General features: G+C 43.8%; 1 pseudogene; it reads right to left on the reverse strand.

Annotated features, from left to right (window-relative positions):
* Positions 1-15,283: 15,283 nt before the first annotated feature.
* LOC122225317 lies at positions 15,284-58,125 on the reverse strand (annotated as a pseudogene).
* Positions 58,126-72,089: the final 13,964 nt, after the last annotated feature.

A 72,089-nucleotide genomic window follows, 5' to 3' on the forward strand; every position in this document is an offset into this window, starting at 1 on the left:
TACTTTGCCAAATATTATCTCACTCGACGCTATTTTTCACAGTAATTCCGTGATGCGAGATATTGTTACCTCCTGTTTTACGCAGGAGCAAACTAAAGCCAGAGGCGAAGAGACTTGCCCAAGGTCACACAACGGAGCCACGACCTGACCTGACCCCGTGCTGTTGGCTCAGCGCCGGCGTCCCTCCCAGGCTGCACTGTCACCTGTAGTCACTAGCACCCTCTGTATCCTTTGAAAAACTCTGGGTGACTCCGCCTTACAAAGGAAAGTGTTCTTGACGGGGTAAGAAAAGCATTTTAATATTTCTCTTGAGTCTCATTTTATAAGTACACTTAACCTGGATCGCTGTGCTCCTTTTAGTAAAATTCCTGAACACATCAGAAAAAAAAAAACAAATATCAGAGAAGTAAATTACATTAACAGAGTTGTGTGTGTGTGTGTGTGTGTGTGTGTGTGTGTGTTAATGTTGGTCAAGTGAAATGTGAAAAACCCCACGGGGATGAATTTCCATCCATCCGGAAAAGCCAAGGAGACAAATATCACCATCCCCCACCCCTCAGCACCACTTTTGTCCTGACGGGCACACAAACCTCCATCAGTGTTGTTTTCCGCATCTTCTGGTACCTTGTACGTGGGAAGAATTGGTGGGAAATCAGTCCCCAGAATGCTATCTTACTCTCTCCGGATTGCTATCACAGAATACCATAAAACTGGGTGCTTTCCAAACAACAGAAATTTGTTTCTCACAGTTATGGTGGTTGGAAAGTCCAAGACGAAGGCACCAGCAGATTTGGAAGGAGAGTCATTTGCTCATAAATGGCCATCTGCTTTGTGTCCTCACGCGGCGGAAGGGGTGAGGGAGCTCGCTAAGATCTTTTTCATAAAGGCACTAATCCCACTTGAGAGGGCTTCACCCTCATAACTTGATCACCTCCCAGAGGCTCCCACCTCCAAATACTATCACCTTGGGGATTAGGTTTCAACATATGAATTTGGGTGGGACACGGCCGTTCAATCCGTAGCAGATACTTTTCCTGGTTGTCCTCATGGTTCATGCCAATCACAGAGCAATCACTTGTTTTCCAGAATTAATGCCTTGACTTCTTCTCTTTCTTTCTTTCTACTTGTAATTTTGAGAAATTTACCAAATACCAAAAAAGTCAAAATAATCCAAATGTTAAATAATATTTAACAAATATCCTTATGCCTACTTACCCAGAACTGACTACTGTTAAATTGTTGATATTTCTTTCCATCTTCTTTTTTATTAAAAAAAAAAAAGTAAAATAAAATAACAATACTATAGATAAAACAGAAGTTCTTTTTGTTGTTCTCCACCTAAATATATTCCCCATCCTCTACAAAAAGCAAATATTAAGGGTGCCGGTGTGGCTCAGTTGGTTAAGCATCTGACTTCAGCTCAGGTCATGATCTCACGGTTCATGAGTTCTAGCCCCGCGTTGGGCTCTGTGCTGACAGCTCAGAGCCTGAAACCTGCTTTGGATTCTGTGTCTCCTTCTCGCTCTGCCCTTCACCCGCTCACACTCTGTGTCTCTCTCTCAAAATAAATAAACATTTTTAAAAACCTTTTAAAAAAAAAAAAGCACAAACATTACAGGAATTTATTTATAAAATATTGTACATACATATGCTCAAACAGCCTATACTATTCTGTTTATTATCCAATACTTTACCACAGATTTTTTTCTTTGCAAGAGAAGATAAAGATGACTACATCCTTGCAGTTTTGAAGGCTTTCTGGCTAAAATCGAATCATCGTATTTCTTCCCAACACAAATAAAACTTCATGAGGTGAGTAATGATGATAATCACATGCGTGTTTATAGAAATTGTACGTTTATGTATGATGTGTATACATTTATATTTATTCATATATAATGTTATATGTTACATATTATAATAATACATTGTATTATATATTGTATATTATGTATATAAATTCAATACCCTTATTGGCTACTCATGTTTCCTGCTCCTGGGAGCACCATTTTCTCTTGTTGTCTCCATAGATCTTTGCACTCCAGGACTCCATGGCTACCTTTTGGAACTTTCCGTCCGTTAAAGCAACTAGACTCCACTGCTCCTGACAGTTCAGTGCTGCAGCTGGCCTCTGCTGGTCACGGATCCTTTGTCCCTCTTGCTCTTGGAGACTCTAATTCTGTGACCGTATCTCCTACCAGCAGCTCTGACCCACGTCTCCCTCTGAGCAGCTCAGCAGTGCTGGTGCTCCCGTAGAAGTCTTCATAAATCAGTCTCCTCGTCCTGCTGAGGGAGAGGTGGGACAGAATCGCAGACCCATCTAACGCACTCGGTTCTCTGGGTCTTGCTTCAGGGTCTGCCTTGGGAACTTCGTATATGTGTGCTTATTTCAAGAGGGTAATCACTTTTGGCAAGCTACCAAGAGTCATATTAGAACTGGACCCAAGGAACATAGAAAAGATCTTTAAAAGGTTTCAGAGAGAGGGGTGCCTGGGTGGCTCAATCGGTTAAATGTCCGACTTCAGCTCAGGTCATGGTCTCGTTGTGAGTTCGAGCCCAGCATTGGGCTCTCTGTTGTCAGCACAGAACCCGCTTTGGATCGTTTGTCTCTCTCTCTCTCTCCTCCCTCTCTCTCTCTCAAAAATAAATAAACACATCTTTTTAAAAAGGTTTTTCAGATAGAAAAAACAGGCTATGTGCAGAACAGGAATCTGAATGACATCAGATTTTTCAACAGCCAAACTCTGAAAGTTAGATTACAAGCAATGCCTTTAAACTTATGAGGAAAAAAAACACATATTTTTTCAATATAGAATTCTAAACTCAGCAAAACCACCAGTTAAATGTGAAGATGGTTTCAGACATGGAAAATCCCAAAATTTTCCCCTTTTGAAGAAGCTACTACTATGAATTGAGTGTTAGTGTTCAACACCCAAAATTTATACGCGAAGCCCTAACTCCCCGATGCACCAGTACTTACTTAGAGGAGAGACCTTTGGGAGGTGATTAGGTTTAGACGAGATTATGAGGGTGGACTCCCCACAATGGGATCAGTGGAAGAAGAAGAAGAAGAAGAAGGCCAGAGTGCCCTCTCTCGCTTTTTCTCTGCCTCCTATGGAAGACACGGCAAGAAGGCAGCCATAGGCAAACCAAGAAGAGGACCCTCACCAAGAACCAAATTTGCCAGCCCCTTGATCTTGGACTTCCAACCTCCAGAATTGTGAGAAACGAATGTTTGTTGTTTAAGTCGCTCGGTCTGTGGTATTTTGTTACAGCAGCCTGAACTAAAACACGACCCTGGTATGTGCTCTACCATGATGAGAGACTCCCAAGAAGGAGGAAGATGTGTCATTCGCGAAACAAGGAATCCGCCCCAGGAAATGAGGCAAGGAGCTCCCAAAGAGCTTTGGCATCCTCCAGGAGGGACGTGTGCACAGGATCTGACTATGTGAGAGGACTGACCATGTAGAAACTGTTTTTGAGAAGCATTTTGTTGAACTGCTCAAGCATACAGTAAGACTTAACCAAGGAGCCAAAGAAACACACGCAATTTTTTTTAATCGACTCAATTATTAACTCCAAGAAAAACAAACACTACATAAAAGGTTCGCTTGACTCATACAAAATTGCCATTTCCATAGGTCAGAATGAACAGATATTGAAAGGCTTAACCTGACCTACTCAGAGGAGAATACTCAGCTAATCAGTGAGCAGGATTTACTTATTTAAAACTTGGGGGGAAAAATCAACATGTTGATTTAAACAAAAGTTGTGATATAAATGTGAAGGGGATAGAAGGGAATAGAAAAGGACTAAAATCTTCAACTATCATGATAGGAAGTCAAAGCAATGCATAATGTCTAAAATGTATGAATCAGGAAGGAAAGAGCAGAAAATAAATTCAGAGGACTCAACGTTTAAATACTATTTGACTTTTTTTTTAAGTTGATTTACTTATTTTGAAAGAGACAGAGACAGCACAAATTAGGGAAGGACAGAGAGAGAGGGAGAAAGAGAATCCCCAGCAGGCTTCATTCTGCCAGCACAGAGCCCAATGTGGGGCTTGAAACCACAGAGCCATGAGATTAGGACCTGAACTGAAACCAAGAGTCAGACGCTTAACCAACTGAGCCACCCAGGTGTCCCTAATACTATTCGACTTTTTAACTACGTGCAGGTATTGCTGTGATAAAAATAGACTTTCTGAAAAGACATAATCATCTCATAGTTGGGCTAAGATAAACACATCAGTTACCTCCCACCACAGGACAAAGAGCTTGCATCCCATGAACCATGGGGCTCGTGCTGGAAGTTCAGAGCCGGGAAAGCACCCTGCAGCACCCCCACCCCACCCCGGGGCTCAATTCCACAACAAGGTTCGAGGCTCAGCAGCTCTGCTCCCCACGGCAGCCTGGACCCAGCAAAGTGGCTTTCTCTTGAACCGGGAGGGTTTCTCTGACACATCGGAAGGTCCGCACAAGAGCAGCATCTAACGGCAGAGGCCAAGTGATACTTAACTTTAATTCCATCTCTGAATGAAAGATGCTTCCAGCCTTTGGGGGAGACAGTTTGCTGCGGTTCTGAAGATGGAAGAAGTTGATTAACAAGGTAGATCCCACCCCCTGCTTGTTCATGGTTTCACTTTCCGCTATTTCGGTTCCTGGTGGTCAACCACGGTCTGGAAGAGACGATCCTCCTTCTGGGGTGTGGTCAGAAGGTCAGTGGCAGCCTAACGGCTACCTCTCCGTGCCTACGTGACTCCCCTCCCTGCACCTCATCACGTGGGCATTTTATCCGCTCGCTCCGTGGTGAGAAGGGAGGGTGTCATACAATAAGATATTTTGAGAGAGAGGGAGATGACGTTCACATGACATTTATTTCAGGATGTATTATAATTGCTCTATTTTAGAATTAGTTATGGCTGTTGATATCTGACTGTGACAAATTCATAAATTAAACTTGATCACGGGATATACGTATAGGTAAAAAAACTATCTACGGGGCTTAGCATTATCTTCAGTTTCAGACATCCACTGCGGGGGTCTTGGGATGTATCCCCCATAGATAACGCGGGACTTTGGTAATGAATGATCTTCCTTTAAATAATTCATGCAACAGCTGCCAGAGGCTTTTACCCTTGTATAGGAAGCAAAGTTTCTGCTATTTCCTTCTGCTTCTTCTCTGAGCGTTTCACTCTCCTCGGGAGAGTTTGTAACACCACGGCTTCAGGCTTTAGATTTTACCGGCCCTGAGTTTAGTTAGACCTACGAGAGCGAATCCCGTCATCTCCTGGAGCCTCAGTTTCCTCTTTGGTAAAAGAGGATAAAGAAGTCGAGCTTCATTTGGTTATTTCTGTTGAGCGATGTAAGTACTGTATCCAGGAAGTGCTCCATAAACAGCAGCTGCTTTTCGTTAAAGTTTCTTCGCTTATTTTGAGAGAAAGAGAGAGACCGTGCGAGTGGGAAAGGGGCAGAGAGAGAAGGAGAGAGAGAGAATCCCACACAGGTTCTGCACTGTCAGTGCAGAGCCCGACGCGGGGCTCAAACTCACAAACTGAGATCAGGACCTGAGCCGAAACCAAGAGTCAGCCGCTTAACTGGCTGAGCCACCCGGGAGCCCCACGGCAGCGGCTTTTAAACAAGTCGTACTTTATAGAATGTTGAGGGTGAGAACAAACCTTAGGGAGGCCAACCTTCCTTTTGTAGATGAAGAAATTGAGGCCCAGAGGTTTAAATGATTATGGGCCCAGCACAGCTGGCCCAATGGCACCCAGGGCAGCCTCTGCTTCTCACCAGGCTTGCAGTGCTGCTCCTTCTCCGTGAAGAAGGCTCTATTCCCTTCATGTCACAGGAGCATCCCTCCACTGAAATCCGAGGGTACCGACTACACCGTCCCGAGTGACTGAATTATTCTTCGTGTACACGTACGCGTCTTCCCAGATGGATCCAAGGTCCTTAAGACTATGATACGGCATCACGTGCACATCTGATGTACTTTAGCATCCTCGCACAGTGCCTAGGTAAGGCTGGCAGTTAAAAGGAAATCAGTAAGTTCTTCCTGCTTCTGAGAAAGCAACACTGTGAAGTCACTCTCAAGTTGGCCCGAGGTCAAGTCTAGGCCAAGTTCTCTGTAATGGCGTGTGCCGTTTTGAAAGGTCTCTGTTCCCTCGGCACATGGAAGCAACGTGGAGAGAGTGCCTTTCTTTGGAAACTAATCTTGGTGGCTCTCTTACACGCTTTGTATTTACATTTTATGGAAGATACCTCCGCCGCCATGATTCCTGTGTCTTTCTTCTGGCAATCGCAGTGCCGGTTCTGATATTAAATCTTGCAGAGCTCGGTTTTTAGAAACTTACTGAATTCTAGTGCTACTTGTATGAACCTTCTGCACGGTCTCCTTATACCCACATCTTAAATTAAAAGAAGGTTAGAAGCCTCAATAGGCATTTCCACATCTGTGCAGGAAGATAAAGCTTCAAAGGTAGGTTTATGCCAAACACGTGCGGGCCCCATGAACAGAAACACTGTCATGGGATGCTAGATAAGCTGTAGGTAATAAGCACATGTATGCATTAGCTCCAGGTTTTACGTACTCTGTTAAAAGACAATTTTTCGGGGCACCTGCGTGGCTTGGTCGGTTAAGCGTCCGACTTCGGCTCAGGTCATGATCTCACGGTCCGTGAGTTCGAGCCCCGCGTCGGGCTCTGTGCTGTCAGTTCAGAGCCTGGAGCCTGTTTCAGATTCTGTGTCTCCCTCTCTCTCTGCCCCTCCCCTGTTCATTCTCTGTCTCTCTCTGTCTCAAAAATAAATAAACGTTAAAAGAAAAAAGACAATTTTTCAATAAAAATATTGAACCATACAAAATATCCGTTCCCTTGATCCACACCTATAAATTTAGTCTAAAGAGAGCATTACAAAGAAAATAGTTGAATGCATAAAACTATTTCCAGCCTGAACATTTATAATCATGAAGAATTTGTAAGCAACACATAAACCCAACAATTGAAGAAGATTCAGGAAATTACAGAATATTATCCAATGGAATTGTATACAACCATGAAAATGATAAATATGAAGACTGCATAAAGGGTCACCTGGGTGGCTCAGTTGGTTAAGCATCCAACTCTTGATTTCTGTTCAGGTCATGATCTTATGGTCATAGGTTTGAGCCCGACGTTGGGCTCTGCACTGACAGCATGGAGCCTGTTTAGGATTCTCTCTCTCTCTCTCTCTCTCTCTCTCTCTCTCTCTCTCTCAAAATAAATAAATAAACTTAAAAAAAAAAAGACTCCATATAAAATGCAATAGTTAGGATACAAGATCAAGATACAGAAATCAATTGTATTTCTATACACTTGCAATGAACAATCCAAAAATGAAACTTAAAAAAAGTAACTCCATTAGCAACAAAGAAAAAATGTCCCTTCTCACCACTCCTTTTCAACATCATATTGGAAGTCTGAGCTAAAGCAGTAAGATAAAAAAGAGAAATACAAGGTATACAGGTTAAGCAGGAAGAAATAAAACTTCGTTTGTAAATGACATGACAGTGTATATAGAAAATCCAGAAGAATCAATAGCCAAAACTCCTGAAACTCGTAAATAATTATAGCAAGGTCGTAAGATATAAAAGTCAATTGCTTTCCTTTATACCAGCAATGAACAAATGGAATTTGAAATTTAAAACAATACCATTTACATTAGCTTCCTAAAAATGAAATAATGAGATATAAATCTAACAACATATATAAGATCTACTTATATATGTAGAAAACATATATTCTTATATATTCTTATATATTCTTATATATATGTATGTATATATATATATATATATATATATATATATATATATATATATATACATATTCTTATATATCTAGAAAAACTAGATAACTCTGATTAAGGATGTCAAAGAATAACTAAATAGATGGAGAGATGTTCCAAGTTCACGAACAAGACTCAATATTGTCAACACATCTATTCTTTCCAACTTGATCTATCGAGTCAGTGCCATCTCAGTCAAAATCTCAGTGAGTTATGTTGTGGATATTGATGAGCTGATTCTCACCTTTATATGGACAGGCAAAAGATTCAGAATAGCCGACACACAATACTGAAAGAGAACAAAGTTGGGAGATTGTCACTACCTGATTTCAAGGCTCACTATAAAGCTACAATAATCAAGAGAGTCTAGTATTGGTGAAGGAATAGAAAAATAGATCAAGGGAACAGAAGAGAGAACCAAGAAATAGACCCATATAAATATAGTCGACTGTTCTTTGACAAAGGAGCAAAGGCAACGCAATGGGGCAAGGATAGTCTTTTCAACAAATGATGCTGGACATTCAATGCAAAAAAAAAAAAAAAAAAAGAGTCTAGATCTGTGACACATCCTCACACCCTTCACAAAAACTACCTCAAAATGGATCATAGACCTAAACATAAAATGCAAACGTGTCACACTAGGAAAAAAATCTTAGATATGGTGATGACTTTTTAGATACAACAACAAAGGCCCAGTCCACGAAAGAAATAATTCATAAGATAGACCTCATCAAAATTAAAAACCTCTTCTCTGGGAAAGACACTGTTGAGAGAATAAAAAGACAATCCACAGACTGGGAGAAAATATCTGCAAAAGACATATATGACAAAGTATATGAAAAGGTGCCCAACACCATAAGTCATCAACAAATTGGACGTTCTAATAACAGTGAAACACACCTCTTAGAACAGCCAAAATTGAGAACACTAACACAGGATATTGACAAGGATATGGAGCAACAAGCAACAGCAACTCTCATTCGTCGCTGATAGAAATGCAAAACGGTGCAGACACTTTGGGAGACAGCTAGGCAATTTCTTACAAAATTAAACATACTCTTACCATACGATACAGCAGTTGAACTTCTTGGTATTCATCTAAAGGAGCTGAAAACGTATGTCTACACCAAAACCTTCACATGGATATTTATACCACCTTTATTCATAATTTCCAAAACTTGCAAGAAATCAAGATGTCCTTCAGTTGCTGAATAAATAAACTGTGGTATATACAAACAATAGAATATTATTTAGCAGTAAAAAGAAGTGAACTATCAAGCCCCGAAAAAGCGTAGAGGAACCTTAAATGTACATTACTAAGTGAAAGAAGCTAATCTGTAACAGCTACATACTGTATGATCCTAACTCTCTGACATTCTGCGAAAGGAAAAACTATGAAGACAGTAGAAATATCTATGGTTGCCAAGAAAGAGGGCTGGGGTGGGGGGGGGAATGCATAAGCAGGAAGAGGGCTGGGGGGCAGTGAAAATGCTCTGCATGATACTATAATGATGAATACAGGTCAGTATGTATCTGTCCAAACCCATAGAATGTGTAAGAGTGAGTCCTAATGTACTGGGCTTTGGATAATTGTGATGCATCAGTGTAGGTTCATAGATTGTGACAAATATACCACTCTGATGTGAAATGTTGTTAGTGGGGGAGGTTGTGCATATGGCAGAGTGTGGGGGGTATATTAGAACTCTCTCTATTTGTTGCTCAATTTTGTTGTGAACCTAAAAGTACTCTAAAATACAAAATCTATTCAAAACAATTTCTATTCACAATAGCATCACAAAGAATAAAATATTTAGGAATAAATCTAACAAAAGAAGTTAAAAACTTACATTCTGAAAACTGCAAAATGCCAGTGAAAGAAATTAAAGACAACCTAAATAAGTAGAAACACATTCCATGTTCGTGGATTGGGAGACAATATTGTTAAGACAGAAATACTGACCAAATTCACGCATACATTCAATGCAATTCCCAGATGCCCCCACCCCACTTTTTTTTCAGAAACTGACAAAATGATTGATATGGAAATGGAAGGAACTCAAAAGAGCCAAAACAATTTTGAAAGAAAAGAACAAACTTGGAAGACTCACACTGCCCAATTTCAAAATTTACCACAAAGTTACAGTAATCAAGACAGCACAGGGGCGCCTGGGTGGCTCAGTCGGTTGAACGTCTGACTTCGGCTCAGGTCATGATCTCACGGTCTGTGGGTTCGAGCCCCGTGTCGGGCTTTGTGCTGAGGCTCAGAGCCTGTGCTCAGAGCCTGGAGCCTCCTTCGGATTCTGTGTCTCCCTCTCTCTCTGACCCTCCTCTGTTCATGCTCTGTCTCTCTCTGTCTCAAAAATAAATAAACATTAAAGAAAAAAAAAAGCACAGTACTGGAATAAGGACAGATATATAGATGACTGGAATAGAATTGAAAGTACAGGAATAAACCCAAACATCTGTGGTCAACTGCTTTTTGATAAAAGCTCCAACACAATTCAATGGGGGAAGAAACAGTCTTTTAAACAAATAGCGCTTCAAACAAAAGAATGAAATCAGACTACTTCCTTATACCGTACCCAAATTTAACTCCAATCAAATCATAAGCCTGGATATGAGAGCTAGAACTCTGAGACTCTAAGAGAAAACATAGCAGCAAATCTTCATGACCTTCTATCGAACAATGATTTCTAAAATAACAACACCAAAGAGGGGAGCCTGAGTGGCTCAACGGTTAAACATCCAACTCTTGATGTTAGCTCAGGTCATGTTTTCACAGTTGTGAGAATGAGTCCCGTGTGGGACTCACGTTGGGCTCAGGTAGGCTCAGGATGGGTTTGTGTTGGGCTCCATGATGAAGCCTGCTTAAGATCTTCTCCGTCTCTCTCCCTTTGCCTCTCCTCCACTTGCCTGTGCTTACTTATACATGCATGTGCACTTGCTTTCTTTCTCTCGTTCTCTCTCTCACTCTCTCTCTCTCTGTCTCTCAAAAAAAAAAAAAAGAAACGATACAGCACCAAAGAAAAAAATAGATAGATTAGACTTCATCAAAATTAAAAAATTTTGTGTTTCAAGGGATACCATCAAGAAAGTGCTAGGATAACCCAGAGAATGGGAGAAAATATTTGCAAATCCTACATCTGCTAAGGGACTTGTATCCAGAGCACTGGAAGAACTCTTAGAGCTCAATTACAAAAAAAGATAAGCCTAATAAAAAATGAACATTGGGGCGCCTGGGTGGCTCAGCTGGTTAAGCATCCGACTTTGGCTCAGGTCATGATCTCACAGTTCCTGGGTTCGAGCCCCGCATCAGCTCTGTGCTGACAGCTTAGAGCCTGGAGCCTCCTTTGGATTCTGTGTCTCCCTCTCTCTCTCTGTCCCTCCCCCACTTGCGCTCTGTCTCTCTCTCTCTCAAAAATAAATGAACATAAAAAAATTTTTTTAAATGAACAAAGACTCCAAACAGACATTTCTCCAAAGAAGATACACAAATGGCCAATAAGAACATAAAAAGAGACTCAACATCAGTAGCCATCAGGTAAATGCAAATCAAAACTACAGTGAAGTACCATTGCACACAGCTGGGCTGACTAGACTCAAAAAGATAAGTAGTGGGGCGCCTGGGTGGCTCAGTCGGTTGAGCGTCCAACTTCAGCTCAGGTCACGATCTCACGGTTCGTGAGTTCTAGCCCCGCGTCAGGCTCTGGGCTGATGGCTCAGAGCCTGGAGACTGCTTCCGATTCTGTGTCTCCCTCTCTCTCTGCCCCTCCCCTATTCATGCTCTGTCTCTCTCTGTCTCAAAAATAAATAAACATTAAAAAAAAAAAAAAAGATAAGTAGTAACATGTGTTGGCAAAGATGTGGAGAAAGTGGGCCCCTCATACACTGCTGGTAGGGATAAAAATGGTGCAGTGGCTTTGGAAAACAGATTAAAAAGAGTTACTACGTGGCCCAGCAATTACATCACTAGGTGCGTACCCAAGAGGAATGAAAACACACGTTCGTATAAAAACGTGTGGGCCAATATTCAGAAAGACGTTATTCATACTAGCCAAAAGCGTGACGAACCCAAATGTCCATCAACTGATGAATGGACAATAAATTGTGGTATATCCATGCAGTGGAATAGTATTCAACACTAACAAGAAATGAAGCACTGATACATGCTCCAACATGGATGAGGCTTACAAACTGATGCTAGGTGAAAGAAGCCAGGCACAAAAGGCCATGGCGTGTATGACTCCATTTGTATGAAATGTCCAGAAGAGGCAAATCTATAAGGACAGAAAGTAGATTCATCGTCACCTAGATCTGGAGGAACAGGGGAAAGTGGGAATGAATGCTAACGTAATGTGTACGGGGTTTCTTTTGGAGTGATGAAAATACTCTAAAATTGATTGTGGTGATGGCTGCACAACTCTGATGGTACAAAGAAACATTTAAAGTGTACATTTAAAACCACGTGAAATGGAAATGTACGCCAGTAAAGCTGTTGTTAAACGAGCTGTATCACAAGTTCAAAAAATATATAAATTATACCAACAATACAACAATTATGTATAAATTCAGCCAAGCATGTAAGATAGATAAAGAATGGAACTCATGGTCAAATCTGACCATTTTATATTATTCAAGGGGAAGATTATGGGTGTAGTTACTTTCAAGACGTTGTAGGGTTTTTTGTGGATTTTTTTAAGGTTTATTTATTTTTGAGAGAGAGACAGAGCGCAAGTGGGGGAGGAGCCGAGAGAGAGCGGGGACAGAGGATCCGAAGCAGAGTCCACGCTGAAGTAGCGAGTCTGATGCGGGGCTCGAACTCACAAACCGAGAGATCATGACCTGAGCTGGTCAGAAGCTCAACAGACTGGGCCACCCAGGCGCCCCAAGATGTTGTAGTTTTTTTTAATAAATGCTATCTTCAGATGGTCAAGGGCTGGGGGGAGAAGGGATAATATTTCTTACTTTCTTTTTATTGGTCCAGTAAAAATGGGGAGCACCCGGGAGGCAGAAAAAGGGCCACCTGCTGACCCACTTTCTGATTACTCCTTCCCGGTCCTCATAACCCACCTGGGACATCTGTATACCAGACCTTGCCCAAGTGGGCCTTCCTTCTTCCTTCGCTCCTTCTTCATTCTTTTCTTTCTGCCTGCCTGCCTGCCCTCCTTCAAAAAGCAATTATTGAGCCTCTGCCACTAGGCGGGCCCGGTGGAGTTGGACATTCCCAGACCCACACCCTCTACATGAACCCACAGCCAAATGCTACAACTACGCAGAGTCATAACATGATCTCATTTGTGTGCTTTGGGTATGCCAGTGTCTTCGCTTGGGATGCACTTTTTTTTCCTTTCTCGGTCTACCAAAGTCTTTCAAGGCATGGCTTACAACTCACCTCTTCCATGAAGTCTGCCCTGATTTCCCCGAACAAAATTACATCTTCCTGTGTTTACATTCCTCAGTCATGTTGCTGGTATCATTTGCTCTATCATTTTATTTTATTTTTTTGATGAATATGTGTTCACAAAACTTTATTAAATCACATATATTTAGGTCCTAATTTTTCTGGTTTTGATTTTACCACGGTACGCGTACCAAATTTCTTAAGCGATGTACAATCTTTTGAGACCTAGTTATCAGTTTGCTGTGACATATCCAAGTTTATTTTCTCAATTTGAGTGCAGAGTTTCTATGACCCAGAATATTGTCTATCTTGGTGAGTATTCCATATACACCTTCATCTGGTTTTTATCATTTATTTTATTCTGCTTGGTATCATAATTGGTCATTGTGCAAATGCCATTGACTCTCATTAGGTATTAAGTTCCTTGAGAGCAGTTACCTCATTTAATTCATTTATTTCCCAAAACCTAGCATAGGGCCAGACACACAGGAGCTGCCCAATAAATGTTTGTAGAATCGCCCTGCTGTTTAATCCTTAATACTTTTTGCGTGATTATTAAACATGCCTAGTGTCAACATATTTATGCCTGTTAAAAGCTATATGAACTGTGCTCTTAGTTTTCAACTTTTCTAAAAAGTTGAGGGGTGTCTGGGTGTCTGGGTGGCTCAGTCGGTTGAGCATCTGACTCTTGATTTCAGCTGGGGTCATGATGCCAGGGCCATGGGATCAAGCCCCGTGTAGGGCTCCACACTCAGCACGGAGCCTGCTTCAGATCCTCTCTCTCTCTCTTCCCCTCGGCCCCCTCTCCCGCTAGCAATCTCTCTTTCTTTCTCTCTAAAAAAAAAAAAAAAAAAAAAAAAAGAACTTGACAAATTAAAATGCCAAAAGGAAATTCTTATTTCTCAAAATTGTCTGCCACATGAAAAAGAGTTATTTTCTTTAGCTCGGTAAACAATTGACAAAGACATGTGTTTGGGAATTAGGGGGAGGGGAAGATATTTGAATAATTACGATGAAGAAACAACCTAAGATAAATGAAAATACCCTCCAAGAATTTCTTGCAGGTAATTTCAGTGTATCCTTAGCCAGGTATCATAGTCTATAGTGAAGCATTATTACCAATTGGTTCTGATTTCCCCAGGGGAAGGAAAAAGAGCTGGAACATAGCTTTCCGTTTGGTCTTTGGACAAGTCGTTCAGCACTAGAGTGACAGAATTCTCTCTCTCCCTAGCGGCGGGCAGTCCTGGGCTAGGTCACTGGTCCCATAGATCTCCTGGGTGGCTCAGTACCCCATCACAGGTCCTCAGGGTGAAATCAGGGAAGTCCAGAGCTCCCGCTGAGTGAGCACACCGCCACCTCCTGGTCGGAAGAGATAATGCAGCCATCTGGCCCTGACCAAGGTCGCCAGGAAGAAATGCCAGAGCCCCAGGTGACTGCCTGTGGGTTAGGCCTCTTTCCAGGGCACACAGCCAGCAACCAACCAGGAAGCCTGGGTATGCAGCTCTGAGGGGAGTCTTACTAGCCACCCTTTGTGTGCTCTGAGGCACCATTCGAGACCCCGAGACTTAGCAGGGAACCAACCAGACCAAGTTTCCTGCCCCCAAGGAGCTTAAAGTGTAATGGGGAGACGGACAGCAAACAAAATATATGCAAAATATTTATAGGGAAGAAGGTACTAGTGCTTAGGGCAAAACAAAACCCGAGAAGGGGTAACAGGGGACGCTGGAGGTGCAGCAAGGAGGGCTGCAATTTTAGCAAGAGGTCAAAGGCCTCCCTGCAGCCTGCAGGAAGGTGTCCCCATCAGAGGTGCTGTGAAGAAAAGACCCTGCAGAAGAGCAAGGCCCGTGGGTGGCGTCCTCAGAGAACAGCCAGGAGCTTGGGGGGGGTGGGGGGCAGGGGGCTGGGGGTGGGGGGAGGGGCGGCACGGGGGAGACTTGGCTAGGTGAGATCCGCCTGGCATTACTGTAAGGATTTTTTACCTGGCTGAGTGAGTTGGGCCTCACTCAGTTGGAGGGTCTCCTCGAGAGGGGCACGGTCTGACCTGCATTCTAAAGATTCACTCTGTGCGCTGAAAATAAACTCTGGAGGGAATTAAGAGTGCAAGCGGGAGGCGACTCTGGTAACACAGAGAAGGCATCATGGCGGCTTGGGCCTGGGTGCAGCAGCGGGTCAGGAGGAGGCCTGGAGGGTCGGGGAGCTGGTCCTCCAAGGCAGCCCCGGCTGTCTCGCGGAGCTCCAGAAAGCCGTGAGCAGGGGAATCAGGACCCAGTTTAAGGCAGCAGTCCCCCAGACCGGGACAAGAGGCCCCGCTCGTGTTCTGACAAGCACATAATCTAGGCAAGTACGGGGCCTCTCTAAGCTTCATTTTCTTTATCCTCAAAAAGGGATCAGAGTTCCCATCACCATGGTGTTTTTAAGATAAGTAGGTTAAATAAAAACACATGGATCCGTGCTTAGTAAATCATAGCTTTCTTTCGAGTGAAATCTCTATTGACCAAGCATGCCCTCATCACGTTCTCTCTCCTTCTTCCAGGGAAGGCAGGTGAAGGCCACCTCTAGGATTCAAATCTTCAGATCGATGGGGACTCCAGAAACATCGGTTCACAGCCTTCCAGCTGCACAAGCTCGCAAGCCAGTTCCACCCCGGGGAAACTTCTGTGAAGGAAAGAGCCTACTAAATCAAACGTCCGTGCCAACCAGAAGCAGAAAGGATGCTGAGCTCTGGCTGGTGGGTGATCACACGAGATGTCGTGTGTGACTTGTGTTTGGGGCTCGGTCTTCCCGAGTCACACTCGGGGCCCACGCTTGTGGCCTGGCGGTCTGCTACACGTTCCCCACACTTACTTCAAATCGAGTTTCGCTAACTTGAGTCTACTTTCCATTATGCGTTCTACAGACACTGACATAATTTCCTACCTCAGAGACATCGATTTTACACAGCTGGTCGCAACATTGGACTTCTTCTGTTCTGTGCTCCCTCGCACGTACCGAGCGGTATTGTGACAAGCCACTGTGCCCAACCTCCTTCAGCAGACTACTCAAATCCAGTTCAAAAGGCTCCTCTCAAGCAAGGGGTACTCTAGGTCTCACGTTTGCATTGGTAAGACATTCTGATGTCTCTTTCCTAAACAAAAAGACTCCCGCGTGGGTTTTGCTACCGTCCTCTTCACAGAAAGTTACAATGAGTTCTCACACTGAAATCGGAACTGCTGTCTCCCCGTTCAGCTGCTCCGTTACAGGAACAGGAGGCTGCATTATCTGATAATTTGGGGGAGAAAGGTCCACTCCAGGTGAATCTCCTTTAACACGAGATCAAAATGTCTCAGTGGCTCAGTCGGTTGAGCATCCAAGTCTTGACTTCGGCTCACGTCATGATCGCAGGGTTGTGGGATCAAGCCCCGCATCGGGCTCTACACTGATCGTGGAGCCTGCTTAAGATTCTCTCACTCTCTCCTGCTCCTCTCCCCAGATCATGCACTCTGTCTCTGTCTCTCTCTCTCCCTCTTAAAAAAAAAAAAAAAAAAAAAAAAAAAGTCCTGATAAAAATAGAGTAAAGCACGACAAGAGATCACTAGATCACTTAAAAAGGAATAAAACCTCAGTAGTCATTTCTTGAGGCTTCCAGGGAACGAACTCACTTTTATTTAACTATGAATAAAGGGAAATAATTGAGTATTTATTTTGTAGTCATCTATACTGTCCCCCGAGGTGACCAAACTGTTGATGAGGGAAGTTTCTCTTTCTAGAAGTATTGTGTCTATGTATGAATAAGCAATGACAACACACTGTCACACTGCAAACCCGTAATGACTCTAATGGATCTAAGCACTCAGTATCCATGGCTCACGAGAGTCACCCGGGCAGACGTGCTCACGAGGGTCTCACTCCACCTATGAAGAGTTCTTGCCGAAATATCAAACCTGAGTCTGATCAGACTTCTGGATCTGTCAATTTACAGAATACACGGGAGACAAAAAGATGTGATAACCATGTCCCCAGCAAGCAGGGAGGAAAATCAGACTCTGAGGAGTTCTGCAGGACAAATCCGATTCCTTCATCCACGGCAAGATTGCAGTGAGGGAGAGAGGGGAGGAGGAAGAGGAGTAGAAGGAGGAGGAGGAAGGCAAGGAGGTTTCCGGGGGCAGGGCGGGGGACAGGCAAAGACAGAAAGGGAGAGAGGAGAGAACCTACAGATTAAAAGAAGTTTAAGGATTCCTGTTATTTAGATCATGATTCAAACAACCTGCAAAATTTTAAACTTGTAAAACAGAGAAAGGTATGCATCAAGATATTTGCTACACTCAGGCCCTATAGCTAATTTTTAAAGTGTGATTATGGCATTATTGTTATTTTTTTCATCTCTATCTTGTAGACTTACATTCTGAAATATTTTCAGATGCAATGATAGGCTGTAGAGTTGAGGGAAGGGTGGGCATGGAGAAAACAGGCTGTGTGCGTCTAGTACGTGACGTTAAAAGCCAGGACGGTCACTACTTTGGGGAAAAATAGTGGCCGCAAAGGAGCTGGTGACACGGTATCTCTTGACCCCTATGCTGACTAAATTGAATGTTTTATTTTATTTTAGTTTATTTTTTTAGCTTATTTTTTTGAGAGAGAGAGAGAGAGAGAGAGAGCAGGGAGGAGCAGAGAGAGAGGGAGAGAGAGAATCCCAGGCAGGCTCCACACCGGCAGTGTAAAATCCAATGAGGGGCTCAAAATCCACAAACCTCGAGATCGTGACCTCAGCTGCAAACAGGAGTGGGACACTTAACCGACTGAGCCACCCAAGTGCCCCCAATTGATTTTTTAAATTTGAGAAAATTTACAGGCCGTACGTCTTATGACTTATGCACTCTCCTATATATGTTTCTGTGTTTATTCAAAAAAGCTTGGCCAAAGTTAAAAAAAAAAACAGTTGGCCAAAAACTGACCCCAAAAATTGGCCATGAGTTAAGAAATTGTTCAAGCCTGGTAACAGATACAGAGGCGTTGATCAAAGAATTACCTCTGTGTATGTTTTGGATTTCCCATCATAAACCAAAATCGTTATAGTCAAGAGTCCAAACATAAGATTCAACTCAAGCTTTGTCTTGCGAAACCACACTAAGCAAGCCAAAGACAAGTTTGTCCGAAGTTTGACAGGATGCAGGTTAAAACTGTATCCACGCGCCAATTCTTAGAAGGAACAAAGTGAATCCTGGGCAATGACATCTTTTGCAGCACTGAGTTTCACAATGAACCCATTAAAGTGGGTGGTGTTTTGCTCCATGACACTGCTTCTGCCGTTTCCCCGGAGACCTCCCCTAGTCAGTCCTTCGATGGCAAAATCACACCCTGATCGAGCGTGTGGCATCATTCTTGACGAGTTTCTCTCCTCGCGTGGACTGCTTGAGTCCTGTCAGATCCTCACCCGTCCGTGACTCTGCAGATGTTCTGAGCCGTTCTCAAGCACCTATTTCAACACTTGCATGAAATCCCAACTCTTTTGCAAGATCTGAAACTCAATGCTCAGTAATATGCAGTCTTGTTTGGGCTGTGGCTATTCAGAGGCCTACAGGTCAGTCAACACAGACAGGGTGACCGAGAAAACAATGGCCGGAGACCAATTCTGCTTCTTTGTGTCCCCCCCACCCACGAAAGCGAGTGAGAGTGAGGGAGGGGCAGAAGTAGAGAGAGAATCTTAAGCAGACTCCACATCAGTGTGGCTTGATCTCATGACCTTGAGATCATGGCCTGAGCCGAAATCAGGAGTCGGACGCTCAACCGACTGAGATACCCCAAGGCACCCCTTCATTTTAGATAAAGAGAAAAAGTCTACTTAAAACACAATACATAATATACTATAATTTAGGAGGAAGAAATAGAGATGATCTTGCACTGGCTGAGTTTGCATGTGGTCGGTGCATTCATGAATGTTTTCCTGCCAGTTGGCTTGGGCTTCCCTCAATTGGTTCCTTCAATAAATTCCTTCCTCAAATAAATAAATTCCCTCAATAAAACTGAGGGCAAGTGGGGGCTATCAGATAAGGAGTAGTCCAGCAGCAAGGACTTCTATGGCTAACGGGTGAGAATCTATCGCTCCTGACATTAGTGAGTGTTGAAAAATGTCCTGACAGTTTCTGAAGCATGCCAGAAGACGCTTACCTCCATCACATACCCCCTCATTAAACAGAGTAAGAGGTCCTTCCCAGACCCTGCGGCCCCGAGAGTTATTATCACCCCCCTGTCCCTCATGCCATGTCCACCTCTCTTGATCCCCTCCCCCATCCCCGGCTTAGCATCTCACCTCTCCCCCAAATGAAACTCAAAACCCTCTCCCCTCTTTTATATAGGGGGGTTCAGCTTGGCCCCAGCCCTGGTCTTCAAACTGCCTTCCCATTTCTCACAACTCAAAGCACAAGAGGACTTCACAGCCACCGACGTGTCTCTCCTTCGAGGGTCATTCAGCAGACTAGACTTTTTATCTGAGTTTATCTTCTGGGGTCTCCACTGACCAAACATCCGTACATTCCTTCCAGACGCAGAGAGTGCTCTGCTCATGACAGACTCTGGCCAATACTGTTCTCTTCACCCTGGATGTAAGGAGAGAAAACGGAAAAGCTATTTTAACATGAGTTCTCTCAGAATGGCGTCATTGTGAGACCCTTGTACTTTATTCTCTTTTTGCTTATCTGTATTGTTAAGTGATCTGTAGTATAAACATCTATTTAAAACATTTCACCTTTTGTAAAAGATTGTATCGAGCATGAAAGGTTATCATGTGTGTAATGTCAGTGAAACTGACTTTTTACCTAAAAGTTATAGCTTATAGAGAAAGACGTATACTTTTTCTCTTTATCTCAAAGGGAAGAAGCATAAATGGTTTGATATTTATTTTGTTTTTCCCTATCAACTATTGTGGCTCCATTGTTTGATTTTCTCACGTCATTTATGGGAAAATGTGATTGAACAAGAATTCTGGTAAATGTAGCAGGATTGGCCAAGGGCAGTTTGTAATCAGCCCATTGCTTATATAATCAGCAGGGTTTTAACCACTCAGGAAGGAACTTCCTGCCCTTTGTTTAATTAAAACAAGTTCTCTTGAAAAAAAAATTCCCTTTCCTGACTAGTATTTACATGAAGAATTGCCCACATTAAAAGCGGCCGCAGTCTATGAAGAGGCATCATTAAGCCAGCTATGAGTTTTCACGGTGCCAATGACCACTGTCAACAGGGGGCATGAGAGATATCTTAACCTTGAAAAAAATAGAAAAGCCTGTCTTGGCTACGATGATAAGGAAGTGAGGCTTAGATCTCCCCACAGTGTGATAACAGCTTCTGGGAAATTTACTCTGGGCTGTGTATCTATCGCTTGTTCCCGATCCACACATTTGCAAACGATCGTGTCACATTGCTGCTGTACCCGGCAAGGTTTGATTCTCTTCCTCATCCTCCAGCCCAAATCCTCATCTGGCACAAAGGGTTAAGAGGATAGGGCAAAGAAGGCAAGTTCTCATGAGATTAATTTCACCAGTCATAGGGGCACCTAGATGGCTCAGTGAGTTAAGCGTCCAGCTTCGGCTCAGGTCGTGATCTCGTGGTCCGTGAGTTCGAGCCCTGCACGGGGCTCTGTGCTGACAGCTCAGAGCCTGGTTCCTGTTTTGGATTCTGTGTCTCCCTCTCTCTCTGTCCCTCCCCCACCCACACTCAGTTTCTCTCTGTCTCTCAAAAATGAATAAACATTAAAAAAAAATTTTTTTTTAAGTTTAACCAGTCATCTGTCCAGCAAACCTAGCCAAGGACTAATGGTTCTACTAATGGAAGTCCCTTCTACTGCTGGTGGTTACCTGTGTCGCTTCCTGAGCCCCAGCGTCAGGGCTCCACCAACCACTCTCTCACCAAACCAGATGCCCAGAAGTTACCCTTAACTCTTTCTCCTTTACCTCCCACACCCAATTAATTGTAAGTCCTGCCAGCTTAGCCTTCTAAACTTTTCTTAGGTGGTCTCTTCCTCTTGTCCTTGCCCCTTGGACATTACAACGCTTCAGTTTTTACTTATGGATAGTCCATTCTTTGCAGCTAGGTAAGCTGAAGAAACCTGGGAATAAAGTTTGAAACAAAGGTTAACCAAGTTCTTTGCCCAGTAACGAAACCAGAAAACTGGCATGCCCTATTTTAGTCCCTCATTCTCTACTAGGCACATCCTCCACTGGTCTTACGCTTTCAAATCTGCCATCAGATTTTCAGCATTATCCCCTTGATGAAATCTGCCGCTGGCTCACTGTGCATGACAAGACGAAGTCGGCTCCTCGGTGGGGGGCTCGAGGGCCACCTGCCACTGGCCAGGCACTCTGGCCGCCCCTCTTCTCCTCTCTGCCTCACACCGCATGCTCCCTGTGTGCAGCTGCCCGGGGAGCTGTGTCTCAGCCCATGTGCCCCCCTCCAACTCCCCATCCACATCCCACACGCTTCTCATGTGATTTACATGAGAACGCCTACCTGCAACCGACAACCAAACCCCAATATCTTCTCCTTTCTTTATTGCACACCTCCAAACACACTCACAGGCCTATGAATCCCTATATGGCCTATGTGTGTCTACTATTATACTTAGCATATTGAATTCATATTATTCTTCAGTCCTCATGCTTTTCCTTATGGGGTATTTAGTGATTAAGTTCACAAGGGTCGAAGAAGAGCCACAGTGGTGTTAAAGTTTTGGCCAACAGGTTCAAGATCTTTCAGGTAGAAAAGATGAATCAAGGAGACACTTCAAGACGGCAGCGTAGGGAGATCCTAAACTTACCTCCTCCCAAGACAAATCTACGGCCACATACGGAATAGTTTCCTCTGAAGCAGTCCTGAAAATTAGATGAACAGTGCCTCCACAACAAAGAATAAAGAGTCACACTGAGATGACTAAAAGGAGCAAAAATGGTCTCCTCTGTACGGTGACCCACAATTGGAGGTATCCTGAAACTATGAAGCTTTTCCCTAAGGAGCAAGGAGTTTGTGCCCCACATCAGGCACCCTAGCCTTGAGCCACCAAGATGGGCCCCCAAAATGTAAAACCAATGAGGATTAGGTCCAGAGGAACCGTAGAACTGTAGGGAACAGAGAACCCGTCCTGAAAGGGCTCGAGCACAGACTCAGAGCACTGCCCTGGGACCCAAGTTTGGAAAGCACGCAGACCATTTGTGAAGAAGGCTCACTTACTAATTACGGTGATTGCCAGAGAGGCAGGAACCTGCTAGGACTCCCTGCAGAGAAGGAAGTGTTACTAAGAGCCCCTTTTGCGATCTCACTCTACCCTGCTAATGTTGGGGATGGTAGGTGTCACTTGGAAATCTTCCTCTAACCTGCTAGTGCGGGTGGGCGTGCCTCCCTTCTCCCACAGCCTGTGGTCACAGCCACAGCCGCACCACAGCCAGCCAGGCACGTGCCTCCCCTCCAATGCACTACAGTCGCGCCACAGCCCGGCAATCGGCCTGTTCCTACACACACACACCACAGCTCTGGACCCACCACAGGCAGCAGGCATGTCCAGCCCACAGGGGGGACACCTTTGCAGTGCCTGGTGGCCAGGGGATTGTGACTCTGAGCCCCATGGGTCATTTTCTATACAAGGCCACTCTTTCAATCCAGGGAGAGGTAGCTGTTTCACTTAACACAGAGACTCGGGCAAAATGAGGACACAGTGGAATATGTTCCTAACTAAAGATTAAGACAAAAACCTCAGAAAAAGACCTTAAGGGAATCGAGATAAGTAATCTACTTCATAGAGAGTTCAAAGTAATAATGCTGAGCTATGGAGAAGAGTGAAGGAAAACACAGTAAGAACTCCAAGAAAAGGATAGAAAACATAAGAAAGTGCCCGACAGAAGTCACAGAGCTGAAGAATACAATCACTGAACTAAAAAATACACTAGAGGCTTTCAACAGCAGAATGGACGAAGCAGAAGAACAGACCAATAAGCTGGAAAACAAAGCAAGGGAACTCATCCAAGGAGAGCAGAAAAAATAAAAAAATTTAAAAAAAAAGAAAGATTTTAAAGTGCAGCTATCTTAAGGGACTTGTAGGACAGCATCAAGCTGAATACCATCCGCATTGTGGGGGCTGCAGAAGAAGAGAGAAAGAAGAGGCCGGAAAACTTATTTGAAGAAATAATGGTTGAACACCTCCCTCATCTGGGCAAGGAAACAGACAAGCAGATCGAAGAATCCCAAAACACTCCAAACAAGATGAACCAAAAGGGACTCTCACCAACACACATTATAATTAAAATGTCAAAAGCTACAGACAGAATCTTAAAAGCAGCAAGAAAACAACCTGGTACGTACAAAGGAAGCCCCATAAGGCTATCAGCAGATTTTTTGGCAGAAACTTTGTAGGCCAGAGGGAGTGGCATGGTGCATTCAAAGTGCTGAAAGGAAAAAAAAACAAAAACAAAAAAAACTTCCAACCAAGAACATTCTCCCCAGCAACATTAGCACTCAAAATAGGAGAGATTAAAAAAATTTTTTTTTGGATAAGCCAAAGCTAACGGACTTTATCACAACACTGACCTTACAAAAAAATGTTAAAGGGCCTCCTTTAAGCTGAAAAGAAATGGCTGTAATTAATGATGAGAAAACAGGGGCGCCTGGTTGGTTCAGTCAGTTAAGCGTCTGACTCTTGGTTTCCACTCAGGTCATAATCTCAAGGTTCATGAGTTCAAGCCCCACATGGGACTCTGCACTGATAGTGCACAGCCTGCTTGGGATTCTGCCCCTCCCACACACTCTCTCTCAAAATAAATAAATAAACTTAAGAAAATGATGAGAACATATGCATTAGTAAAAAAAAATCTCACTGGGAAAGGTAAATATATGGTACAGTTCATGGATGAATCACTTATAAAGCTAGTATAAAGATTAAAAGACAAAAGTAATAAAATTAAAACTGCAATAATCTGTTAAAAGAGACATAAAATAAAAAGATGTAAAATGTGACATCAAAAACCTAAAACATGGCAGAGGATTAATTTTTTAAAAAAAAAGAAAAGTTGAATCTTCACTGAGGGATCCATTCTTATGATGACATTTAAAGGCTAATCAGGGGTTCCTGGGTCCTCAGTAGGTTAAGTGTCTGACTCTTAATTTCAGCTCAGGTCACGCTTTCACGGTTCATGGGATCGAGCCCCATGTCAGGCTGTATGTTGACAGCATGGAGGCTGCTTGGGATTCTCTCTCTCTCTCCCTCTACCCCTCCCCTACTTGTGCTCTCTCTCTGTCTCTCTCTCTGTCTCTCTCTCTCTATCAAAGAAAAGGCTAATCAATGAGCAAGTTATAGCTAGCAAATTTTCCTATCAGACACTTCTGGTTTTTTTTTTTTTTTCATATTGCCAATTCCTGTTATACAGAAGACAGGGATCGATACAGAGATTTATATAAATGGTATTTATAATTTCAGACAATTATGATACATATTATATATTTAATTCTTGGGAGGAAATCGGGATAAATATTAAGAAATCTAGAGAAGGTTCTTTCCTAATTAAGGGATATCTTTAAGAAATTAAAAAGAAGAAGTCATAGAGATACATATGGAAGAACTACAAGAGTGTCCACAAAGCAAAGGAAATTTCAACATTCTGGTATTACCCCACGTGAAGAGAAGAAATTGTGCAGAGTTAAAATATCTAAGAAGTAGAAGTCACTGAAAGAGGAACTAAAAAGAAGAGAAGGGACAAAATGGAAGGACAAGAAATGTTGGAAACCACACTGGAGGGACTAAAGTCCAAGCTCATCCAGTTTTATAAAAAAACAAATCCATGTGTTCAAACAGGATATTAGCATCTGCTCTGTTGAGTCTTTGAACGTTCTGAGTGGATGGGGGGTTGGTTCTGATTCTACTGCTGATTTCTTCCACACGGGCACCAACTGTGATCTTCTCAACAGCAAGTTGCCCCATTAGTCGTATCATGTATCTAGTGTCATGCAACAAAATACCCCAGAACTTAGTCGGTTATTGTCTGAGATTCTCTGGTTGTCAGTTTGGGCTGGGCTCAACGAGGCAGGTCTTCTGTTGGTCCCACATGGGGTCACGCGTGAGAGAGAATCCCAGGCGGGTTCCATGCTGTCCGTGCAGAGCCCGACTCAGGGCTCCAACTCAGGAACCGTGAGATCACGACCTGAGCCGAAATCAAGAGCTGGTCACTTAACTGACTGAGCCACCCAGGTGCCCCAAGTGGGTGTATTATTAAAAGTACCGATTACACTTAGATCATAAGGTCGTCCCAGGTAGGTGGATGCAATATTCACCATCGTACAGGGAATGCACAGCTTAGCGTCTAGATAAAGTACAAAATTGTTGAGTGAATGAATGTAGCTGTAGTTTCCAGTGCAGGTCTTCAGGAAAATCATAACAGCTCCTCCTTTGGCTGTGTTCCCAGTCAATGCTCTTCTAGACTATCCTGAGTCACCCTGTGGAGTGATCACGGAAGGGGTGAAACTACCATTTCTGCATGATGGCAAAATTATAGCCGACACCTTTTCTTCATGCTTTTTCATATCCAACAGACCCTAAAGATCTAGAAGAGAAGGGGAACTCTGTAATAGCCACACCATGGTTCAGTAGTGAGCCTGAGACCAGAGAGCCACTTGAATTGTGCTCATTCCCCCATCAAAAAAGAAGCAAAAATGGGGCACCTAGGTGGATCTGTCAGTTAGGCGTCCAACTCTTGGTTTCAACTCAGGTCACGATCTCACAGTTCCATGGGTTCAAGCCCCGCATTGTGCTCTGCGCTGACGGTGGGAGCCCGCCTGGAATTCTCTCTCTCTACCTCTCTCCCTGCCCCTCCCCTGCTCACGCGGTCTCTGTCTCTCTCAAAATGAATAAATACTTAAAAAAAATTTTTTTTAAAGAAGTAAAAATATGTACCTTCACTGATCTTGGATGAGACCTTGCAACAGAAGAGACATCGGGTAAAAACTAGGAACATATGAATGAAGCACAACCTTTAGCGAATAATAATGTGTCAATGTTCATTCATTAATTATAACAAATGTACCATATTAATGTAGGATGCTCACAACAGGGAAGATTTTGTACAGGGTGTATGGGAACTCTCGGTACTACCCTCTCAATTTTTCTGTAAATCTAAGACTGTTCTAAAGAATAAAGTGTAGAGGTGTCTCGTTGGTTAAGCGTCAGACTCTTGGTTTTGGCTCAGGTCATGATCTCGCGATTGTGAAATCAAGTCCCACATCTGGCTGACATTAGGGAGCCTGCTTGGGATTCTCTCTCTCCCTCTCTCTCTGCCCCTCCCCCACTCCCATTCTATTTCTCTCTCTCAAAATAAATAAATAAACACTAAAATATTGTTATGTTTATTTATTTTTGAAAGAGAGAGAGAGAGAGACAGAACACGAGGGAGGAGGGGCAGAGAGAGAGGGAGACACAGGATCCGAAGCAACTCCAGACTCTGAGCTGTCAGCACAGAGCCTGACACAGAGCTGGAACTCACAAGCCGTGAGGTCATGACCTGAGCTGAAATCGGACACTTAACTCCCTGAGCCACCCAGACGCCCCTCAAAATAAATAAATAAATAAACTTAAAAAAATAAGGAATAAAGTCTATCTTTAAAAATGTATTGGGGCGCCTGGGTGGCTCAGTCGGTTAAGCGTCCGACTTCGGCTCAGGTCATGATCTCACAGCTTGCGGGTTCGAGCCCCACGTCGGGCTCTGTGCTGACTGCTCGGAGCCTGGAGCCTGTTTCAGATTCTGTGTCTCCCTCTCTCTCTGCCCCTCCCCTGTTCATGCTCCGTCTCTCTCTGTCTCAAAAATAAAATAAACGTTAAAAAAAAAAATTAAAAATGTATTGAGGCGCCTGGGTGGCTCAGTCGACTGAACGTCTGACTTCGGCTCAGGTCATGATCTCACGGTTCGTGAGTTCGAGCCCCGCATCGGGCTCTGTGCCGACAGCCCAGAGCCTGGAGCCTGCTTCGGATTCTGTGTCTCCTTCTCTCTCTGCCCCTCTCCCCCCTCAAAAATAAATGTTACAACTATCTTTTAATAGAAATTCTAAAAATGTATTACAAACACGCAGAATGGCGCATAATTAATATGCAGTCTAATGTGTGGACTAAGGTCACATCTCTTTTAGTACTCAAACTCAGTGACTCCTAGTGTCCGTGGGGTTAGCACAAAATGATCTTTTCCTTCCTTCTCTTCTCCTCCTAGAAAGAAACACTGGCAAAATCTGAGCAGCTCAGAGGGCCACGTCAGCTGAAGGGTCCTGCCGCAGCCACACAGGATCTTTGCTGGCGGGGGCTGGTGCCACGGCCCAGTGCCCTAAGCAATGTTATCCTGGGCACCACCACCAGCAGCCCGGTGTGTGTGGATGTTACGGTTCCTGGGCTGCCTTCCTTGTGTGTGAAGAGGTTGTGGTGCAGCCGAGTAACGTTGGTAACGACAGTAATGATCATTGCTAACATGTCTTCAGTGCCAGGCACTGTTTTAAGCACTTTGTGTATATTAACTCAATCCTCACAACCCTCCCGAGTAAAGTCCCGTTTTACTGCATGCCTGTTATGACGTTTGGCAGTTTCTAATAACATTAAACCTACACCATTGGACCCGGCAATCCTGCTCCGACTTGTATCCCCAAGGGAAATGAACATTTACGTTGACATCGAAACACGTGCGTGAATGCTTAAAACAGAATCATCCATCCTAGTGAGAAACCGGAGACAACCAAATTTCCTTCCAATTGGACAAATGGAAGGACATCACACAACGGAATACGCTCGGCAATACAGAGAAACCAACGAGATTTCACGTACCGTTTGCCCGCGATGTTGTTTCACGTGCTCCTCCGTGCCCCGTGTTTCCCAGAAACAGGTACTTCAATTAGTTGTTGAGACTTCGAAGAGATTCAAGTTCACTTTTTTAACAAGACTACTTCAGAAGTTCTTCTGTTAGGAACATAACGTCCAGTGGTCTCTCTTTTGTGAGGTTAACGCCATCGACGATCGTTGCTTAGATATATTAATTCACTAAGGATTTGCAAAATGAGGAGATTCTAATTCTGTCATCCCTTCTGGCAGCCTTCTGCAAAGAGAAACTTCCCTTCATCCATGTCTGATTAACCACAGGCATCTAACCTCCTCCAAAGGTAATTGACAAAAAAATGTTTCGTGTGGCTATGAACTTGTAAATGGGAATATAGTTGCTGTGTTTCGGTGCCCTGCTATTGGTATTCTCACTGATGCTCAAATCGTGTGGTATTTGACCACAGGGAACCTCCTCGAGCTGTTTCCAAGGTCACTGTGACATGCCCATTGTGTGTGTGTGTGTGTGTGTGTGTGTGTGTGTGTGTTTCATTAAGAAATAATTGGTGTATAACCTCATGTTGGTTTCAGGTGTACAATATAATGATTTGATATTTGGAGATTTTGTAAAATGATCACCACAATCAGTCTGGTTCCAGCGGTTTTCACGGCCTCCTTCCCTCAGTTAGAACAAGATGTCCCAGATTCATCGTGTGGATTTCCTGTTCCAGACTTGGGTTCCCTCATTTCTCCAAGGAGCTGTTATTCCTTTTAGTGGGAAAGAATATTCAGAGACCACAATCTGGGTGCTAAAAGTCATGTTTTATTTCTTAATATGACAGGGGTCTCAAAAAACTGATGTGGCCTGGGCCTCTCAGTGCATTTAAGAGACCCTCTGCTGAGTGCTATACGCATGCGCGCACACACACACACACACACACACACACACACACCACAGAATAGAGATCTAGGGCCTGCAGTTTGGGGAAAAATTCTTTCTCTCATCCACTCAAGGCCTGTACTATTTTGTCTTACCCTGTCATAAGAATATTATGCAATCACACACACAAATTGCTTTTGAGAAAATTGAAGAGCAAACTGTATATGGTGTAATCCCATTAACATAATATATAAATATGTGTGTGTGATTAAGTGAATATACAGAATACAAGACTAAAAATATGTTACCATTTGAAACTCTGAACTTTAGTCCTATGAAGCCACATGTTGTCCACCTTCTCCCCACCATTCCGCTTTCATTTTCCTCATTTTCTTCTCCCTTGCCTGAGAACCTTGCGGCACGCGGACTTTCTTCCGGTTCCCAGAATGCACTATGTCTCCATGCTTTGGTCTCCCTTCCTGGATGCTGCTTCTCCTTCCGGCCTAATCCTTCCAGTTCCTGGTCCTGTGCCGTGTCCCTCCCAGTGATGCCCTGAGAAGGTAGGTGGTTCTTTTCTGCCAAAGCACCTTGTTTCTTCGTAGAGCTCAACATTTTGTAATTATGTATTTGTTCATCTATTTATCACCTGATTCCCCCATTAATCCCTTAGCTTCTTGAGGGCAGAGGCCATGCTTCCCTCACTATTCTATACTCTGCAAGTATTTTTTGATACATGAAATAGTGAATATATATATATATATATATAGTATATACATAGTGTATTGTATCTAGATAGTGACTATATCTAGATATATATATATATATATATATATATATATATATATAGTGAATAGTGAATATATATATATATATATATATATATATATATAGTATATACATAGTGTATTGTATCTAGAAAGAGCTATCAAACTAGTAGTAGTAATTCTGTCTGAACTGGGATAACATTTGTCTTCTGTTTGCTTTCTAGTACTTTTCAAAATAAATTTGAACGCAAATATACATTGCTTTCGTAGTAAGAGGAACAACGCATATTTTTTTGACTTTTGCTTTTTGAGAGAGAGAGCGAGCGCGCACGTGCGTGCACTCAAGTTGGGGAGGGGCAGAGGGAGAGGGAGAGAGAGAATCTCAAGCGGATTCCACATCCAGCGCCGAGCCGAAATGTAACACCGTGAGATCGTGACCTTGGTACCAGTGGCCGTGAGATCATGACCTAAGCTGAAATTGAGAGTGGGACGCTTAACCAACTAACTCATTCAGGAGCCCTAATAAATGCATATATGTTTAAACCCTGAAGGCAGAAATGACACTTCAATACTTTCTTGAAGGTAAGGCCTTACGCCAGACTGGGTATCCCAGCCTCCACCCTGGGCCCCTAGCATGATGTGAACTGCTACATCACCAGGCCGGGTCTCCAGGCTGACACGTGTGACAAAGTGCCTCATTGTTTATGATGGACGCTTGGTCCCATTTGCGGTCCAGGGGGGAGTATCAGGCAGGGCTGCTCAAGGCACGACATTCAGCTGCCATCATCCCTGCTGTCCCTCCCAAGCCCCCGATCATTAAAAGCCTGTGGACTTCTCCACCAGGCTCCCGGTCTTTTTCAGAGGACCAAGCTCTCCTCCCTGTCCCAGAAGCCTGACCACCTGGAGGCTTACTGTTTCTGGAGCCACACGTCTGAATAAAGGAGGGGTATTCTGTAGGTGGTCCCACTTCCACGAGTAGGACGTGGCAGTTGAGATTCTTTTCCACAGAAGGAACAGAGAAGAGGCTGGTGAGTTTTCCAGACGTCCATGCTGGTCACAGCAGGCTTGCACCAGGAGGGTCACTAAATTCCGGTGCTCATTCTGGGAGCTGGGGCATGCTGCTTCCTGCCCACGCAGAGCTGGCAACAAACTCAGGAAAGGGCCCACACTCGTGAAGCTTCGTAAAACCCCCAACTAGGGCTCTATGAGGTGATGTGTTTTCCCAAACAGTCCATGAGAGACACCCAGAAGTGGAGAGGAGAGCCATCCCTGGGAAGGACTACAAAGAGTTTCATTCTGAGTTCCAGTTGGAAGACTCAAAAGGCAATGAAGTCACCCGTGAAACTCCTGGGATTTTTTTTCTAGAACTGGAGACACGGATGTTTCACCTGAAACTATCTGTGTGTTTTCCTTAGTTCACAATTTCAAAATGCCTTGGAGAACTCAAAGGGGAAGTTCCTGCAGCTCTCTGGGTCAGAAATGGAAATGTGCTAGGGGTGACTAATAACTCTCCGTGGCCTGACCTCTGGGACACGAAAATGTCTAAAAATTGTGGAAAGGCAGCAACAGGGAAAGTGTCCGTAGGCTGACTGCAGTCTAGGGCAAAGGCCACAGCTCGCTCCAAAACTGCACCAAGGGAACATTCATGTTGGCTTGCCAGAGAGAAGGCAGTGACTCACCAGCTTTTCAGATGAGCACAGACACTTCCTAAGCTGATGCAGTTCAAACTTACTCACCAGGCTGACCCTAGCAGTCCATGCCATGGCATCTGACGTAATACTCAAGACATGGAGAAGCACAGAACTGCAGAGAGCAGACAGAGCATCGCTTCTGTCTGGGGCTGTTTGTTCAGCTGGCAATGGGTACATACAATGACCGACGTCACGGGTGGGTCAGGTAGCAAGCAAACGAAAAAGCAATGAAATGACTGTGGCAGAACATGAGGATGTCGTGTACAGCAAGGCCTGGTAAACACACACCAAAAGGTGGGAATGGAGAGGAACAGTATATTTTTGTGCGTGTGGTTTGGACCTGAACTGGTCCTAGGACAACCAGAACTAGATTCTCTTTGTGTCCAAAGGAAAATGAGCGGTAGGCCAGGGCTTGAAATGCCAAGAAGGATGAGACCAATGTTCAGTCTGGATAAAAGAAGACTGAGAAAGACAGAAGTCCTCAAGTGTTTGAAGAGCCATCGCGAGAAAGAGAATTTGACCGTGCTCAGAGGAGGGAGCAGGGACCACTGTGAAATGAGGCAGGGAGATTTTAGCTCCCTAAATTTTCTAATAATTAGATCTCTCTGAAGTGGAAGGAGCTGCCTGGAGAATAGAGCTTTTCTGCCAGTGGGTGTGTGTAACAGAAGTTGCACGCATGTTACGATGACTGCAAAGGCCCCGTTCAACCCCATCTGAAGTCTGGATCGAGAATTCGGCCTCGTGCCTTCCTGGATGCCAGATGTCAGACTAAGGCCTTTGGTTACATAAATGGAACCCTCACAGAGCAGGTGTCATCATTCCCCCCATATTACAGATGAAGAAACCGAGGTTCAGAGAGGCAGAATAGTCTGCCTAAAGTTGCCCAGGTATTACTCAAATATCGCATGCTCCCCACCACACTAAATGAGCCATTCGTCTCTAGGCCCTTAAGGCAGAAAAGGTATTCTTTTTAAATGTTACCAAAATCCTACATTCCTAAAGTCATAAATGAAATTCTCTCAAGTGTAGAACCTAATGATTCCCCAAGCGTCTGATGGCATGCCAATGGACCCCTCTGCTGGAAGTCCTTTGGTTTCGTAATTAACAAGAAGAAATAGAATGAACAGGCCCCTTCTGAAACTTCCACTAGGAATCTCAGAAATTAAGTTTGTGTTCTTCATACCATAAAATCAATGCAACACTATTTCTTAAACTGGTGGTTCATATGTTTTTGTTATTACCATGCTTGTTTTGTCTTGTGACTGCGGGGGCTCTACGTCAGTCGTTTTCGAAGTGTGGTCTAGGGACCCTTGGGGGTCCTCAAGATCCTTTTAGAGGGTCCACAAGCTCAAAGCTATTTTCAAACAAATGTAAGTACATTGTTTACCCTTTTTGACTCTCGTTCTTTTCTCTCCGTGATGGTTTTTGCAGAGGTTATGTGACCTAAGACACCACAACAGATTGCATAGAGAAGCAGATATGAAAATCCACGTGTCTTCAATGAAGCCAGATATTAAAGAGGTTTGCAAAATCATAAAGCAATACCATTTTATGCAGTAGTTTTTTTGTTTTGGAAAATAGTTATTTTCTGAAAAGTTACTTATGCTAACATGCAATTGTTTTATTATTTTAAATAAGTTAATAATTTTTTTTTTAATTTCTCAGTTTTAAGTTCTAATATCATGAGTATCAATAGACACAACGGCCATACACAAGAGCTTTCTGTGATCCTCAACAAGTTTTTAAGAGCATAAATGTATATGTGACATGGTTTATAAACTAAGAATTAGTTTAATTAATAGCAATTTGACTTACTTTGCTTTGAATTTCACACACCATAAAAGGTGTTTACCTGGCCTCCATTTCTAACTATTGATATCCACCCTATCATCATGCCTCTAGTGGCTTCCAGGAATCTGAACTCTCCCTGTCTCTTGCCAGATAGGCTCAGCCAAGGCACCCCAACAGAATGACAAACCTAAGGTCTGGTGGTCTAGTAACTGTACTTGTACTTCTGTTTTACAGATGATGCTAACATTTGAAGGTTGTAAGGTTGTAAGGTTGTAAGTTTATTATTTGAGAATGTATCCATTTCATCTCATTGGTGCCTCCCTCTGACTTAACTTCTTGGCCATCTGAAAAATATGTCATTTGAATCACCATGTCACTGAGTCCCTGATGTTTCTTGTTATTCTATATGCTATATTCAAGAACTTGAACACTTTGAGATTTTACCCTATTTGCAAACTAACAATTTCGTATGACCCAATTTCGTGGATACTGACAGAAGACATGAAACTCCTGAATCAGAAACAAATGACTTTATTACTCACGGTAATAGCAATAGTCTTAGTGTCACCATTTGGGCAACTTCTCCACGTCCAAATTCCCACAAGGCAATGAAAAAAGGCCAGGTGATACCTGCACACACACTGAGTTGAGATACAGGAGAGGAACACTGAGCTGAAGGAACCCAAATCTTTTATAATGGGCAGTAAACCAGGCTGATTTTTGTCCCAGAAGAAGACATTATCTTTATTATACTGGATACACCCTCAATCATCTGACACTGTTTACTATATAAACATCCTTGAATAGATAATATAAAACAGAAGCCGTTAGTACCTCTGCAGATAAGACATAGAGAAACACATGAGGAAGTGGAGAATTGTCTCTAACAACCACTGCTTCCATTAACACACAGTGACCAGTTCTGAGCCCAAATTTGCATCATTTTCATTTTTATTTTTTTCTTTTCCCCAGTCTTATGAACAGGCCATAAGTCCTTCTTCCCCTGTACTTATTCAGGTATAATTATCCTTCTGAAGAGTTTTCTGGGTTTTTTTTTTTTTTCCATTTCCAACCAATTCAAGGTAGATATTTGGACACCTTCTCCATGCCCACAACAAAATTCAGAAACAAATCTATAGAGATATCAAAATAAGAACTAAAAAGGGGAGGGGAGATTGCAAAGTAAACACCAAATGAGAAACTCATTCTAGAGGGGCTTGGAAGGATGTGGATAAAATGATTCCCTGCCCTTTTGAAAATGGGCATTCTTAATTTTGTGTAAAGAAACTTTCTCCTACACCAAAAAAATACGATGTTCACTCCAACATTCACCTTTTAAAATCTGCTTACATTTCTGGTAGCATACCCAAGGAACTGTCAATAACAACTTCTTCTGGAAAGAACAACTCCGGACCGAGAAGGAGAGAGCACTTTCACTTTATTGCATTCTACTCTGTTGACTTATATGATAATAATTTAACATTTTTATTTGGCGTTTGCTTTATTGACCCCATTGCATAGGCTATCTGGCCATGGGCTTCCCAAACTGAAGCTGTTCTTTCTGTGCATCTTGACCCAGCAACCTGTTTCACATCTTCTACCTAGCTTAGCAATAAGCAAAGGAGATATCATAAATGTTTAATATGAAGAACCCTAACACAACAAATCCATTGGAGCAAGCCTGCTACTCAAAGTAAGCTGAGAATTGTTTCAAACCAATTTGTCCTGGATACTTTTCTTAAACCGTCTCAAAAATGCAGACAGACCTCACCAAGACCAGGGGAATGGAAGGTGACAACACTGGACAAAATCTCTGTATTCAAGACAGAAATACTATGAACTTCACATTACCTCTTAGAACAAAGACAACAGGTACTCTAACAATCCTTGAAAGTTTAAGGAGACACTTCTCATGAAAGTCAAGACTTATCTATCTTTGTTATCTCCTGGAAATTAGCAATACATTATCATGGAAAGAAGCTAAAGTGGGGGACCATTAACAGCTGGATTTGCAACCCCAATTCACCCTTAATCAGTTGTGTAACCATGAGCAAGTTACCTGAACTCTCTGAGTTTCTATTTCTGTTCTGCAAAAATGGGAATAAACACTTCCACCTTTAGATAAAGAGCTTGGCACAGAGCCTGGCACACAGTGGGCGTTCAGTAAGGTGTTGTTGTGTTGACTGGCGAGGATTACAACTCATTTGTTCTCCACAGTGTCAGTCACATTGTGAGTCATCAGCTCATGTTTGCTGACGACAGTTTGTGCCCTGAATCAGAGCTCAGTGTCCACTTAGAACAGGAAGCAAAGTTGGGTGTTAAGAATGTAGATTCTGAAAAAAAACAAAAAAACAAAAAAAGAATGTGGATTCTGCAGTCACGCCGCCCAGGGTCAAATCCCAAGTCCACCATTTCCTAGTTGATAATCCTGAACACATCCGTGACTTCTCTCTGCTTTAGTTTCCTTGTCTGCGAAGTAGGGGAAAACCAGCCTCACACAGTAAAATGTTGGCTTGCTTGCTACTCAGACAACACTAAATAATAATACAAAATAACACTACTAATTTGTATTATTAGAAGGGCAAGTCCAGGAGTGAAGCCGAATCATTCCCCAAACCTGAAATTCAAAATGAATCAGGAAATGCAGAGGTCACTTTTGGAAACAGAAGGGTCTCGATGACTCGGGTATTTAGAACTTTCTGAGAAGAGGCAGCTGCCGGAACGGAAGGGTTGAACTCCAAAAATTTCCTGTGCTCTTTTTGTGTGTGTGGGAAAAGAAACTGATTATCTTTACAGTACGTTTTCTAATAGTCCCGCATATGAGCCTCACATTTATATAGCAGGTCCTAAACAATCAAATTTGTTGATCTGCTTTTCGAAACACATCACGAGAAGAGTTTAAACCATTACCTGCTAATGCGAAGAAGCCCTTGGAAGACCTCAGTAACTTCAATTGAATCTTTCATAAAAATACTCCAGGACACCCTTGCCATTCATGAGTAATATAAGACCCACAAATCCTCAAACCGTTAACAACACAAACGACACTGGAGCAGACGATGAGCTTTTTCATGCATCACGTTTCTTTGAGGGTCACGTTTTCTTTGCAGATCCCCAAACCACTTGTTAACTGTAATTTAACTTGAAGTAAGTCTTGCCACATTCAGTGGAGATTTTTCACAAAGAAACACATCCTTTTTCAACTCATAGAGCTACTGAATGCACCGTGAACCTGCAGCCATGCTCCCCGCGTTCAATTCCTGCTCATACCTCTGCCGGAGGGACTGTGGGCATACCACTCAGAGTCTCAGGACCTCAGGTCCCACATCCCACCATAAAATAACAGCCCCTACTTCTCACGCTGGTTGTGGGATCAAAGCACATAGACCTGTGGTCACAGCCCCACCTGTGTAAAACCTGAGCCTTGGACTTAGTTCACTACATGATGTGAATCTTCTGTCAGCTCATAAAAATAAAAAGGTATCGTAAATCTGCAAATGTCATGGTCTAACCAATAGCTAGTGGAGTAGCTCATATGTTCCAGGTGCTATGTTATTAGTTCTAATCTCTGCAGCGCTGCCCTAAGATTATTACCTTCATGTCACAGAAAAGGCAATTGAGGTGCAGAAAGATTAATTACCTGCAAAAGGTCACCCAACCAGAAACAGCTGAAGCAGTGCCACCCCACTTCCGCAGCCTGATGCCCTTTGGTTAGACCAGGTGGTCTTTCCATTAACCCTCATTCCGCAACCTGCATGGAATACCTACTTTGTAAGCAGACCCCGGTACCACACAGCTGCACAGACCCGGGCCCTGACCCGAAGGAACCCCGTCCCCTCGGTCACCGTTTACTTCTCTTTCCTAATAATTCACGGAGGGCGCAGGTGACAGAGTTTTTCATACCCTTGATTCGTATGCTCTACAATTTGTTTGCCTCGCTCGCTGTTGCCATGCAAGATACGTCGCCACCCGCCAGGATGAATTCACAATGGCGTAGGGTGTCTGATAAGGAATAAGCTTTATTGGGGAAAGGGAAAATTAAATAGGTCAAGGGTCAACAAGAGAGAAGGCATGAGAGTTTGCTTCAAGAAATAGGCACCAAACAAAAATAGAACAAATGCAAGCAGATTTCACAGAGAATATAAGAAAGCCAAGGGTTTTGGACGTTGGGAGTTCCAAGAGCATGTTAAACAATACAGATTATTAAATCCAGTCACCTCCACATCAAGTCTCTTCCCCAGAAGTGCTCCAAATCAGTGATTTTTACCAAGGGATCCAAGAACAAACAATTCACACTGGCAGGGTTTGATATTTGCAAAACAATCAACATGACACGTCACATCAATACGAGAAAGGACAAGAACATAAGATCATTCCAATAGATGCAGAAAAAGCATCTGACAAGGTACAACATTCATTCATGATAAAAAAAAACCCTCTGCAAAGTAGGTCTAGAGGGAGCACTCCTGAAGATAGTGGAAGCCTTCTATAAAAAACCCACAGCCAGCATCATCCTCAATGGGGAAAAGCTGAGAACTTTCTCCCTCAGGTCAGGACCATGACAGGAATGACCACTCTCACCACTCTTATTCAACATAGTATTGGAAGTCCAGGACACAACAATCAGACAACAAAAAGAAATAGAAGGCATCCAAATCAGTAAGACATCGGGCTCTGTGCGGACAGTGACGAGTCTGCTTGGGATTCTCTCTCTCCCTCTCTCTCTGCCCCTCCCCTGCTTGTGCTCTGCCTTTCTCTCTCTCGCTCTCACAAATAAACAAATAAGTCGAAGAGAAGGCAAATTTCACCTCTACGTGGATCAAAACTGGGCTTTGGGGGCAAATTCTTTTTTGTTTCATCCGGTACAGTAAAAATGAAGAAATAACTCGATGTTGGTCATCCACTCTCCATTACCTTCCCATTCGCCCACTTCCCCAAAAGAGTTTTGGGTGGAGAATTAGGATACTCAAGGCTAATAATCACAACATTCACCCATCTCAAAACAGAGTATATTGACCAACTTGTTAAGGTGCCAAGTGGAACACAAAACAAATTAAGACTTCCAAGTAAAACTATCACGGATGCTCTGTGCATGGGTTGGTTACGATGCGCTCAGGCCATGAGACAGAGGGGAGTGCGCCGCATGGCTTCTTCAGAAGCTTCTGGTTCTATGAGGTTCTGTAGCACAAGTTCTGCCTGGCCAGGGTGGCTCCTTATATTCCTAGCCTTTCCAGGATTGTGTTGGAGAGAAAGACCTGGAAAGTCTGACAGTGAGCCTGAATTTTGAACACTCAGCACTAGATGGCACCAAATATTTGTCGAGGACCTGGTTTTTCTATGTTTGTAACTCCTCTCTAACTAGCAAAATGCCATTGAACTTTTTGGCGCAGTATTTTTTTTAACTCGTTGGTATCCCATCGTGACTTTTTTTAAGGGTAATTCTATCATCGGCACCATCTAAGCCTGAAGCGGATGCAGGAGCAGGCCGTGAGAGCCCAGTGTGGAAATATGATCTCCAGGTATGTGACCTGGCTGAGGAGCGGCTCTCCGTAAACCCTGGTTATCAAATGTATAAATAACCCAGTTTCATACTTCAGACTTCAAAGGCCAAGAGCAGAAGGATGTATACAAGTAAAAGAAGCAGCACAATTCAGTTCAGAGTAACACCGTTCTGTGTTCAGAATTTGTGAAATTTCCAAGGTTGAGTCTACGCCTTTCTGACGATAGAAGAAAGTCAGGTTTTAACTGGATCGCAATGTGATGCACGGGTTATTGCTTCTCTTGTGTTTTCTCCTCCTCCTCCCCAAAGACCTTTTCTGAACGGCCAGTTACAAGGGCATGAGTCAAGCCTAAACACATGGGTCCCTGGCGGCCAACGAAACTTGGCCTCTTTCATTTACTTTGGGTGCTAAGAATGACACTCGCCAAATAAGTGCGCGGCCAAAACTATCTATAACTCTCCAAGTCTCTTGCCTGAGCCCAAATGCCCTCCACGCGAAAAATAGTAACAGCTAACATTTCCTGAACACCTTACTGCATGCCGGGTGATGTGTTAAGTCCTCTGAACGCGCGCTTCATCCTGTAAGAAGCCTTTGAAGAAGGTAATATCACACCCATTTTATGGTAAGTGAAGAGAGGCTTATTTACATAACTTTCCCAGACTCACACAGCCAGGACATAGAGGGTCTGGGTTCAAATCCAGGTTTAATGACCGCCCCCCCCCCCCCCAGACCAATAAACTGCCAAGAATTTTTTTTAAATTCTTCATGGAATTTTCCAGCAACACAGCAAGTGAGGTTAATAAGGGCTAATGCGCAGGGCTGATCTTGGACTTTTTCTATAGTCTGTCTGCTCTGTGGCCTCCAAGGGGCCCGATCATGTGGCCCTTTATAAAGACCGTTATAGTACCTTAGATAAGCTGTATCCCAGAGAGCTGGGAAATGGAATATTTGCTGTTGGGATGTGGGGCCCCTTCCACATGCATGTGCATCACGTGAAGCCTATGTGAGCATCATGATTCCTATGTGAGAAAGTAGACTTGAGTAATGGAGTGCCTTAGTAACTGAAACGGTTTCGAATTTGCTCTTTGAATTTGCGTGTTGCAAGGGGAGTCTGGCAAGATGGTGAAACCTGTGCTCCGGTTGGAGTCTCCCCCACAGGCCTGCCCCCTGCTGGCTCCTTGCCTCCAGGTCCTTGGCTGCCACTTCTCCCTGCTGTCCCAGCACCCCCCAACCCCACCTCCACCCCCACCCACCACCCCCCCACCACCCCCCCCCGCTGCCGGCCACCCCCCCCTCCACGGTGGAGGCCTGGCAGGGGCATAGGCGTAAGATATACATGATTTATGTGCCTAGTCACACAGCGGGGCCCTGGGTGTCTGGGAGGGCCTGTGTTCACCCTGCAAGTATCCAGTGCCTGAGGGAATGAGATATTAAAGAGAAAATAAAAAGCACCATGACAGGTTGAGAGAAAGACTACAGAAGGAAGGAAACCGTCCCCCCCCCCCCCACATTCATTTTGTAATGTTTATTTATTTTTGAGAGGCGGGCGGTTAGAGGCAGAAAGAGAGGGAGACACAGAATCCCAAGCAGGCTCCGGGCTCTGAGCTGTCAGCACAGAGCCCAACGCGGGGCTCGAACTCACGAACCATTAGATCATGACCTGAGTTGAAGTTGGATGCTTAACCGACTGAGCCACCCAGGCGCCCCTCCCCTCCCTGCTCTTAGGCCAAGAGGCCCCGCATTTTCATTTTGCACCTCACCCCGCCTCCTTGAGTTGCTCAAGTTTCCAAAAGCAATGCAGAGCCAGATGGGCCTTTGAACGGGGCCATTGCACCAGGCCAGGAAAGAGCTGTTGTCTTACAAAAGAATTCAGTCAGGCTTCCTCAAGCAACAGCCTCCCTTGGGGCATTTAGGAACGGGGTCTGGTTAAGAAACACGTTTGTGCCCATCTAGAAGGAAAGTTTCTCATGACCGGGATCTTAGCCTCTTTAATCACTGCTGTATCCCCAGTGCCCACAGCAGTGCCTGGCACATAGTTGGTGCTCAAAAAAATACTTGTGGAAGAAATGAATGAATGACTGCTCAGGAATCGCTCTATGGGGAGGTGTTCTTCCAGAAGGCAAGGCCTGTATCTTTGTTCCTATTCCCCTTCGAGCTGAGCGCTTGGCCGAGCACCGGGGAGGGAACCAGGTTCGTCCTCGCTGGTGGCTCAGTTGGCCCTCTGATCAAACAGGCAAAAGTCAGCCATCTTTTCACCCAGGGAAGTCTCACGCACTGGGTCTTTATGGGCACCCCCTGCACATCCGATGGGTGCAGAGGGCCCCACACAGTGCTGTGATTGTCGTGCAGATGCTCACTGATGAATGACCAGGAAATAAGTTGCGGGGGCGGGGAGGGGGGGAGCCTCCTCCAGAAGGAACGAGAATTGCTGGCTCTTCCCTCCGCCTCTGTGTGGCCAAGTTCCTATTCGCCCTGGGGGGAGGAGTTGGGGGGCCAGGCACGCCCAGCCACGTGAGGCCTCCAAGAAGAGCAGCCAGGGGCAGGAAGGGAGGAAGTTACAGCGGTGAGCCACAGGAGTCACAGATTTCACAGAACATGGACGCAGCTCTCGTCAAGGGCTGACCACAGAGCCGTAGGGGCTTGTGCTCTTTGCCCAGGTTACCTGAAATGTTGTGCCCAGAGGGCAGTGACGCACAGAGGAGTTTCAGCAAGCGTGTCTGGGGGGGCCAGCCACCTGTCGGACTAATCCATTTCTATTGGAATAACGTTCAGTTACCTAGAACTGTCAGAACAAAGCCTTAATTGTGCCACCCCCCAACTTCATACAGAACTAGATTTCCCTACCGCTGGGGGGATGAGGTCGCCTGCTCTGGAAGACAGATAGTAAGGCCCTGTGCTAATGCCATTTAGTGTCTACAAACTTAATCATTTTCCAAATGAGAACATGCCCATCAATTGTTCTCCATATTCACTGGGGGGCAAAACAGAAGGAAATAGGTTAACAATTTTGAAAAGAGACCTTGAGTAGATTGAGCAGGTGCTTTTTTAACGTAAAGATGACTAATACACGGAACAGGTTTCCAAGAAAATTACAAAACCCCCCTCACGAGACAGACAAGGCAAGGCGCTTGTCTATTCATTCAACAAGCCCCTAACAAGTGCATAGCGCGAAGCTAGGTGCTAGGGCAGACATAAAGGAATGTGAAACAGGGACAAAAGGAGAGATGGAATTCATAGGCGACACAGTGGAAAAAGCAATCACGCCTTTACTCAACGTACGTGTAAGTGCATGCCATGCAAAATATACATGCAAGGCTCGAGAGCAGGTTATGAAATTGAGTAAGAGTCCTGCTTCTAGGTGGACTAGAAGTCCTGAAACCCTTGTGCTACAAAACCTAAAAATTTTTAGATAAAATATAAAGTCTAAAATTTTAAATGAGTGGATAAGCTCGTAAGAAAACTAAGGGAGCTCACACAAGAACAAGATAGGAGAAGCACAAGTTCAAGGAGGCAAAACGACAATGCCGCTGGCTAATCCAGCCTAACCTCTTAACAGTCTCGTTTCGGGACGCAGGAGACAAGCCTTGTGCACCACTGAAAAGGAGTCAAATCAATGAACACCCCCCACCCAAACGCGAACACACGCATGCACGCACACACACACACAGCCCACACCCAGGGAAAGGCCGGATCCTCAGGAAAGGGTGAAGTGAGAAAAAAGGAAATCTACCTCCCAGAAGCACAAAGCAAAGACTAGGTCGATCTCTGCACTGGTTCTAGGGTAAGGTTTTAAAATTCTCCCTGGGTACTCATAGCCACTGATAAGCCTTCAGGTCAGAAGGGTTTGCACAGCCTGGAAAAGCCACAGATGGAGACTTTTTTTAATTGAAGGACAGTTGGCACGCAATCTCGTATTAGTTTCAGGTGCACAGCATAGCGATTGGGCAACTCCATTCATTACTCAATGCTCGTCACGGTAAGTGTAGTCACCATCTGTCACCATACAACATGATTACAATATTGTTGACCATATTCCCTATGCTTTTCATCTCTGTGACTTATTTATTTTATCACTGGAAGTTTGTACCCCTTAAGCCCCTTCACCTGTGTCGCCCATCCTCCCCCCCCCCCCCCCCCCCCCCGCCCACTCTCTGGCAACAATCAATTCTCTGTATTTAAGATTCTTTGTTTTGTTTTTTAGATTTCGCATATAAGTGAAATGATATGGTATCTGTCTTTGATTGATGTATTTCGCTTAGCATAACAACCTCTAGGCCCATCCATGTTGTCAAAAATGGTGAGAGACTTCTGATTTATTTTATTTTATACTGTTTATTTATTTTTGAGAGAGAGAGAGACAGAGTGCAAGCTGGGGAGGGGCAGAGAGAGAGAGGAGACACAGAATCCGAAGCAGGCTCCAGATTCTGAGCTGTCAGCACAGAGCCCGATGTGGGGCTTGAACTCGTGAACCTTGAGATCATGACCTGAGCCCAAGTTGGATGCTCAACTGACTGAGCTACCCAGGGGCCCCAAGACTACTGATTTTAAGTGGACATAATTTGAAAAAGTCTTCAGTGCCAGGAAGATACAAACACAAATCCTTTCTGATAATGAACTTATTCAAATTAATTAGGCATTAAGTAACTCCCATAGTGCAATGACAAATATCATGGGCTCACACTCAAAAATGATGACATACACGAGGAAACAAGACACCATGAGTAAGAATGAGCAGAAAGAAGAACAGAACATCTCCAAAAGCACTTTAACATTGCAGTTAACTAAAAATACTAATTGCCATAATGAAAAATTGAACAGCAAACACCAGACTAGACACAAATAAACTGGAAGATAGTTCTAAATAAAATACCCACCATATACCTTAGAGGGACAAAAAATGAAAAATGAAAAATATTAAAAAAAGACTAAGTGACATAGCAGAGCGAAATGGCAGTCTGTAGAATCAGGATTTAGAAAGCAAAATGAAGAAAAGAAAGAAAAGAGAAAAGAGAAAAGAAAAGAAAAGAAAAGAAAAGAAAAGAAAAGAAAAGAAAAAGAAAAGAGAAAGAAAAAGAAAAAGAAAAAAAAGCAAAAATAAAGAAAGTAGGAGTGAGGCAATCTTGGAAAAGTTAAGTCTGAGAATTTCAAAAATTGATATCACATATTCAATAAATCCAGCAAATCCCAAGCAGAATAATTTTTAAATGCATGCCTGTAGAGATTTTATGCTAAACAAAACGAAAACGAAAAGGCCTTAGAAGAAGCCAGAGAGAAAAGACAGATAATGTACAAGGGAATGAAAATAAAATGCATAGCTGTTTCTCAACAGCAAAAGTAGAAGCCAGAAAGCTGTACGTTAATATCCTCAGTATTAATGCTGAAAAAAGTGAATATCAACTGAGAATTGCCTGCCCAGTGAAACGATCTTTCAAGAAAAAGAGTAAAAAAAAAAAGAAAGTCAAATGGAGACATTTTCAGAAAAAAACAAAACAAAAAAAAAAAACACACCTGAGAATGATTACCATGAACAGATCCTCAAAACCAGCTCTTAAATAGACTTTAGGAAAAAAGGTATGATTACAGAGAGAAGGTCTGATATACAAAATTTTTGTGAGTAAATAAAGTGTAGGGAAATTAAGTGGGGAAATGTTACACAAGCATAGACTATATGAACCAATACGGTATTTAATATGCGAAGTCCAAAATGACTGAATAGCTTTAGCATGTGAACTAGGAGTAAATAGATTGATGTTAAAGCATGCTAAGGTTCTTTGATTTGGGAGGAGAACAAAGTTGGTTAACTAACTTTGGGTTCTGTAAAGTATTCATGTTAAATCATCAAAGGCGACCAATAAAAGCAAAGATAACTTACCAATGGAGGGGAGAAATGAATGAAAAAATGCCCTACTCCACACGGACGAGTCTCAAAAACATAATTCTGCACCAAACCAAGCTCATACAGAAGAAGCTGATTTATATAAAGTTAAAAAAATAAAGTAATACATTTCTTGTTTAGGGATACATGAAAATTGGGAAAATTACAAAGAGAGGCAAAGAAGTGGTTAACAAAAATTAGGATTATAGTTAGCTCTGGGAAAGGAATGTAGAAAGATATTTGGTAATGTTTATTTCTTAACTTGGGGTAATACATGCATGTTCCTTGTTTTATGTATTCGTAGTATTATTTAAACTGTACATAGGCATTCTAGATCTGGTTCTAAAATTCAAAATGTGTTCCCATTTCAATGAGCTTGCCAACTGCTGAAAGCCACACCACACCAAAACTCAATGGTTTTAAACAAAAATCATTTCTAATTGCTCTCATGCATCTGCAGATTCTAGGGGCTCAGCTAATCCCTTGGGTTTGACGAGGGACAGAGAAATACGCCCTGTTGCTTGGGAGGAACTGTAAAGTCAGATGACAAAAGTTATTAATAAAGATGGAAGTGAAAACTTGAGGTCAATAACGCACCGTATCACAGCTCTTAAGAAATTAAGAAGTTCAATAACTCAACACATTTATGTCCTTCTTTACTGTGGTAAAATACACATAAAATTACCACCGTTCACCATTTTTAAGTGTGCGGTTCAGCGTATTAAGCGCACTTACACTGTTGTGTGGCCATCACCACCAACCATCTCCAGGAGTCCTTCCAACTTGAAAAACGGAAACTCTCTACCCATCATACACGAATTCCTCATTCGTCCAGCCCTCGGTCCCTGGAGACCACCATTCCACTTTCTGTCTTCACCAACTGGATTACACTAGCAAGGCACGTCCCATAAGCGGTATCATACGTTTGTGTGAGTTTTTTGTCTTTTTGTGACTGGCTCACTTCACTTAGCATAATGTCTTCCAGATTGATCTACGTTGGAGAGTGTGTTGGCATTCACTTCATTTTTTAGGCCCACATTTCATTCTATTCACCTGTCAGTGGACATTTAGGTTGCTTCTACCTTTTGGCTACAATGCTGCTCTGAATGAGGATGTACAAATATTTCTTCAAATCCCTAATTCTATTTCTTGGGGGTATATACCCAGAAGTGGAACTGCTGGATCAGAGAGTACTTCCATTTTTAATTTTTGGAGGAATCCCCATTTTGTTTCCCATTGTAGCTACACCATTTTACATTCCAACCAAGGGTGCACAAAGGTTCCAATTTCTCCCCATGCTCACCAACACCTGTTAACTCTTTGTTTGTTTATTGGTGGTGATGTTTTTATAGTTGCCATATAATGAGTGTGAGGTAATATCTCACCGTGGCTTTAGTTTTCCCATATCCAGTGATTAGTGATTTTGAGCATTTTTTTATTTTTTTCTTGGACATTTGTATATTTTCTTTGGAGAAATGGCTATTCACGTCCTTTGTGCATTTTTAAATCAGGCGTGGGGCTTTTTGTTGTTGAATGGTAAGAGTTCTTTATATATTCTGGATATTAGTCCCTTATCAAATAAATGATTTCCAAATATTGCCTCCCATTTTGTGGGTTGCCTTTTCATTGTGTTGTGTTCTTTGATGCACAGAAGTTCTTAGTTATGTGGTTAACTTGTCAAAATTATTGCCGAATCTAATGCTGTGAAGATTTTCCACTATTTTCTTCTAGGAGTTTTATAGTTTTAATTCTTACATTCAGGTCTTACATTTAGGTTTTTATTTTTTGTATATGGCATAAAGATCCAATTTTATTCTTTTGAATGTTGATATCCAGTTTTCCCAACATCATTTGTTGAAAAGACTGTCCTTTCACCCCTTGAATGGTCTTGGCATCCTTGTCAAAAGTAATTTGACCGTATGTAAGGGTTTATTTCTAGGATCTCTATTCTATTCCATTGATCTATATAACTTTCTGTAAGCCAATGCCAAACTTTAAACGTTCTGATTCCTGTATTTTTATAGTAAGTTTTCAAATCAGGAAGTGTAGGCCTCAAACTCTGTTTTATTTCTTTTTTTTTCCCAAGCCTGTTTTGGCTATTCAGGGATTAGCCAAAGTCTCTCTTGAGATTCCATATGAAGTTTAGGATAGTTTTTTTTCTTTTTCTGCAAAAATGTCGTTAGAGTTTTGATAGAGATTGCATTGAATAAGTAGGTCTCTTTGGGTACTATTGAACTCTTAACAATATTTTGTCTTCTGATTCATGAATATAGCATGTCTTTCCATATACTGGTATCTTTCATTTCTTTCAGCAATATTTTGTAGTTTTTAGTGTACAAGCATTTCGCCTCCTTGGTTAAGTTAATTCCTAAGTATTTATCTTTTTTGATGCTGTTGTAAATGAAACTGTTTTCTTAACTTCCTTTTTGGTTTGTTCATTGATACGTTTACTTCCTTTTTTTTTTTAAGCATGGTGACTTAAACATATGCCCAAGTGGGTCATTCATCCGTGTACCAATTATTTCTTAAGTAAAAACAAAATGTTAATATTGAAAGTAGATATATTGCATAGTTATACAGCCCTTGAAGAAAAATAATCTATAATTAGGTATCTTAACCACAATGAAAATTCAGGCCCCCAAATTTTACAGGCACGTTTTACCAATTATTCAATTATTCAAGGATTCAAAAGGTTGAATATACCAATTGTTTCAGAGAATATAAAATCAGGAAAACTCCCTAACATATTCTATGAGTTTAGTATAACCTCATCATTACCAAATCACACATAAGAAAGAAAATATGACTCCTGAACACAGATGCAAATTTGTATGCAAAATATGTGCAAAATGAATTCAAGAGCATATTTTTTTTGAGAGAGAGAGAGAGGGAGAGAGAGAAGGGAGAGGGGAGGGGCAGAGGAAGAGAGAATAGTAAGTAGATTCCACACCCAGTGGGGAGCCCAACGAGGGGCTCAATTCCACAGCCACGGGATCATGAACTGAGCCCAAATCAAGAGTCAGACACTTAACTGACTGAGCCATGCAGGTGCCCATAATATATTTTTAAAACATACCATGACCACTGAGTTTATTCCAGGAATGCAGCAAGATGGCTTAATTTTTAAAAAACATTCATATATTTCACTACTAAATACATTAAAGGAAAAAATTGTATGTTTATCTCATAAAAAGCCTTTGATCTTATAAAAACGTTTGATAAAATTCACCAGCAATGCATTAAAAAAAAAAAAGTCTTAGCAAATATATTAGGATCCCTGCACACTCAAATGGGGTAATTTGAGAAAAATTTAATGACTTGTAATGGCGAGGGCATAATAAAGAAAAATCAGTTGAGATATTGTATCTTTTTTTAAGTGTATTTATTTTGAGAGAGAGAAAGAGAGCGTGGAGGAGGGGCAGAGAGAGAGGGAGAGAGAGAGAATCCCAAGCAGGCTCCACGCTGTTAGCACAGAGCCTGATGCAGGGCTCAGTCTCACAAACCATGAGATCATGACCTGAGCTGAAGTCAAGAGTCGGATGCTGAACCAACTGAGCCACCCAGGTTCCCCGAGATACTGTATCTTTTAGGTCAAGTTCCCTTAAAAGGCTTGAGACAGGGGTTCAGGTACATGTATTTACTGAGAGTGTTCTCAGGATAAAAGGAGCGAGGGAAGCAAGGAAAGAAGGTAGAAAAGATGTGATTTACCTAGACTCTGGCTTCAGTCTGATCCCGTAAGAAGTTCTGCAGCATCAATTGCACTGCAGTTGGTCCCACCTTTAGGCAGCCCAGGGAGTCAGATTTTTGTGCCCCTGTTTTACTCAATCTTTGGCTATAGGCTGCTCCAGCAGGGGGAGGTGGGAGTGAGAGTTTATTACATCTCTGGCAAGGCAGTTTTTCTTAGGCCAAAAGTAATTCTACCTGTTGAGGACATAAGAGTCATTGGTTGAAGGTATATCACGCATCCTGCAGTGTAGTAATCTAGCCTCACAGAGGTCCACTCCAAGTTGGAACCTTAGCTACAGCTTCAAGAGGATGGGGTGCCTGGGTGGCTCAGTCGGTTGAGCATCCGACTTCGGCTCAGGTCATGATCTCACAGTCTGTGAGTTCGAGCCCCACATTGGGGTCTGTGCTGATGGCTCAGAGCCTGGAGCCTGCTTCCGATTCTGTGTCTCCCTCTCTCTCTGCCCCTCCCCTACTCATGCTGTCTCTCTCTGTCTCAAAAATAAATAAAAACATTAAGGAAAAAAAAATTTTTTAATTAAAAAAAAGAGGCCATTCCATCACCCTTTTGGGCTAGCCACTTCTGAATGGTACAGAATACAGTAGGACCTAAAGTCATGTGCCCATGATCTGTGCCCGTCATCACACCTACTTTGCTGTCAAATGAATCCCTTAGTCCAAGACAATATCAAAAAGAATCCCATATCTATAGACAAGACATTCTGTGAAATATTGGATAATGGTTCTGTTCAAAGTTCTATAGACAAAGAAGGCAACCCGATGCCCCCGAAACATGACGCTCTCAGTCAGGGAGAATTATTGTCCTTTCTGGGATTAAAGGGGGTTGATTAATCAATTTGCCACCAGGGATTGGTGGTCTCTCCAAAGGCTGTTAGTATATGAGAGGCTCAGCACTGGTCTCTGTCTCTGTGAATGGCAGATCAGACACTCACCAGTGGTAGTGGCTGGGTCATCCTTGGTGACAGGAAGTCTAGGATGCTGTACTAACGTGTAGCCTGCATCTGTCTACCAGCTGTACTCTGAGCCTATTTCACCACATCATTATATTGAGGACAGGAACTAGTTGGCATTTACTGGCCAGGCAATTCTGTTCACTTGGTAATTTAGTGCCTCTTCTATGGTGAATGCTCTTTTGAGACCATTAACAAATGATGCAAAGATTCTCACATTTGGTGCCCCCGACCACACATTCATCCACATTCCTCCTCTCCAGACCTGCATATCTTCAGTCTTATAACCATGCTTCTCCAAAGCCCCTGACCAATCGGCAAAGCGTTTCAGTTCATATACATCGTTTCCTCTTCGTTTTGCTCTCCTCACAGAATAGATGCCCGGGTGGACTGCTTGAAGCTCTGTCTATTCAGAGGATTTTTCCTCACCATTCTTCAGCTCCACTCCTGAGTGCTACTCCAGAACAGCAGCGGCCCACTCTCCGAGTGCCCCATCCTACTGTGCCAATCCATCTATGAACTGAACCTAAGCCTTTTACTATAAGTTGAGCACAGGGAACGTCCACCCTGTGGACCACTCCCAGTGAATGCCACAGGTGTGAGCTGAGAAGACGGTGTTTGGACCAGCCCTTAGAAAGAATGAGTATCTTTCAATTGCAATGATTAATAATAAACATGTTTCCTATAAAAAAATTTTTGAGTGGTAGATGACATGAAACTTACATGTGCCTCTGGACTTTCTCCACCTCAATACAAAGGATTCCTGCTGGCCTATCTGACGTTAAGACTTGGTGGGTCTGACTATGCCCAACTCGGGATGGAAAGTTTTGGCTTCATGATCATTTGGGGTCACATTGTTGGACTCTGTCTTTACCAGGACCCAGAAGCACATCAGGGAGCCCCTTTTCAAATAAGTAGAAATGTCCTCTGCTCTAGATAGCGCGTGCTTGCTGCAGAATCTTAGGAATCTCTAACCTCCTTCTAAGACTTGTTAAAGGCTCCAAAAGATATCTTTATCAGTGACAAAGACTTCTGGCATACTGAAGATCTTCTGAGTCATATGTCCTAAATTTCAGGGCTGCTTCTAATGCATCCTAGACCCGCTACGGATTGCTTTTTGAATCTGGACTCTATTCGAAACCAGCAACATCCCACATCATGTGGGTCAGAACAGTTTTCTCAAACGTGGATGATGCTGACTCTAAAATTGAAGAGAACTACCAAGCACCGTGCTTCTTCTCAGTGGTAGGAAGCACAAGGCACAACAGCCTGTCCTGTCATGTTCTGGACCACAGAACCACTGAAAACTGCACCAATGTGGCTGGTCCTTGAATTTTTTGTAGGATTTTTCTTCCACCCTCTGGAGCCCATATGCCTTACCAAAGCACCCTGATTATCTACCACTCCTTGCTCATCTGATTAGCATGATGTCATCGAAGCAATGAACCAGTGAGGTTTTCTGTGCAATGTCCAAATGGTCTGGTTTCCTTGGGACAGAAATCAGAGAAATTGATGTAGCCCTAAGGCAAGACCATGAATGAATGTATCCTGTTGTCCATTGTTAAGTGGATCCAAAGTATTTCTGATCCTATTTTCCAACAAATATCAGGAAGGATGCATTTGCCAGATCAATAGCTGGTATACCAGAATCTGTCCATCTGGTTTAATAGATTCCACATCTGGCCCAACAACTGCAGCTGGGATTTAAACTTGGTGACGTTTGCATTAGGTCACCGTCATCCGTGCTAACCCAACTATTTTTGTAGGGACTAGAGTGGCAAAGGAGAGGATATGATGAGGATCACTATTCCTGCATTCTCTGTATCTGAGGATGGCAGGGATCGTCATTCCCCTCATGATTTTAGGGGATACTAATTAGCTTTTTCGGCTACAATAACTCTTCCTCTAAAATTCAAGAGACAAGTGTGAGTTCCAAATACTAGCAGGTGCTTCGTTCCTATCATACATTCAGGAATCCAGGACGTAACCGCTAGGTGAGTCTGTGCACTTTGTGGACCCACTGTGAGATGGACCTAAACTGGGACTCCATTTATCACCTAATCTCAATGTGCCCCTACTCTAACACAGGTCCAGGAAGGCAGGAAACAACTCAACTCGGTCTTGTCTCCAATAGTCTCCCAAAGAGGTGAGTGTGCCACTTTCCTCAGCATACGATTACCCAAGCAAATGCTTTAAGGGAAGGACTAGGCAAATCATTACTTTATTCAGATACCATGATGTTTCGGGATCCTTTAAGGAAACGTGGCCTCCCTGTCAGCTGATATTTTTTTAAGTCTAAGGGCATTTCAAGTCCAGGAACAGAGAAAGGGGCTCTGACTTTCCATTGTGGCGACTGACCTCAGCCTTCTTTTCACTTATTGTTGAGGTCCTTTGATTTTATATATTGAATAACATCTATCTCTCTTGTCCTAGGACCAACATCCTCTATTAAACATCTTTAGAGGTCTATAAAGACCTTCATCTGTGGACCTTCATCCACAGAAGGCCATTCCAACTCTGCTCCCTTCTGGTCATTACATTCACCTGGCTTTGGAGAGTTAAATGTTGCCAGCTGGCATCACTTTGGCTCCTAGGGACCCCTATTCTAGAACAACATCTCCTCCCATCAGCCCTGGCCCAAGAAGATAACCTCCACTGAGCTTCTCAGCCATGTCTGTGCTCCCCTAACCAGCACATTCCTTATTATCTTGGTAAACAGGGTCTCCTACAGGGCCCCTCAAGAAACAGCATCAGCTGGTGGTTTCCCTGTCTTAGCAAATCTCAGCAGGAGGGCCCATCTCTCCAGGCCTTTTGGTCCCCTTCCTTCATAGTCTCTATTTCAGTTATCATGACCCAACACTTTTCCTGAGCAAAGTCATCCAGGCAAGTCTTTGCTTTTGGGCCCTCAGCAGTGTTTTCACTCCTATATAACAGGAGAGTGTCTTCATATTGGCAAACACTCCCTTTTCCAGTCTTACACTGATCCACCTTGACCCTGCACCCTCAAGAACTCTTCCACAGGTGCACCGAGAAACATGAAAAGACATAAAAGCAAAAAGACCAGAGGCAACCCAACTGTCCCTGAATGGGGGAATAGATAATGAAATGACAGTCTTTTCTTTTTCTTTTTTTTTTAAAGACAGTATTTTCTTATAATGAACTGCTTACCCATTACCAAGACCAATAAGGAAAATGAACGGGGGCGCCTGGGTGGCTCAGTCGGTTAGGTGTCCGACTTCGGCCCAGGTCACGATCTCGCGGTCCGTGAATTCGAGCCCCGCGTCGGGCTCTGGGCTGATGGCTCAGAGCCCGGAGCCTGCTTCCGATTCTGTGTCTCCCTCTCTCTCTGCCCCTCCCCCGTTCATGCTCTGTCTCTCTCTGTCTCAAAAAAAATAAATAAACATTAAAAAAAAAAAAAAGAAAATGAACGAAGTGCAGATACGTCAGTATGAATGAATCCTCAAAGCTTTAAAAGCAAATCGCTGAAGAATACATACAGTATGACCTTGTTTTTATAAAGTTCAAAATCAAGCAAAAGAAACAATGCTTACAGTTTGATGTAAACATGATAAAATCTAGAAGGAAGCAAGGAAATTCAGGAAGATAACGCTGGTAGAGGGAAGGACATGGGGTCAGAGAGGAGCCTCATTAATAATATCAACCTCATTAGGGGCGCCTGGGTGGCTCAATAGGTTGAGCATCTGGCTTCGGTTCGGGTCATGATCTCACGGTTTGTGAGTTCGAGTCCCGCATCGGGCTCTGTGCTGACGGCTCAGAGCCTGCAGCCTGCTTCGAATTCTGTGTCTCCCCTTCTCTCTGTCCCGCCCCCGCTCATACTCTGCCTCTCTCTGTCTCTCAAAAATAATTAAATGTTAAAAAAAATATTTAAATAATAATATCAACCTCATTAATAACATGTGTATTAGATTTTTTCTACATATATATTAGTTCATAATTTTGAAATAAAAAATAAGACTTATTAGACACAATCATTTGCCTCAAGCTGCTCACAGTCTCGGAAGAGAAGTCAGACTTATAAAAACAAACCCTAATACAAAATATAGAAGAAAATTGCATCAGGGAAAAAAAGTAACTAATTATAACTGGGAAGATCAGGAGAAACTGGCGGCATTTGAAGTAAGCTTTGAGTACATTTCTAAGGAGTAGAGGGAGAGAAGAAAGTTCTCTCCGAGGTATGAGCATATGAGGATAACCTGCAGAGAATGCTGGGAAATGAGGGACATGGTCCACGTTTCCATCTATTTGCTATTCCTTCCACCTTCACCCCTTAGAATAACTTCTACAACCCCCAGGGTGTACTCATTTTCTCCAGTGAAACAGAAAAAGCACAACTTTGAGCACAGAGAAAGGTGGTTTGAATTACCTTCCAACCATTCACCAACTCTTGGACGCTCCCCCGTTCTCCTGTGCAAAATGGAGACATCATAGTTACCAAAGAGTTATCTCGAGGGATGAAAAACGTAAGGAAAGGTTGGCTCCTATTCTCAAGACACATTTCTGTCAGCGGCTTGATTTCTATCATTAGCTGGATTTTATCTTTCAATTCTATGCAGAACAGACATTGTTTCCCTGACCTCAGAGAGAAGGTGGCCTCAAAGCCCACCCAGCCATGACGTATAGCACCGGAGGAGAGTTTATTTGACCTCCCTGAGCCTCGGTCTCCTTCCTTGAAAAGCAGGAGGAAAACTGAACCAGGGGTAGATAAATCGATTTCATCCCACTCAGGGGTAGATAAAGCGATCACGTCTCACTTGCCATCGGTAGGCGGTGGCTCTCTGGTCTGAGCGAGGAAGGCTTCTGAATCTGCCTTTAGCTTCTGTGAAAGAGAAAGTCGCGGCCAGTTCGCGTCTGATCAACGGGCCTTGAGCAAGAAGGACAGCAAGTCTGCCCTCCTTCTAAATTGCTGTGGAGTCAGACGCAAAGTGAAACCGCTAGTCGGCTGGCCAGACAGTCCGAGTGATAAAGGTTATGATGAATTCCCTGCTCCCCCGGCATTTCTCGAATCTAAGTAAACAAGTCAATTTATGGTGTAGGCTGATTTCATCCCCAAAATGAGTGTCACAAAAAAGCTGAGTGTACTTTTAGGAAACGGCCCCTTTTTAGAGAGTTCCTATCTAAGGTGATGTCATGCCGAGGCTTCCAGATGAAGAGGAATCTTTTCTGGAGGAAACTTCTGACCTTTAACCAGGGGTATTCGATAGCCGATCCTCATTTCAACCGGGGCCTCTGGGTTCCAGCTTTGATAATCAATGCCCATAACAGTTCGATGTGAAACTCTGATTTGGTATATGAGTCACCATAGGCCAGTGTGGGGCAGGGGAATACCCTGTCCACTAGAAAGAAAAGTCACTGCGGCACGGGGGGGCGGGGGGTGTGGGGTGAGTCAGACCACAGCTACTCTTGAGAACCTTCATGCTGATAATTCACCCACTTATCTCAAGGAACCGAGGGGCTTTTTCCTTTAAAACAAAACAAAACAAGAAAAGTTGCCAACACCCCAACTGGGATTTCAGAAGCTAATTTCCAATTTGCTCCATTCCACATTACTTTGAGGGAATCTTTGGTTTCTTGGTATTAACATCTTGTTACGGGACAGTTTTAAGTGCTATGGAATCAGAGGGAATAAGAACACAAACTGCCTGTACTGATCCCTCAGCTTTGGCCGTTTTGAATCCATGGACGGTCTGGCTTTATCTCTTCCCCCACCTGCTGCCCACCCCATCCTCTGGGTTCTTTCGAAGTAAATCCAGCATATATCATTTTATCGGTAAATTCAGTGGGGTTTTTATACTTGTGCTTCGCAAGTTGAAAAAGCTCTACCAAAACTTATCCCCCATCTGTTACCACACCCTCTTACAGACCTGGCTGCAACCTGTCCCAGGTCACAGGGATAGTAAGTGACAGAGCCAGAGGTTAAACCCGGGAAGCTCCAGCTCAGACCAGCAGATAAATTATTTAAACTCAGAGCCCTCATCTAATTACAAGCGACTCTTTAATAAAAAATACTGAGGGGCGCCTGGGTGGCTCAGTCGGTCGAGCTTCTGACGACGGCTCGTGTCATGATCTCGCAGTTCATGAGTTCAAGCCCCGCGTGGGGCTCTGTGCCGACAGCTCGGAGCCCTGAACCTCCTTCGGATTCTGTGTCTCCCTCTCTCTCTGCCCCTGCCCCGCTCTCTCTCTCTCTCAAAAATAAATAAAACATTTAAAAAAACAAATAGTGAATGTGGAGAGTAGCTGCTAGCTTGCATAATACAGTCAACCAATATTTCTAAGCACCTACTATGTTCACAATAAACACTTATATATAAATAGTGTTTTGCAATGTACAAAGCCATTTATTTTTTTAATGTTTATTTTTGAGAGAGAGAGAGACAGAGAGACAGAGCGGATGCATGAGTGGGGGAGGGGCAGAGAGAGAGGGAGACACAGGATCTGAAGCAGGCTCCAGGCTCCGAGCCATCAGCACAGAATCCAATCCGGGGCTCGAACTCATGACCCATGAGATCATGACCTGAGCCAAAGCTGGACGCTTAACCGACTAAGCCATCCCGGCGCCCCCGTTAAAAGCCCTTCAAACTTCCAGATGGCCCCTGAGAACTATTACAGTGTGTATCTTATGAGGTAATAAAGTTCTGAACAGCCAGCTCAAGCTCTCTAAGTTTTGCTGGTAAGCGGTCTCAAACTCTGACTTCAAGGGCAACTCCCCTTCCAATATATAGGTCATGTGTTGCTGTCAGCAAAAGTAAAGCCTGGAAAAGCAAAAAGCATTGTACAAATGTAAGTGACGTGCCTCCTTCGCTACCAACAACGATCTACTGAACAGAATACGTGAACAGCGAGCAGTGTTTCCCAAAGGAGGGCAAACAGAGTATCAACTCCTGAACTCACTACAAATTATTTGTGAGTATCTATCTGAAGGCCTCATCTTGTGGCTGACTACACCAGCAATTCAGACTGTGGTAACACGCTGAAGTCTGAAAAGACGAGATGTGCTCTAGCGAAAATGAGAGCCCCCACAGGAAATTCTGCATTACTGAAAACCACTCATCTCCAGCGTGGCTCTGCCCCCCACCCCAAGCCCCACGGCCTGGTCCCTCCCCTGGGAGGAATGGGTTGATTGGGAAGTTAGACATTACACCAAGCCACACGGACAAAGCCTGTCTGAGAAGCAGCCTCAAGAGGGAAGAAAAAAATGCATTAGATAAAGGAAACTCAAGAGGCCACAGGAAAAAAAAAAAAAAAAATACGAGCACTGAAATGGCATTTCCTGTAGTTTCAGGGAAACATGCACTGTCGTCATTCTGTGAAACCTCATCCACTATTCTGCTTGCGGGCAGGGAATACGAGGAGAAGCCTGCCGGTGTTTCCTGCCTCCTCCACTCCTGCGAGCTCACAAAACCACCCATCAGAATCTTCTACCATGAGGCCTCTTGACCCAAACATTCAAGCTACTCTTTCAACAGAGTGCTCTTTCTGCACACCAAAAAACAATGCGTGCGTTAGTTGTTCAGTGGACCCAAAGGAAAAAAATGTTTGCTTCACTGATGTACTTGAGACGTGTTGCCTTGAATTACTTTTGCATGGAATACTTAAAATATATTTCCAAACGGTCAAATGTCAACCATGCGCACATTTTCAAGCAATTTAGGGTTTAGTATGTTCTAGTGAACGAATTCCTATCTTGCAGATTTAACCAAAAAGAGCCCTTTGAAAAGTCTTAGTTATTTTTTCAAATAAGAGCTAAATAGTCAGTCCACTTGGTAAGTATCTTTGGCTGTGATTTTTAATTTTTTTTTTTATTTTGACCTAATTTTCCCCCAGATACAAGCCAGAAAAATCTGCTTACATGAAGATAGTTTTAAGGTGACAGTAAAATTACCAATTCCAATGAGGCAGATAGGACATCGTGTCTCCTACGAGAAGGGTCTAAGTTATGATATGTATCTTCCAGGAAGAGACCATGAGGTGGACGGGGTGATCAAAGCAAAAGACATTGCCGGAAAGTCTACACTGATAATGAATCTTGTTTATGAGTGGCATGACCTTGTTTGCATCATTGATTTTTGCTTCCAGTCCTTAGTGGTCATTTCCTGCTGGTTTCTTAAAATGAAATGACCAAACCATCCCAACCTCATTCCTGCCCCCCAAAAACTAACAGCCTCAATTCAGTTTTGTGGTTACTGTTATCCCATAGGTTCTAATCAGACATTTTTTCCCCCTCACCTGAGCTTAGCAAACTTGCTCATTCCTGAGCTGTGGAACCAGCTGGGGACCTCTTACCTCATGGATACATGAAGGACCAATAAACATTTAATGAGTATTTGGAGTTTAGGCTCTATCCTGAAGTTGATTTTTTTTTTTTATGGTGGAAAAAAAATGTATATTTAGATTTAGCCAGCTGGACTCCATCTCAATGAAGCCAATTTTGTTGGCGGAATCCAAAGTGTCATAGTCGGGACTCAGCCGAACGTATGCCTTCTTCTCTCCGTTGGGCCCGACCCGGGTGTTGACCTTGGCCACGTCAATGTCATAGAGCTTCTGCACAGCCTGTCTGATCAGGTGTTTGCTGGCCTTGGCATTGGCAATGGATACAAGTGTGTTGTTGTCTTCTATTTTCTTCAGGGCTGACTCGGTGGTCACAGAGAGCTCGACGATGGCACAGGGCAACTTGTTTCTCTGGAGGCGCTCTTTTAAGGATATTTGGGCTGCCTTTGGAGACGCCATCAGAATGGCCATCAGAATGGCCATCAGAATGTAGGTGATAGGCTGCTCTTCCTTTTTTGTGACTGTGGATGCCGTTCAACACCACTTTCTTGGCCTTCAAAGCCTTTGCTTTGGCTTCGGCTTTGGGAGGGGTAGGGGCTTCCTTCTTTGCCTTCGGCGTCATCTTTGCGAAAGGTATCCTGAAGTTTAAACGCTGCTGACCACAAATTTATTTTTTAAATGCACTCTTCAGTAACAATCTAGATCTTGTTTGTTTTGAAGAACAGAGCTCTAGTGACTAAACAAAAATACATATACCAGATGCGCTTCTCTGTTCCAAAGGAACCAGAATGAATTTTCCAACCACATCTCCTTAAATCTCCAAACAAGGGAATGAGTGGATGACCTGGTATCTTCATTTTCTTTCCATGTAAGAGTCTGATGATCCAAGTTGGCTCAGAGAGTTCAGTCAATTTCTGAAGCCACATCTATCCCTTTATAAAACCTGGCTCTTAACCAAAATGTAGATGGCTACACACTTACACTGAGTTTGTGTACTTTATGCATTTGGGTAACTTAACATCATGCACATAGAATCTGATACTGACATTTGTCCCATATACACTTACAAATAAAAACAAGAACAGACAGCATACGATGAAGAAGGAATATGGAACTTTTGCTTTTTCACAGCCATTAAGAAGGATTCCAGGCTGCAGATTAAACTGTCACGAAGAATTATCTGCTGAATTACCTGTGTGTTCAGCAACGCTTATCATGAGGAGTAATCATTCAGTGGCAGAGCACAGATAGTAAATATAGCACGTTCTACTTACTATAATTCAGTAGTTCTCCACCTTCCACCAAATGCCTCCTTTACTGTTACGAAGTGAACCTGATAGAAAATAAAACCTGCACGCATTAAAAAAAAAAAAAATTTAATGTAGAGGGGCGTCTGGGTGGCTCAGTCGGTTGAGCGCCCGACTTCGGCTCCGGTCATGATCTCATAGCTCGTGAGGTCGAGCCCCCCTGTCGGGCTCTGTGCTGACAGATAGGAGCCTGGAACATGCTTTGGATTCTGTGTCTCCCTCTCTCTCTGCCCCTAACCCACTTGCATTCTGTCTCTGTCTCTCTCAAAAATAAATAAACATTTCTGTATATATATATATATATATATATATATATATATATATATATATGTGTATATATATATTTAATGTAGAAAGATTGGAGGGGACTTACGAGAAGTTATAAATAGAGTTTTAATGTTATTACAATGGAGAGATTAACTGTGCTGGAGGAGGGCCTTGATGACTTCCAGTTAAAGATGGTGAGTTGAGCACATGTCGTCGTCCCCATGCTCTCCTGAAGTACCACTATTGTAACAGCAAAGGGTTTTTTAAAGGCATAAGCCATAGAGAACAACAACAACAACAAAAAGTAGGGGGACTGGAAAATTATATGTAACAGACTTTGTAGAACCAAGCAATTGAACACTAACCCAGTATTGGGGGAAAGTTAAGAAAGAACCCAATATAAATTGCAGACCTCCAAAATGCTGAAGAAATGGCATCATCGGATACTTCCAGAAAAACTAACCAGAGACTTGGTTAAAAGTCTGTTTCAGTAGCAGTAAAGTCTCCATATCTACTCCCTTACTCTTGAGACTGTCCCTCTTTTCCCTGGTGCCAGGTTTATTCTCTGGACAGAGTAGAACAGAGGGCATCTGGGCTGGGGGAGACCAAGCATAATTTAAGGTGATGCTTAGGTTTCAAGAAAAGAAGGATTAAGTGAAGACATACTGAAAATTGAGACCCTGAGCACCCTCCACACTCGGCTCCCAGAGGCTGACAGCCAGACTTAAATCACCCACCAGCAGACCAGACAATGCAGAATCCACTTCAAAAGGAAAGATCTAGAGACACAAATACTGATACTAATAGTGACTTTTTCCCGATGAAACAGCATGTCCAGATCATGCTAAAATGCACCCCACAGGTAGAAATCAGGCCCCTATGTCCAGCACCATTAATCAGCTCTGAGCTCTGGATTGTTAACTATGAATGGATAGCCAAGGAGCAGCAGACATTTGGAGAAACCTTTGCATAGGAAGAAGAAAAGTCAAAGCAAAATTAATCAACAATAAAAATGTTGGGGGGGGGGGGAGTAAGAAAAAAAGAGAAGAAAACTTTAAAAAGAAATGATCATCAATTTCTTGAGAATAAAATAAGACAAGATATTCTTTCCATGAAATAAGAACAATGTTTTCAAAGAGGTTTTCCTGAGAACAACAATGTGCTTTAAAGTTAAAATATCGGGATGCCTGGGTGGCTTAGCCAATTAAGTATCCGATTCTGGATTTCGGCTTAGGTGATGATTTCACAGTTCATGAGATCAAGACCCCCATCAGGCTCTGAGCTGACAGCATGGAGCCTGCTTGGGATTCTCTCTGTCTCTGTCTCTGTCTCTCTCTCTCTCTCTGCTCCTCCCCTGCTTACACTCTCTCTCTGTCTCTCTCTCAAAATAAATAAACATTGAAAAATAAAATTAAGTAAAATTAAAAGATAATCGGAGAAAAAAATTTAATCTCTGGAAATTTTTGAAGTTAAAATTGAGGAAATATCCCAGAAATGAAAAAGGAAAAATAGAAGGAAATACACACACACACACACACACACACACACAAATTATAAGATCTAATTAAGAGTCCAGAAAAAGCTAACTGAAAAAAATGAATACGAGAATAACATTAAAGAAATTATGTGTATAAATTTCCTAAATCTGAACATTAGTTTCCAAATTAAGAGTCTAGAACTCCAGAATAATGTGCTAAGGGTCATTGCCCTGAAGTTTCAGAATACTGCAGTCAAGGATCAGGAATCTGAATGACTTTAACATTGTCAAGAAGCACACCAGAAGCTAGAATAAAATAGAACAAAATACTTGCAACACGTTGAATGGAAATTACCTCTTATCTAGGCTTCTGTACTCAGCCAACTATCAATGAAGCACAAGAATGGAATAAAGACATTTTCCAAAATACAGGTTCTTAAAACTTTGCTTCCCGTGCACTGTCTCTCAAGAAGCAATGACGAAAGTACTCTAATGAAATGAAAAAGTCAGTGGGTCAGCAAGCGGCATGGAAGCCTCTTGATGGTGAAAGGAACTCCCAAGATCTCCAGCCTCATGTCATGGCTCCGTGGAGCAGAAGGTTCCAAGTTGAGCAGAGGACCTCAAGATCAACAGTCTGGGATGACAAGGGCGAGCCCCTTAGCAATTCCTTCAGCAGAGCACCTGTTGGAAAAGGGAGCTGTCAGGGACAGCCTCCAGCTACCGTGCCTGGCCATGCTGTCACCAGGCTGTTCCCGGCCAACACCCCAGCACTTCTGTCCAACATGCGATTCCTCCGGTGAGGCTCTCAGCCAGCCATGCGGAGAATTCCTCAGAGCTGTACTGCAGTTGAGGCTCTCTCTTCCCTCTTCCCGTATCAGCCCGCATCCTGGTCTGAAGGCTCTCCCTGCCTCTCCTGCCTTCACCCTCTATCTTTCCACAGGCCTTTCCCCCCCAAATTCTCTCACCCTTCAGATATCATTTTCATGTCTACTTCCTGGAGGACCCAAACCAACCCAAATCCAGAACACAGGTTAGAAACTCCTGGAAAAGAGCCTTCAAGAAGACACAATTGGGGCGCCGGGGCGACTCTGTTAGTTAAGCACCTGACTCTTGATTTAGGCTCAGGTCATGATCTCAGGGTCCTGAGTTGGAGGCCCGAGTTGGACTCTGCACTGGGTATGGAGCCTGCTTAGGATTCTCTCTCTCCCTCTCTCCCCCACCCGGCTCACTCTCTCTCACGCTCACTCTCTCTCTCTCTCTCAAAAAAAGAGATCAAAGTATTAGAATACCCAATATATTTGATTTCAGTGAACAACGTTAATACAAACAGAGATCTGGGAATAATCAATGATAAGTACATCTACGATGAGCCTCTTTCCCACCCGACAAAAAGCAGTAGTTACCTCCACTGAGTAAAAGCCTAGTTGGCTGCATGACACAGCTCAGAACAGAATAAGAATGTAAGCACCGCACAGTAATCTACCTGAAGTTACAACTTACGTTGGAAAAACAGAGAGACAGGAAATTTCCAAAAATGCGGTAGGGATTAGTTGTGAAAGAGAACTAAACCTTCAGCTTGAATATTAAGAAATCAATAGCTAATGCCTACAACAGGAAAATGAAGAAGCAACAAGTATGTTACACAATGAAATGAGGTGAACGGTACCAAAAGAATCAGAATTGTTGGAGGTAGTTGCCCCTGGAAAATGGATAATGAAAGGGGGCAGTTTAGGAGACTGGGTTTGTTTTTTGTTTTTTGGGGGTTTTTTTTGCATTAAAAAGCATAAAGAACAATTTAACTCTTAAACTCTGCCCAACTATAACTTTCGTGAAAAAAATGGATTGCTGGGGCACCTGGGTGGCTCAGTCAGTTGACCATCCGGCTCTTGATTTTGGCTCAGATCATGATCTCATAGCTCATGAGATTGAGCCCTGTGTTAGCCCCACTAACTTGGGGCTCACAGCCTGGGATTCTTGGGATTCTCTCTCTCTCTCTCTGTCTCTCTCTCTCTCTCTCTCTCTCTCTCCAAAAAAATAAATAAATAAATATTAAAGAAATAATACATTGCAAAACAAAAGAATGCATTGCAGGGAAGCTCAGTGTGAAGTAAGAGGAAGGCCCTAAGCAGACCGTGAAAGAGAGGGAAGGATCAGCCATGACGAGGTGGGTGAGAGAGGCCTGGGATCCAGAACCAACAGCTTATGCTGTGTCCGAAATAGAGCGAACAATAGGTCGGTGTGGCTGGAGTGTGGTGAGCAGTGAGGAGAACAGCACACGATGACCCTGGACACACAGGTGGGGACACACAGGGCCTTGTCAGCCACATTATCACAGGACCTTATCTTAGGAGCCACGGGAAGACTTTTGAAAAGATTTCTGTGGGAGGCTGTCTCACATTACTGTTTAAGATCACCAATGAGGGGGGTGCCTGGGTGGATTCTTGGTTAAGCGTCCGACTTCGGCTCAGGTCATGATCTCATGGTTAGTGGGTTTAAGCCCACTAAGTCTGGCTCTGTGCTGATAGCTAAGAGCCTGGAGCCTGCCTCAGACTCTGTGTCTCCCTCTCTCTGCCTCTCCCCTACTCGCTCTCTCTCTCTCTCTCTCTCTCTCTCAAAAAAAAAAAAAAAAAAAAAAAACCTAAACATTAAAAAAAAAAAAAAACATCACTGTCAAGAGTGCTGAGAATGTGTTGGAGGGACATTCCGGGAGGGTGAGGAAGAGGGGGCTGTCCCAAATGATGGCCGGTCGTCTTCCTTGAGGCCCTGGGGGGGATTGGCGGTGAATTACTGGTAAAGCACACGAGGCCTATGCTGAGGAGCAGCAGATGTGGGACCAAAGATAAATTCAGTTTTAGTTACGATGGGCTGAAGGTATCTGAATCTAAGTCAAGAGGTCAAGGAAGCAATTGGAATCACAGGTCATGGGCTTAACGAAAGATCTGGCCTACACGTGCAGATTTGAAGGTCATCGACCTAGAGAGTGGTGGTGATTAAAATCCGTGGGAGAGGGGAAATGCTTAAGGAAGAATGCTGGGAGTGAAACCCTGAGTGGAGCCCTGTGTTGTGCCGTGACAGAAAGGTTGAGTGCTGGATGATCTGCCAAAGGAGACAGAGAAAGAACAACTGGCCGGGAAGAAGGGAACCACTGGAGGGTTCGCTGGAAGCATGGGAAGATCCTTTGGGTCCACCACACACACAATTCCGACATCCAGATGGAACCCTCGGGGCTGGAGTTCAGCCACGGAGAGAGAACAGCCTCAGGAGTAGACAAACATTGAAAAAAAAAAAAATGGCGGGAGGACAGAGTCCCCCACCAGGTGTGTGTCCCAAAAGCGTCATACTGGTCACAAAGGCTGGGGCACAAGAAGAAGGTTCAAATGATGCAGAAAAATACAAAGAACGAGAGAGAGAGAAAAAAAAAAGAGGTTGTGACCAACTAGAAACTCACTCAACTTCTGAGCGTTTCGACACCCAACTTCATAGGTGAAAAACTGTGGTAGCCAACGGGTTTATAAGAAACGGTTTGATGCACAGAAACTAATTTGTGTGTGAGTTCTTTGGCTCTTTGTCATTCATTTGGTCAGAGTGATGCAAATTCTCACATTGCTTTACCCTTGCCACTGACGTGTGTCATTTCTGGAGAGTTCCTCCCACCAGTGGGTGGCCTGGCGTAAGTATTGTCAGAGCCTCCGGTTCTGCCCCCCGTGTGCCTTATCACACTCGGTGACTGAGGTCTTTCCAACTGCTGAAACCACTTCCTAAGGCTGAGAAATGACATGTTTTTCTACTCAGGTAAAAACATAAACACAAGCCCTCTTGAAAGGGTAACCGAATAATATTATGCCCCATTGGAATACCTACTTGAAAAGTGTGAAAATAATAAGCTCTTTGTTGAAAAAGTCTGATCAACTGCTGTTTTTTCTACACACTGTCTTAATAAAACAACATCAAAAAACCTGATTGGAAGGTATGATAATATTTTCCTTTAGGAAAAAAAAAAAAAATCAGCACAGCTCAGTGCGCACAAACTTCTGCTCTCTGGAAGGACTGTAGGGATATATTCTGCATATTGTCTTGATTGTTGTGGATCGTAAATGAAGAGTAAATGCCTCAGGGGAAGGCTGCTTCATACTAACTCGTATGCTAACTCGTAGAAGTAAAAATAGGGTATCAGAAAAATCAGAGAACAGTGGTTTTGACCACATTGGCCACAATTTCTATGGTCGTGTGCTGCAATTCAAAGGAAATGCTTCCTTCTTTTCTTTTTCCTTCCCAAAACAATGCTTGTTAAATAACGCTTTGGGGAAAAAAAAGAAAGCAATATATATTGTTCTCTTCTCATCGATTTCTTGGCTTCTTCATTTGCATTTCATTATTTCCATGGCTTGAAAATGTAGGCTGAGGGAATGGGTGAATCACATCCAAAGTTCAGCTCCCTGGAAAGAACTGTGTGTTTTGATCACAGTTCTTGGTGGCAAACGATGAAAAGTGATCCCGGTAAATTTATGCAAAACTGATTGGAAACATAGCGAATGGCTCTCGGCATCAGAAAACAGCTAGCAGCCAAAGGAGGCCAGGCAGCTGAGCAAACCACAGGGTCAGGCTGCTTAGAATTCTGCCATTGGCCTTTGCTACCAGATCCTGGTCACTTTCCACCTTTGACTGGCCATCCTCCCACCACTCAACCGCATCCTGCCACTCTAGTAATCTCCCACTGCCCTGAGTCTCCGCTTCAACCCCTCAAGATCCCAAGTTTCAGGTAAGAACATCCACTTGTGCTAACCTTGCTAATGAGATCATACCCTGGACTCCAGGAAGAGAGGCTATAGAATATTCTCTTCCATTTTGGATTTTGTAGTTTTGGATTCTAATTGTTCCTCAACACCAGAAAGGGTTTTCCAACGTTGGGCGACCAAAAAATGACGTGATCACCATAACATGTTTCAAAGTTTTCTGACCATGATTCCTAAGAAGAAACACATTTATAGCACACATCAGCACTCACACACACACTCAAACCCATGCATATAAATGAAAGTTTCATATGACATTTATCATTCTTTATCAGACCACCACCTTATGACCTTTGGGTGATACACAAAAAACACAGGGGGTGTCATCCACATGAACTAAAATGCAAATGACATTCTTAAAATGTGCAGTGCACGACCTACAAAACCGTACCTAGCTGCCTTATCTACAGTGCACCTTATTGTCTTTTTTTAATTTAAATTTTTGCAAATACGAATCGCAAACCACTAAATGGACTTCATAACTCACGCAATGAACTGAATTGTGTCCCCCACCACCACCACCAGAATTCAGATGTCGAAGCCCTAACCCCCAATGTGACTGTATTCAGACATAGGGTACTTGGGTGGTAATTAAGGTTAAATGAGGTCATCAGAGTGGGGCCTGAATTCAATAGGACTGGTGGCCTTACAAGAAGAAGAGATCTCTCCCCCACCTCTCACCCAACAGACACACACATAGGAAAGGCCATGTGACCATACAGCTAGAAGGTGAGAAGGCACACTTCTGCAAGTCAGGAAGAAAACTCTCACCAGCTACCAACCCCTGCCGGCACCCTGACCTCACCTCCAACCTCCAAAACAGTGAGAAAATAAATTTCTGCTGTTTAAACCACCCCGTCTATGGTATTTTGCTACAGTTGCCCTGGCCGACTAAGACAACCCCGCAGTATGAAAAACACGACATTACGCAGTACTTAGGGCAATGTATCAGAAACACGCAGACTCCCTTAGCAGTCCATTTCTAGCTTCAAAGACTCCTTGATAATTCCAGGCTGCAGTTGTTCCAGAAGAAAGCCTTCCTATTCTGCACTCCCATGTCCCTTTTCTCTCCCTCTGGGTCTTTTCTTCCATTTGGTTCCCATTTGACCCCTTCGTTAACTCTCTATATGCGCAAATTACACAGATCTTCCTTCTTTCCTTGTTTGCTTATTTCTTTTCCTTCTTCCTTTCTTTTCTTTACTCCCTCCTCCTCCTTTGCTTCCTTTGATGAACAGATCCTTTAAGATCTCAACACTTCCTTAAGCTACAATATCTGTTGGGAGCACTTTCATGAACTCACTCAATGGATTTCACGTGCATAAGGATCACTATTGGACACCTGGCTTTGAAAGCTTTGTCAAACTTCTCGTCATTAGCATTCTCTTATCATTACGAGCAGAATTATAGCTTCTACCAATAAAGAGTAGAAAGGCCAATTTTTTTCCCATCTTGAAAGCAAGCCTGGTCGCACCCACCGTATCGAATCAAATCTAACGTGGTCTCAGTTAGAACATAGCCAAGACTGGTCTCTATCAAAGGCAATAACAAATTAAGGGAAACTACCCTAAAAATTGTGTTATCTCCCCGGACTCTGTTCGTGCTTGTCTTATTTCAACTCCTTTCAGCACTCAGTATGGGCTTGCATTCCAGAAAGAAGGTGTTTTCAATTGTCTCCTTCATTCAGTCTCTCCCTTGATGGCTTCTACGCCTTAAGATGTTAAAAGGGTGGCGAATGATCTCACCTTGACATGTACTGTGTCTCAGTTACTTTGTATGCATCATCTCGCCTGATCTTCACATGCATGGGGTAAATACTCTTAACATCACCTTTTCAGGTAAGGACCTGGGGAGTCAGACCATTCGGGTTCACACTGGTGTAAGTTACGGATCCGTGTTTGTCCGATTCCAAAGTTCACAATCCTTTACTGTATACAACATTGTCTTCCGAATGCATCATTTTATTCAGATTCAACCAGAGTACTGTCTTTCAAAAAGTCTGTATTTGGACATCGGAGTGTCTGAGGTGGGGACACCACACCTTACTTGATCTTAGCCAAAAGGCTGAGAAGCAAACGCCTACTTCTCTTCCAGAGCTCACAAGTCCAAGTTCTGATGGTGGATACTGCACGCAACACCCTTGGATGACAGGGTTTGTCCCCTAAGAATCTCTCCAGCCAAATGGGCTTCCCTTGAAGATTCTATTAAATTTTTTAAGAAAAACTCACCAGGCTGAAAGCTTTGTGGTTTTCCTATCACTGATCCAATTACATTTCTTATATCTCACTTTCAAAAATATCTATAATTTGAATCCATCCGGCCTCATCCTCCCATTGTAAACTATGACATAAGAGGCTTCTCTTCAGTGTCTTTTGGACCATGTTGCTGTACAAATAGGACAGAACCAGTCAGAAAAACCTAAGCCTTCATTCTGGTTTTGACTCCTGGCAGCTGATGGTCTTTTAGACCATCTTGGAAGATTGTCCCAGCAGCTCTGAATTAACAGAATTCTACTAAATCCTTCCTAAGGTCTCTTTTTTGCTTTGAAAGTCAGTGATCTTTTCCCCCTTATTTGCTTTTCAAGGGTTTTGTAGCCTTAGACTTTTTTCAAAATGGTGCTAAAGCGTTCTCTTTAGTTCTGAATCCCGATATTAGTCCTGACTAGCTAATTCTAAATGCAGCAGTTTAGAATCAACACTGTTTTTCAGACTAGGAAAACTCATTTCTCCAAAGACTTAGATGCCAATGCTATCAGGTTTCTAGATGGGCAGGGAAAGAAAGAAAAGGCGTGGGAAGGAAGTGGTGAGGGCAAGTTACCGGTAGTATACTCAACAAGGTAAACAGTGGTCAGTGAAGTCCAGGGGAATTTCTCTCTCGGGCCCTGCAAACAGGACAGCACGCTAGAGTGATTCCCCTAGACACCTCTTCCAGAAGTGTCCCCGGTGCCCTCCACTGAGACCCGGCTGTGGGCCTTGACTGACCAACTGGTTCCCATCAAGTGGCAGGGGGAGCGGCTCTCACTCTTTCTCCCCTACTCTCCTTTTGAAATGGAATTTCAGCTTTGCGAGCAGTAAGGCTTTGAACGAAATTTGGTACAAATCCAGAAGCTCGTGTACTTACAAACCTGCAACTTCATAAAAATGCAAACAGATCAGTCGTCCAGAGCAACAGGGCATCGATGTGCTTGCAAGTCTTGGCGTAGCAGAGCCACTCAGAGTTCAGCTGCTTCAAGGACCTTTTTATGTGCTTGGCTAATCAAACAAACTATTTCCAAGGTACACCCAAGCTCAATATTTAACATTTTAGGGAAACTTGAAGACAGACCAGTGAGGAAGACGAAGACAGGGGAAATCCACAGAACTCTGGGCAGCGGCACGGACCCAGCAGAGTCCTGGACCCCGATGGAAGCCTAGAGTTGCCTAGAATCCTATAGGTGCCCGGTGGAGATCTGAGACCCCCCCCCCCCAACACCTCCTTCAGCGTGGACCGAACTTGCAGATGCGTGGGGATACGGTTGCCAACCTAGTGTGCTGCGAAGGGCTTGAGAAGGATAATTATTCCTCTGTCCTTCCTGCAGGACAGTCTTCCTTACAATGCCTGCAATTTTGCTACCTGTCATTTGTTCTCCTTCGTCAAGCATTGCCCTCTCTCCAATTTTCATTCGAATTATAAATACTCTCGGAAAATAGATCACACTCACTCCCTGGTACTTTACTATGAATAAGTCTACTACGTGGTACCAAAAAGCAGGGAAGGCTGTGGGGACACAGATCAGATAGAAGGGGGAGGCGGTGTCTCACTAGGAGCAAGCCTTCTGCCCACATCACAGATTTGTCCGGAACCAGCCCCATCCCTATGCCGCACACTTTACTCCCACTGCGAAGGAAAGCCTGAGATCGTGGGTGTGTTTTCTTGAATCATTAAAGCATCTCCCAAAGATGGCCTCGATTTGGAAACAATCTGGCAAAGGAAAGACACCAAGTAGAAAAACAGAGGAACATCTCGCGTGGTACCTGTGGCTTCACGGGCGTTCAGTGACTACATGTTCCTTCCTTCTTTCTTTGGTGCTTCAGTGTCTCTGCTGTATTAGTTCCTTCTCACAGAGTTAGATTCCTTCTGAGTGTAGCTTTCATGTCGGAAATGACCAGAAATTCCAAATAAGGCTCATAAGAAATTGATCTTTGGGAAGGAACCGTCGCCATGAAAATCAGGAACTCACACCTGTTCAACGTAGGCTTGGCTGCTTCCAGCTTCCAGTTTCACCGGAGGTGGGAGTGAAAGCCAGCAAAACAAGGAGGTCAAAACATTCTCGAGTCACGGGGAAGGCACTGCGATGGAGCTCGCTCCTCTCTACGTTATTTATTCCTGCAGATATCTCTATTGCCCTTCCATTTATAAGCGCTCTCACCATACAAGGCTGATTACATAACTCAATGTGATCCTAGCTCCTCGGCTTTCCATAGTAGTTGGTACATTTAAAGGAAACAGATCTTTCTTGTTTCCTTTCATGCATGTGGAATGGAGATCCCATCTTCACTAACCCCGCGAAGGTCTTCTCCAACTGATTCATTCCAATTCCCGTGACCGAATGCATGACCACGCTCAGTCTTTCCCGTCTCACATCTCCATCCCTGCAGCCTGTGCCTCTAGCCTTCACAGTGCATTTACAGCCCTCTTTCCTCTTTCACCATTTCTTGGCAGTTAATTTTTTTTAGGCCCTTGCTTGATTTTTCTGTTCTCTCTTTTCCCCGCTTTCATGCCACTTCCTGTGTTTCTACTCCTTACCCTTGCTTTTCTCCCTTAGTACGGAGACATTCACTTCTTAATGAATTCCCAGAACACACAGTAGTACATTCAGGGGAAACAGAAATGAAAGGCGCAGCCTTCCTCTAAGGGACTCACAGTTCAGGGTAACGGATGGGTGGACCACTCTTTGTCACACAGCACAAAGAACACAAGCCACAGAGGAGAGACAGAAGGTGGCAGGGACCCTTCCTAGAGAAGTTGACGCTTGAGCGGTTTCCTAAGAACCCAAATGCGTGGCGGTTAACCAGGCAGAGGAGGGGCTGGCGGGTGGGAAGGACATTCAGCGCAGAGAAATGAGTCTTGGTCAAGGCAGGACACAAGAGAAAGCACGCACAGAGCTGGTTGCCATGAGTCTCGCTGGAATGGGAAGGGCACGAGGGGGAGGGTGTTAGGAAACAAGCCTGGAGAAGTGCCAAGGCAAGGTCATTGTGCACTACGTGCAGGGTTAAGGAATTTTAATTTTATGTGGAAAGGATGGAGAGCCGTCATGCTTAAGTACAGAGAGGCTTGCTGAGAAGGACCATGGCCAGCAAGGCCTGCCAGGAGTCCCCAGGCGGGAGGAGGGAAGCAGAGGGGAGTCTGATACAGGTTCAAAGGCGGCAGTGCAGGGGTGGGTGACACAAGTCAGACACAGAAGATACAGCATTTGTGGGAGGAGCTGTGGCCAAGGAGAAAAGAAGAAAAGTTCCCTTCTGATCCATCCGTGACTCACACACGATGATCCGGGTGGGGGTGAACAGAGCTTGGAAGGGAGTCTGGGCTGGAGGGACCCAGTTAGGTCTCCGAGATGGGGTGGTGGCAGGTGGGTGCAGAGAAGGTAAACCAAGGGCTCTTCTCCCCAGAGCTGGCGGCCCTCTGTGACCTGGCCCCCACCCACCCTAACTCCCCCGAGCAGGACCGCCTCAGGAGCCGCTGCCACTTCTCACCAGCCCAGGGTGGCCAACAGTACCAGGCCCTGACGCGCCCCAACTCACCCAGCACACGTTTGCCACCAGGAGCGTGATGGCCGCCTATGACCCCGGCCCCCTGGCTGCCGCCTGACCGTGGCCTTTGTGGCAGGGGCCACATGGCCGTGAGGGAGGTAGATGAGCAGATGCTTAACGTCCAAAACGGGAACAGCAGCTATTTTGCTGAGTGAGTCCCCAGTAAAGTGAAAACAACTGTCTGTGACATCCTGCCCCTGGGGGCTAAAAATGTCCCCCACCTTCATGAGCAATAGCGCGGGCATCCAGGAGCCGTTCCCGTGCATCTGGAGCACTGGCACGTGGGCAGGGGCGTGGACCACATGGACTTCCCGAGGCCAAGAGCCGCACGGGCCTCTGGTGGCTGAGTCCCAGTAGGACAGGACTCCCCGCGGAGGAGGGAGAGCGTGCGGAGGGGGCCGGGGAGGAGGTGGCCTGGAGCCTCCTGGTACCCGGTAAAGCACGGAAGCCACGCGAAGTCTCCGTCACTCACAACCTGTTCCTGACGGCCACGTGACACGTGTGGACACTCGCTCCCCTTCCCTCTGGGCCTCACACGCTGGACAGATCCACCATGCAAGCATCTGCTTAGCGAAAACAAAACAAAACAACACGTCAAACACACCAAGCTCTGTCCCACCCGAGGCCCCGCTGATCGCTATTCCGTCGGCCTGGAAAATTCTCCGGCTTGGCCACCTACTTCGTTCTTCTGGTCTTTGCAGAGAGGACTTCCCCGCCCTTCCTGACAAGATAGGGGTAGCTGTTATTCTCGGTGCCAGCCCCCTGCCTGTTTCCTTCCTCGTACTCAGGACGATATGCGGTTTAGTCACTGACTGACTTCTCGGTTTTCTCTCCCTCATTTCGCTTCATGCGGGCAGGGATCCGCTCTGTCTTGCTCACCAGTGTATCCCTGCGCCTAGCACAGCGCCTGGCACACTGCAGGCCTCAACTGCCATCTGCCAAAGAAACGAACGAAT

This window comes from Panthera leo, chromosome B4, assembly GCF_018350215.1.
Source record: "Panthera leo isolate Ple1 chromosome B4, P.leo_Ple1_pat1.1, whole genome shotgun sequence".
NCBI lineage: Eukaryota > Metazoa > Chordata > Mammalia > Carnivora > Felidae > Panthera > Panthera leo.